The sequence below is a fragment of the Pantherophis guttatus genome, chromosome 5, assembly GCF_059756535.1.
Source record: "Pantherophis guttatus breed Tessera chromosome 5, ASM5975653v1, whole genome shotgun sequence".
Taxonomy (NCBI): Eukaryota; Metazoa; Chordata; class Lepidosauria; order Squamata; family Colubridae; genus Pantherophis; species Pantherophis guttatus.
The window spans coordinates 83,615,008-83,687,096 of NC_142067.1; the positions used below are offsets into that span (position 1 = coordinate 83,615,008).

Here is a 72,089-nt window from a genome sequence, read left to right on the forward strand (position 1 = left end):
TGGCGTTTGGTTTCAGCCTACCTTAGGTGCCCCTTCCGGCAGGAACAGTGGTTGGCCTTGCCAAGAGTCACATGGTGGGTGGTCAATTTGAGCGTGGGAGGTCTCACCCTTCCTCACACGTTTAACCATAGAGGAAAGCTACTATGGCTTCCATTACTTTACTCCGATGCCATGCTATTTGGCCTCTTGTCAGCACCCACACTGCCCAAATGGTTGATGGTCACCTTCCCTACTTACCTAAGTAAGCGGTTCTCTAAGCCACCAGTAGTATTTGGATGTTAGTAGCTTCCAGTCATCCTCTGGCCTTTGGCAGGGCACAGATCACAACACCGGGAATGGTGTTCCATGAACTGGTCCCTTCTCCACGCCTTGCAGGTAGCCAAATTGTTCTACGGGCTTACTCCCGTGGGGTGAGTAGGGACCCTCAGCTTGCGGGACATCTCTTCCTCAGCTATAATACCGGACTCAGGCTTTGGGCCAATCTAGGGCGTGTCTGCAGTCCAGCCACTCAATGGGTGCTCCTGGGTTGCCATAGTCAGGCAGGGGAGCCGTCCCTACCATGGTTGGGGATTTCTCAACCGGTACAGCTGGGGAGGGGTCATCACCGCTTATCCTACACATCCAAGGGATGTTCCATTTCTCCGTCTGACGTGCCATTAAAGATCAGCCATTGGCGGAGAAGGCAGACTTTTCCAATCATGCTGACTGTTTGGTTGCTTTTGCTTCCCCTCTGTTAAAGCCCATACATCGGGCAAGAGAAGAGCGGAAAGTCTCATGCCCTGCAGGTGCCGCGAGGGGAATGGCAAGCTCGTGGGGGAGGGAGGAAGAAGAAGAGAGCAAGACTGCAACAAGAGTGGGGAGAAGAGGAAGGGGCAGTTGTGATGTTGGAGCTCAAAGCCACAGTGCGATCTCAAAACCCTTCCTGTGCCAGGGAAGTGATGGCTCTGTCCCTTATCAGGCTTGTGCGCACACGCACACACACACACAAGAGAGGGGGGGGGCAGAAAGAGAGAGGTGAGAAACAGAGAAAGAGATGGAGAAAGAGAGAATAAGAGAGAGAAAGAGAGGGAGAAAGATGAGAGAGAGAAAGAGGGGGGAAAAAGAGAGATGAGAGAGAGGAAGAGAGGAAGAGAGAGATGGTAAACAGAGAGAGGGAGAAAGAGAGATGAGAGATGAGAGAGAGAGAGAGAGAGAGAGAGAGAGAGAGAGAGAGAGAGAGAGAGAGAGAGAGAGAGAGAGAGACCTGTTTAAGTGAACCTTGTGGTCATTAAGCAAACACTGTGGTTGTTAAACAAGTGCATTTTACCCAATGGGCATTTTTAACCAGAAACCAGAAGGAATTGTTGAAACTGGCAAAAAACATAGAAAACCTCAGTCACATGACTGTGTGGGATGTTGTAACTGATCATAAATATGTGTATGTGTGTGTGCATGGCTGTCAAAACTCCAAAAACAGGTTAAGTAGCTCTGGGGAGGTCAGTCGTAAATTTGAACACTTGCTAAGCAACCAGCCATTAAGCGAGGACCACTTGTATTTGGTTTGCCTTAAGGGTTAAGAGTTGTATGGAATCTGGTTTCCTTTGACCCTTTGGGGGATTGCAAAAAGTCCAGATGGGGGAATCCTCGTAGGGGGAACTAGGATCATGACCACCTAGCCATGACCACCTAGTCACATGACCACCTAGCCACACCCACCCAGTCACATGACAAGCCATCACCACCCAGTCACATGATCACCAAGCCATGCCCACCAAACAAGCCACGTCCACAGGACTGGTAGTAAAATTTTTGAATACCACCACTGGTCAAAAGTTTAGTTTTTTTCCATCAATTGCACAAGATGAGTATTTAAATAGATTTCTAAGCAATAAAACAATTTATTTTTACATATGTTGTTTATATTTAACAGCTTCAAAATTGCTTTAACAGCTTCCCAAAATTGTTGCATTTCACATACTATATTTCAACATAACTCCCAGAATTCGCAGCCACTAACTTTTGTTATTCTGATGTCAGATAACTTCATAGTCAATATCAATGAGCCAAAGCCTAACATGTCTCAATATCATCAGAGTCAGAATTATGCTTTCCTGGAATTCTGGGAATTGTAGTCCAACTTCAAGGCTACCAAGCTGGGGGAAGCTGCCTCTGGTACCAACACCATTTTAAATTATTATTTCATTTTTCTTCTTTAAATTTGCAATGTTCTAATTTTATTTTTTATTTTATTTACTTATTTTGCTATATTACCACTGGGCAAATCAACTGGACATAATTGTAAATGGTACAGTTGTGCCAAAATTTGTCCTCTAGCTTCCTAATATTTTTATTCCCCAATGAAAGAGACTTCTGTTTTTCTTTACATTACAAATTATTCCACTACTAAGAAGGCAGAGCCTTTTGTTTTCTAATTTACATTCTAATCTGAAAAAGGGCAGTTTAGAAGTTACTTATGACTGGGCATTAACGGAAACTGGAATTACTGCAGTCCAATGGAGAAATTACATACAATGAAGACTGTTGTCTGTTCTGATCAAAAGTCGTTTCATTTAAAACAGCATCCCTTCTTTTCTGATACAAAATAGACATTTATCCTGTAAGCATGGATAGTAAAAACAAATCACATTTAGAAAGGCAACAATGCATAGATGAAATGCCTTCCAGTAAAGGAAGATTATTATCAGCTTGCATAAGGCCATTAAAGATGAGGGGAAGGGTGAGTTGGGTTCAGCCAGCAACTTTTTCTGGGCAAAAACAACAATTATATATCTAAACTATAAGGTACTAAGACAAGGGTTTTTTGCAATCATAGTAATGATGCACAGACAGTGATTAGCTACACCACTTACAGGTAGATTAGCTCAGTTTATTTTCCTCATAAAGGAAAGCAGAAAAGTGACCTCATAAAGGAAGAGGAGGTATGGGTCTGAGGAGTCCAAGGGACCATGTCCAGAAGTGGAACTATTAAAGAAAAAGACAGAAGAAGCTGAGGAAAAAAATAGTTCGAGGGAAGTCACATGGCTGACTCTTCTAAGGTGAGGAATGCTAAAGTTCACATATTCATTTGATGCAGCTAACCGGAACTTTGGCATTAGGCCTTCTAGTCGTATCATATTGTCTAAGTCTGTTTTTAAAACCTCCAAGTTCTCATCTCAGAAAATATCGCAGGACAAATGATAACTAGCTCTATCATTGACAGGATGCTAGGGAAATATTAACTCTATGTAAAAGCCTTTCAAAAGAAAACCATAAAATGCTTACAGGTAATTATCTTTCTCCAGAAGTTAATTATTCACTTTTGCTTACTTGGCTTTAACATCCCTCCCCCCCTTTCTAGATTTTGTCCCTTTGCTGGATTAAAACTATAAAATGCCCTGTGAATAGGTTTCTTCCTCTTTTTCTATAGCCAAACACTGGATAAATACTAATGAAACAAGTACTGATCAGGAAGCCTTCTTCAAGGAGTTTTACCCATCCAGCATTTTTTGACCTAAAAGGAAATATGTTATCCTGGCTCTGCTTTACTTGGAGCCTTGTTGTTCTGGCTGTGGCCCAGGACGTAACCCAGCAGGCTGCAGAATTTTTAAAGCAATTTGATGTCCGTGCAATTGATCTGTATTATAATGCATCCATCGCTTCATGGAATTATAATACCAACCTGACAGAAGAAAATGCCAAAGTAATGGTGCGTACTGATGACGACTATTTGCTGTTTATTTAAGAAATAAATGGGAATGTAAAAGAGGATATTAAAAATTATATGGAATGGTGAATTAAATAAAAAGCTAAGTATCAGTAGAATAGATTAAAATGGCATATGCTGAATTTAACAGCATCATAAAACCTACCTGAGATTTACCTGAATTACAATTTAAGGCTAATTCCAGTCTGACAATAAATGTGGAAAAAAGTGTGTTTCCTGAAAATGAACAACTAAGGCATTAATTACTTCAGATAGAACTGCATGATTTTCTAGACCAGATTTTGTAAAACAGATGGAAGGATTTCAATTATAAAATGTTGTTATGCCTTTGTCTGACCCCTCATGGCTGAAATCAGAGACAATCTAGAAATGTTAATTTTGACATTTCCCCTAAAATATTTAAGAATCATACTGTACTAATTTTGTTTTATTCTACTGTTTTCAGTAAAATTTACACAGCAATACAATGTGACCCTCTTTCTACCTGGTATAATTAATTCATGTGAATATTCAAATATCTTAACTTGTCTTAACATATTTTAGCAAAAGCAAAACCAGTGACCCAACTGAAGAAAAACAAATGCTTCTCCCACTCTGACTGCTGTATATCCCAACAGTTGGTCACCACACTATAAAAAAGATGTTGAGACTCTAGAAAAAGTGCAGAGAAGAGCAACCAGGATGATTAGGGGACTGGACTGGAGACTAACGTATAAAGAATGATTATAGGAACTGGGCATGGCTTGTCTAGTGAAGAGAAGAACCAGGGGAGACATGATAGCAGTGTTCCAATATTTGAGGGGCTGCCATAGAGAGGAAGGGGTCAAGCTATTTTCCAGGGCACCTGAAGGCCAAACAAGGAATAATTTTTCAAACAAATAGGCTGAGACTGATTCCGGGTTTTATTATTTACTATTAATTAATTATTTGGATTAATTTATGATTTTATTGTACTTGTTTCTTAACTTGTGTTCATCGCCCTGAGTCCTTTGGGAGAATGGCAGCATATTAATACATGTAATAAATAAATAAATAAATAAATAAATAAATAAATAAATAAATAAATAAATAAATAAATAAATAATGGATGGATGGATGGAAATTGATCAAGGAGAGATTCAACCTAGAAATAAGGAGAAATTTTCTGATAGTGAAAACAATCAACCAATGGAACAGCTTGCCTTCAGACGTTGTGGGAGCTTCATCACTGGAGGCTTTCAAGAAGAGATTGGACTGCCATTTGTCAGAAATGGTGTAGGGCAGGAGTGTCAAACTTGCGTCGTCACGGAGTCGTCACGTGATGTATCAGGACTTTCCCCCTTTCGCTAAACCAGGGGGGCGGGGCCAGCATGTGACACATCTGTCCTGCGGGCCGCAAGTTTAACACCCCTGGTGTAGGGTCTCCTGCTTGGGCAGCGGGTTAAACTAGATGACCTACAAGGTACCTTCCAACTCTGTTAATTTAATCTAAAAATCTAATGTGTGATGGGAGGGAGATTTTCCTTTGTGCTGTTGGGATATACAGCAGTCAGAATGGAAGAAGCATTTGTTTTTCTTCAGTTGGATCACTGGTTTTGCTTTTGCTAAAATATGTTAAGACAAGCTGAGATATCTGAATATTCACATGAATTAATTATGCCAGGTAGAAAGAGGGTCACATCATGGAAGAAGGAAGGAATCCACTGGAACTACAGCTATTCTATCTAAACCCATAATTTATTCTATTTATTTATAAATTCATATTCTGATTTTTATTTTTATTGATATTAGCAATCCCATTAGCTTTCTATAGGTGTAATGAGCTTCAAGACATTCCACTTTGCCCTATTCTGATTCCGTCCTACTGGTAGCATATAATCTTACTGCTGTGCTCTGCCAGTACTTTTTGAGGACAGCATACAGATTGAGTGGGAGAGGGAAGTGGAAACACTTCTCAGGGTTACAGTCCAGTTAAGGCTTATCAAATGGAGGAACAAAGGTGGGCAATGATTCTTAATGTTACAAAAAAATTTCTAATGACTAGCTGGAAGAAAAACAGGATGTTCATACCTCAGAAATAGTCATCCAATGAGGAAAGATGAGTTTTGCTAACTTGTGCCTTAAATTTTGTACCTTGAGAATTTTATAATATCCATCATAAAATGTAAATTTGAGTAAGCAGATTTCCAGTCTATTTAAGCTATTTTGTTTTATTTTTATTGGAATTATGAGCCTTAACTAGGTGTTACCTAGTTACATGTACATGTGTTACCTCTCATATGTTGCCCCATATGTTGTTTTGATTATTCCAATAAAACAGCGGATGGTAGCCCAGATACAGATTGGAATGAATGTATATATGTGGGGATACTTAATTTTGAGCCTAGCTCCTTGCTTAAAATCAATCCTTTCTTTCTTTCTTTCCAGGGATTAAAAATCCCATCTCCATTGAGTCTAATCAAAGTGATACACCAAGTAGGTGACCGAAGTCAGCAAATATACAGGGGATTCAGAAAGTATTCACTTTTGTCAATTTTGTTATGCTGCAGCCTGAGTCTACAGTTGTTGAAATGCATTTTTCCTCATTAATCTACACTCAGTACCCCATAATGACAAAGTGAAAACAGAATTTTAGAAATGTCTGTAAATTTATTAAAAAGAAAGAAACTGAAATATCACATTGACATAAATATCTTTGCAACAACACATGAAATTTAGCTCCAGTGCCTTCCATTTCTCTTGATTGTTGCTGACATGTTTCTGCACCTTGAATGGAGTCGACCTGTGGTAAATTGAATTGATTGACATGATTTGGAAAGGCACACACCTCTCTATAGAAGGCCTCAGAGCTGACAATGCATACTGTAGCAGAGTAAAAGGCATTAGGTCAAAGAAACTGCCTGCAGAGCTCATAGACAGGATTATTGCAAGGCACAGATCTGGGGAAGGCTGCAATAAAATTTCTGCTGCACTGAAGGTTCCTAAGAGCACAGTGGCTCCATAATTCTCAAATGGAAGAAGTTTGACACAGGATTCTTCCAAGAACTGGTCACCTGGTCAAACTGAGCAATTAGAGGAGAAGGGCCTTTGTAGGAGAGGTGACCAAGAGATCCTGTAAGGAGATGGAACAGTTCCAGAAGGACAACCACCACTGCAGCTCTCCACCAATCTGGGCTTTATGGCTAGATGGAAGCCTCTCAGTGCAAAACACATGAAAGTACTGAAGGACTATCAGACTATAAGGAACAAGATTTTCTGGTATGATGAAACCAAGATTGAACTGTTTAGCCACAATTCTAAATGTTATGTCTGGAGGAAACCAGGCACCACTCATCACCTGCCCAATATCATCTCAACAATGAAACATGGTGGTGGCAGCATCATGCTGTGGGGGTGTTTTTCAGCAGCAGGGACTGGGAGACTAGACTGGTCAGTGTTGAGGGAAAGCTGAATGGAGGAAAATACAGGGATATCCTCAATGAAAACCTGTTCCACAATGTTCAGGACCTCAGACTGGGCCAAGGTTCACTTTCCAACATGATAATGATCCTAAGCACACTGATAAGACAACACAGGAGTGGCTAAGGGACATCTCTGAATGTCCTAGAGTGGTCCAGCCAGAGCCCTGACTTGAACCCTATTGAACATCTCTGGAGGAATCTGAAAATGGCTGTCTAACATTCAACCTGACTGAGCTTGAGAGGATTTGCAAGGAAGAATGGCTGAAAATTTCCCAGTTCAGGTGTGCAAAGCTTGTTGCATCATATCCAAAAAGACTTGATGCTGTAATTGCAGCCAAAAGTGCTTCAACAAAGTACTGAGTGAAGGGTCTGAATACTTATTCTAATGGTATATTTCAGTTTTTTCTATTTAATAAATTTACAGTCATTTCTAAAATTCTGTTTTCACTTTGTCATTATGGATACTAAGTATAGATTAATGAGAAAAAAATGCATTTCAACAACTCTAGACCAGTGGTAGGATTCAGCTGGTTCTGTCCAGATCGTGCGAACTGGTAGCGGTGACTAAGGGAGGTTCCTTCCACCCGGCTGGATGTAATGTGTGACTACTGCGCATGTACAGAAGGCCGTGCGCATTTGCAGAGGTGGTGTGTGCAATCGTAGCGAGAGAGTGTGCGCGCACGCTCACATTTGTGAACCGGTAGGGAAGGTAAGTGAATCCCACCTCTGCTGTAGACTCAGGCTGCAGCATAACAAAATTGACAAAACTGAAGAGGGTTTGAATACTTTCTGAATGCCCTGTATATTTGCTGACTTCAGTCACCTACCTAATGTATCACTTTGATTCCATTGTTATAGAAATTCTCTATTTATGGAAATAGACATCAAATGACATGTGTATATGAAAAGTTTCAAATTATGTAAATGATCATGATGTAAATTTTACATTTATCAATTTCAGCAGTTAAGCCAACACATTTTTTCCTGCTTGATCTTAAGGTAACTAATTATCATAATTAATAATTATCAATTATTACCTTCTCCAATCCATTACCTTCCAGATGTGCTGGGTGGCAGTTTTCATTATCTTTAACCAGCATGGTCATTGGCCAGAATAATGGACATGAAATCTAGACCAATTGTATGGTCTCAAATTACAAATTAAAATACATACAGACAAGCTAAGACAGCAGCATCATGAGTTACTAAAAAATAGCTAAAATAATTTTCTTTATCTCAAAGGTTTTTTCCCAAAAGGTAACTAGACTTTTTTGGTTTTTTCACTGAAAACATTTTGCTTCTCATCCAAGTAGCTTTTTCAGTTCAATGAAATCAGGAAAGTCCAGTTGCTTTTTGTACACAATTTTCTTTAAATTGGGGGTTTCTACTGTCTAAATACCTTTTTAAATTTTGGGATTTATTTTCATTAAATTTTTAATTAACATTTAATCTAATTAATTTTTTAAATTAATAACATTTAGTGTGTTGTTAGTTGTGACCTACCGATGGAGGTAGTATCTAGCTGACTTTGGTTGGATCTGATTAATACTTGGTAGGATATCCCCAAGAAATAATAATATTTTATGCAGGACCAAAAAATTGAAAGAATATTCATCTTATATTTTATACTATAATCTATGTTAGAGTACATTAATATTATCTAGTGCTCTGTGTATGTTTTATTCCCAGACTTCTTATCACTATCAATTAAAATACTTTACATATCTATACAAACTCCTTAATCGCTGTTAACAGTCTTTTTGGTTCCTCATTACCAGTAGTATGCATCACAATACTTCATGAGTCTCTGGACTAGTGGGATGCAGGGAGCACTATATTGGCTTATAAAGAAGCCCTAAATAGTAAACCTAATTATTGTAGAAAAAACATGAACATTCTTGGGGTAAAAACCAGTTATGGTTGTGTTCCAAGCTTCCTCGCCAATATATGCCAAGATCCTTACCACTCTGATCAGCCTATACTATCATCAAGGGTTGCTGCATATGGCATGATTCAAACTAAGGCTGGTAATTAGTCTGTATCTTCTCTCTCTCTTTCTCTCTCTCCCTCTCCCTCTCCCTCTCTCTTTCTCTCTTTTTTTTACTGAAAAGCATGATGTGAATTATAAATGTGCATCTGATTTATACATGTAGATGATGTCATGTTGTTGATTGAAAATATTATTATTATTATTATTATTATTATTATTATTATTATTATTATTATTATTATTATATAATAATACAGAACAACAGAGTTGAAAAGGACCTTGAGGGTCTTCTAATCCAACCACCTGCACAAGCAGGAGACCCCATACCCGTGATGGCGAACCTATAGCACGCATGCCACAGGTGGCACGTGGAGCCATATCTGTGGACCGTGAGCGTTGCCCTAGCTCAGCTCCAGTATGCATGTGCGCACCAGCCAGCTGATTTTGGGGCCTTCTGGGCCCACTGTAAGTCAAGAAACGGGCCGTTTCCAGCCTCCGGATAATCTCCGGGGAGTGGGGAAGGCCATTTTCGCCCTCCTCAGGCTCCAAGAAAGACTCTGGAGCCTGGGGAGAGCGAAAAATGGGCCTACCGGGCCCACTGTGCCATTATGTGCCAAAAGCGGGGGGAGCACAGGGGTCACGTGTGCATAGGTGGGAAGGCACACTGAATTATGGGTGTGGGCACTGTTCTGCCCCTGTACCACGCACACACCCAGCCAGCCAGCCGAGGGTTAAATAAACTCTTCAAACACTCAACGTCAGTGATAAGGAACTTGGCAGCAACTCCGTGGCTGCCTGCCAAGAACTTTTACTCCGATAACACAGACAAAAATACACACAGTTTGAATAGTCCAGTTTGTAATTAAATCCACAGCAAATAGGTGTTGTGTCCGAAGGTGCAAAGTGCCTCGCCAGAGATTAGCTTTGTCTGTCACAGAGTCCAAATGGCCACCACACTCCCTTTTATAGCCTGTGGGGTGTGGTCCAGTGACTCAGCTTAATCTCTGGCACGCCTCCTTTTCTGCTGCGCCCACTTGTCTCACCGACGCTGGCGTGGGTGCAACCACAATGTTTCTTCGTCACTATCCGACGGCTCGGAAACACCTGGCTCCTGGCCAATCTCTTCTCCTTCGGGAGACACCTGAGGCATTGCCAGAGAGGAGGGTCCTGGAGAGGGAGGCCTGGCTGTCTCCTCTCCTTCATGTTCGGAGCCTTCTTCCTCCGATAAGATAGGCTCGGAGGACGGAGCCACAAAAGGCACGCATGTGCATGACCCCCCTGATGACCCCTGCTTTTGGCACGCAATGGCAAAAAGGTTAATCATCACTGCCCTATACCATTCCAGACAAGTGGCTGTCGAATCTCTTCTTAAAAGCTTCCAGTGATGGAGCGTCCACAACTTCTGAAGGCAAGCCATTCCACTGGTTAATTGTTCTCACTGCTAGGAAATTTCTCCTTAGTTCTATGTTGCTTCTCTCCTTGATTATTTTCCATCCATTGTTCCTTGTTTTGCCTTCTGGTGCTTTGGGAAATAGGTTGGCACCCTCTTCTTTATGGCAGCCCCTCAAATATTGGACCACTATTATCATGTCACCCTTAATTCTTCTTTTCACTAGACTAGACAAGTCCAATTCCTTCAACTATTCTTTATATGTTTTAGCCTCCAACCCCCAATCACCTTTGTAGCTCTTTTCTGCAGTCTTTCCAAAATCTGCATTTTAAAAATAATACGGTGACCAAAACTGGATGCAGTATTCTAAATGTGATCTTATTAAGGCTTTATAAAGGTACTAACACTTCACATGATCTTGATTCTATCCCTCTGTTAATACAACCTAGGATTGTTGGCTTTATTGGCTGATGCCCCACACTGCTGCCTCATTTTTAAATGATTGTCCACTAGGACTCCAAGATCCCTTTCAGAGTTACTACTATTAAGCCAGGTTTCCCCTAATATGTACATGTACATTTGATATTTCTTGCCTAGGTGTAAAACCTTATTTTTCTCTACATTGAATTTCATTTTGTTAGCTAGGGCCCAGTGTTTGTCTGTCGAGATCCATCTGGATCTTGAGCCTATAGTTGAATGATATGCATGAATATTATACAAAATGCATATGCAGTTTAAAGATTAAAGTATCAAACTCCAAAGTAATTGTGTTTGACAGGAAAAATGGAGTGAACAATTATAATTAGAGTAAGTAGATAAATTTGTGTGGCTTGGTAGAATGATTATGATGATTTAAAAAATCTGGATAAATTTTAAAATGTAAATGCAGGTGGAAAGCTGCTGTGGCCTATTTTGAAGAATGAGTGTTTGTCAAAAGAATTAAACATGCCTGGGTATAGTAGAATGTATCTGCCCACATTATTATATGGAAATTAAAGTTGTATTTGTCAAGAGAAGTATAAAAGGGAGTTTTATATGGTCAGAGTGGGATAATTAAATGTGTGTTCTAAAACAAAAAGAGATAGGGTTAAAAAATGAATGGGTGATGAATGATAGTAGTGAGTGGCTGGTATGAAAGAAGTCAAATTGAATGAAAATTAAACTGTAAAAATGGGTCTATAAAAGAAAAGTGAATGGGGTCATGATGAAAAGGAAGACCAAGATGGCCTTGGTTGGAAGGAGGTGATAGGTTCATCAAAAGAAGAGAAACAATATATAAAGTGACATATGGACATAATGAAAGCAAGAATGCTTTGCAAGGACAGAAATGCAAAGTATAGTGCAGTATAGTAAATTGCAGTATAGTAATGAAGAAGAAATGCAGTATAGTAAATTGTGTGACTATGCACCATTGTACAGCTATATTTCATTTTCTTATAGCAATAGCACTTAGACTTATATTCTGCTTAATAGTGCTTTACAGCCCTCTCTAAACAGTTTATAATATCAGCATATTGCCCCAACAATCTGGGACCTCATTTTACCGACCTCAGAAGGATGGAAGGCTGAGTCAACCTTGAGCCCCATCAGGATTGAACTGCTGGCAGTCAGCAGAATTAGCCTGCAATACTGCATTCTAACCACTATGCCATCATGGCTCTTATACTTTTGAACTCTTTAATTATTATTTCATACTCCGTTAACATTGCTTAACCTGAAAGGGAATAACTTGCTTGTTTGTTTATTTATTCATATACTTTTTTTATCTGCCCATCATAACAAGTGACTATGGGCAGGATATATAAAACATAAAAACAAATTAAAAGCAATTAAAATAATATTTAAAAATATATGGGATTGCTGAGTAGAACTATTGTCATAGATGGTAATACAGCCAAGAAATAGGGCCTTTGATGCATTTAGGGCCCTAGTCCCAGGAACACAACCAAATCTTCCTGGCCTTACAAAAGGCCAGCAGAATCAAGGTCATCTTGATCTCTGGAGGGAGGGCCAGGGCTACAGCAGATAAGGCACATCCCCTGATCCCTGCCAGCTGACATTCCTTAACTGACAGGTCTAGAGCATGCCCAGCCTGCCTACTGAATTGGATGGGTAGTAGAATATGTATACATTTATGTACTTCAAACATACCTACCATCAGGTAGTGGCCGGGGGGGGGGGGGAGAACTTTCATTAATCTTAGTGTTTTCCTTTAAAAAGAAATCAGTTTTGAAAATTGATTGGAAATCTTACAATTTCTTTTCCATTTCTATAGTGTTTTCCTAGATGCTCTCTAGTATTTAGTTAGTTGTATAGGAAGTACTACAGAAGAAGCATAGACTGAATATGATTTTTATTGGAAAAATGAAAAAAAAAATGAAGAATGCCATATACCATGTACATTTTCAAAAAACAAGCAAGTTCTTTCCCTTAGTACCAGCAGATTTATGGAAATGTTTTTAAATTGCAAATCTACACTTACAACTGGCAGGGCAGAAATCTATTCTGCAAACCTGGCCATGAAACAGATTTGCATCAACTTTCAAATCCTTAATGTATTGCATGTAATTAAAAAGAGACAGGAAAAGTGGGGAAAAAATTCTGAATCCTCAGTTCAGTTCTGAATGAGCCTGATAGAAAAACTCAAAATTCTAATATATTTTTTTCAGCATGAAAAAGACAACATATTCTCCAAATTTTATGAAGAAGCCTCCAGGAATGCTAGCATGTTCAATGTGAATCAGATTACTAATGAAACCATCAAGCTCCAGATTCGTTTGCTCCAGAATGGATCAACAGATTCATCTACAAAAGACCAAGTATGTTGCCAAGTATCATAGATGACTTCTATGCTAAATTCAACCTAGGTATTATGTACCAAATGATTTCTGTTCTTCCTTCATTCCGGTAAGGCATACATAGTGGTAGTAATAATATCAGCTGCAGCATCACCCCAAATTAATCCATGCAGGATGAAGGCCTCTTCTTGAATGTTATGGACTATAATCTACCACACTGTTGAATGAGGGTTGGTAGATAGATGTTCGCCCTTATCTGTATCTGTCTTCGCTGTCCCTGCTGTTTTTGAATAAAAGAAATACTGTTTTATGCTTCTTTCAAACAAAGCTTCTTCTCATTTAAATTACAGCTGGATACTGTTTTACGTAAAATGAGTACCTTGTACAGCACTGGGACAGTGTGCAAGCAAGATGATCATTTTAATTGTTTGCCCTTAGAACCAGGTAAGATCTATAAATAAGTACCAGTATCTTTTGTCAGGTTATCTGAGGGACCATCTCTCTCTGATTACATCAGCCTACCTCATCAGGTCTGGCAAACTAGGGGATTATATCTGGTGGGTCCCAGAAGATAAGCCTACTCTGCCATGGTGTCTGCCATGTGGAATCTTCTCCTGGAAGTGAAATTAACTACATCCCTTTTAACATTCCACAAATACTTCAAGGCACTGTTGTTAGGTCCAGGGATCTCTGGGACTAGGGAGATTTTGCAATCTCCCTAGTCCCAGAGATCCCTGGATCTGATTTTGCAATGGCTCCCTTACTGTAGTTAATATTATTAACTGTTTCTTGTGTCTTTTTTATAGTTAAATTTTAATTGTGACTTTTTATGTATTTATTTTAATTTATTGATAAATGCTGCCCAAATTAACTTTCATATCAGATGAGAAGCTACACATATATGGTAAATAAATAAATCTTACACAATCTTCAGCTTGTACATTCATTGTTAAGTGTCAAAACAGAAAAAAATGGGTTTGTTTGGATATTTTTGTTTATTATAGCCCCTGTTTCTTAATGGCACTATTAGCATTATGTTTCATGCTAAACTAAAACAATCCGTGGCGTGTGTGTGTGTGTGTGTGTGTGTGTGTGTGTACACTTATACACCCATTATATTAATCTCGTTTAGATAAGCAGCATTTTTCAAAGTGTGCAGATAGAATAAGTAGCAGCAAGAAAAACAAAGTAAATGTAGAAATTTTAAGAGAAAATAGAAAAATAAAGAAAATCTAAGAGGCCTTTCCCTCAATTTATTTATTTGATCAGAACTCATGCCTACAGGAAGAGATTATAAACTGTATCTTATATATTCAGTTTTGGGTCAAATGGAGGGAAAGGAACTGGGCATTTCATCAATGATCTATCTGAACACAGCATTGTACATGTTACAAGCATGTAAACATCATTTAAGGCTCTTTTTTCTGAAGTATTTGAACAATTGGGATTCCACCACTAATACTATATGCCAATCCACATTTTAAGTCATGCTCTGGATGATTGTTGGGAAGGCTGAAAAATGCTCATACTAGAATTAGAAAAAGAGGATGGTGTATGATTATAGGACAAAGAGGAACTAGTGCAGAGCCCTACTTCTAAATCAGTGGCTCCAACCGGATGACAAGTGACCAAATTGCCAGAGATCCTTGCTTTTCAGTTGCTACTAGTAAATGTCAGATTTGTATGAAATAAGACAGCATCCATTTATAATATGCTGGTGAACAAATATGCAGACCTAGCAAGTGTCAGTGGGACCTGGTTAGACTAATTACAGGTCTGTCCTCTCAGATTTCAGGGCCCGGATCAGGTGTTAACATTAAAGTTTAGAAAGTGGGTAATTGGTAATTTTTGAGATTCTAACAATTGTGACAAGCACTGCTCCAAGAGTTTTTTTGGGGTTGGAGGAGGGAACTGGACTGTATAGATAAATTCAGATTGTTCCTTTTGTACACTCTTCTTAGCTGTCCAGTAGTGGCTTATCATGAGATCTTGGCTGGGATAGGAGTTCCCAAAATCTTAAGTGATTTCAACATCCATGTCCCAGGGGAGAGTTTAGTGCGGCTTGTAAAATCATGACCATGAAGTGATTACAGCCCAAAGATACATGGATGAGCATGCACTGTATCTCGTCTTGACTTCAGAGCAAATGAGATACGATATGGAAGTGATTAGTAGCTCTGTTTAGGGTTATCTGGACACTAATGGAGAAAAATGGGCAAAATACAGCATCTGGAGATATGTTGGGTAAGAGTGTATGTGTGTTTGTACAATTGCCTGTATTAATGATGAGTAGATGTCAATTGATGAGTAGGTGTCAATTGAATAGAATCCACAGAATGTACAAGGTAAGATGATCTATAAAATGATCTAATATTCTTTTGTGCTTGCATGGACTAAAGAAGTTGGCCAAACCCTGCCCATTTGATTCCGACCTCTTAGGCAGGCCTGATAAGAATCTCTTCTCCATCCAAACTTCATAAGAGTCAGATAGTTTTATGAAATATGTTACCCTATTAGGTCAAATGGCACCTTCCCTTCTTGTATTCAGAAAAATTGTGAAAACCTTCCCTTTTTAATGAGCTTTCAGCTACAAATGATTGACACACAGATGTGCCTCTATTTGTGTATATCTACTTTGTATTACTAATTTATTTTTTTGTATTGTTTCTGGTTTGTTTCATTTTGCTGTATGTCACCCCAAAGCGGGGGTGTCAAACTGGCGGCCTGCGGGCTGGATGCATCACACACAGGCCACGCCCACCCCAGCTCCTCAAAGGGGGAAAAAATCTTGAAACATGGCAACATGATGCGGCGAGTGATACCCATGTCCCAAGCATAAGACTGGTGCTGTTAATGAGGAAACGAACAAACAAATAAATAAATAATAGGATCTAACCTGATTTTATGGTGACAGGTTTGGATCACATAATGGAAAACAACTGGAATTACTCAGAGAGATTGTGGGCCTGGGAAGGCTGGAGAGCTGATGTTGGCAAGAAGATGAGGCCTTTATATGAAAGTTATGTTGAACTGAAAAATAAATATGCAAGACTGAGGGGTAAGTTACAATATCAAAGTTTATCAGCATGAATATATTTTTCTCCTCTTGAAGATGATATTTTTGAGTCTTTTGTATTTTATAAAGCTATTTTTTCATGAGAATTACTTCTTTAATATACATGGCTGATGTATATGCTGCTACATACATGGCAAAATGCTGCTAAAGTGGAATATTATGAATTTTCTTAAAACCAGCACCCTCAATTTATTTTGTACCTTAACCTTCATCGTCCACAGTCAGTGTTATGGTGGAGAAGTATTCAGGAATATTAATTCATTGAAGTAGTATAATTTCTGCATTAATAATCAACATAAGTGTACCCAGCTTGGGGAAAATTGGTCAATGAATATCTAACAATCCACCTTGTGATGTTAATAGAGAAAGGGGAAAAAAGGAAATATTGTTTGCACTAATAATTCATAGCTGATTTTTATATCAAACTTATAATTTGATAATGGGGCTCCCCTTGAGGAGCACCCAGAGGCTCCAGCTGGTCCAGAATGCGGCCACGTGGGTGATTGTGGGGGCAACATGGCGCTCCCATTTAACACCTCTCCTGCATGAGCTGCACTGTCTTCCGGTGGTCTTCCGGGTGCGCTTCAAGGTATTGGTTCTCACCTTTAAAGCGCTCCATGGCTTAGGGCCTGGGTATCTATGAGACCACCTTCTGCCACAGATAACCTCTCACAGAGAGTGTCTCCTCAGGGTGCCGTCAGTCAAGCAATGTCGACCGGCGGCCCCCAGGGGGAGAGCCTTTTCAGTGGGAGCACCCGCCCTCTGGAACGAGCTACCCCCAGGGATACGACTGATCCCGGACCTTCGTACTTTCCGCCGAGCCTTGAAGACTTTTCTATTTCAGCAAGCCGGGCTGGCTTAAAAAATTTTAACTGGTTAATTTTATGGGTAAGGGGTTTTAAATTGGGGAAGCCAAATTAATTTAATCATGTTTTAAATTATTTTAATTTTCATATTGTATGTATTTTAATCTTGGCTGTTCACCGCCCTGAGTCCTTCGGGAGAAGGGCGGTATAAAAATTTAAATAATAATAATAATAATAATAATAATAATAATAATAATAATAATAATAATAATAATAATAATAATAATAATAATAATAATAATAATAATAATATTTAATAAAAATCTTTAAAAAATTTAAAAGTGACGTTAGCACTATAACTAATGTGGAGTGCCCTAGAAGCAGGGAAACTCAACTTCTAGCCTATAGAGCTATAGAAGTTCACTGGTTGACTTTATCCCAATCACACTCAGTGTGAGCCACTTCATAGGGTTATTTTTGAGGAAGAAAATAAAACAATGCACTTTCTACACCACTTGGACTCCTGTAGAAAAGGGAGTATAAACATAAATTAATAAAATGCTAAAGCATTGGGTGTCAATTAAACATAATAGAAAAAAGAAAAAAAAACAGTAAAAAAAGGAAGAAATATATATACAAGAATTTCAGTAAATGAATATCATATTCCAACAGAATAGCTCATACATAATCTACATCTCTGAAAAACCTGTTCATAAATTACAAGTAATATTAGATAGCTAATACACTGAGTTTAAAAAATAGGGTAAAAACACATCTTCCTAATATTGAAAAACAATTGTTCTCTTTCTTTTAAACAAGGTCAGGGAGAAATTATTTCTTTTGTTCACTCATCAGTTCTATGTAATACCATTGAAAAATAATATGGAAATCCACAAATATTAAATCTCAAAGTCAAATTAATATGTATAAATATTATTTTTGTATTTGCACAGTGAAGTTACATGCAAGTACATAAAGAATAGAGTTTTACACATTTCATTATTCTGACAAATTCATAGTTTGCCATTCAGTTTACTGAAACTGTCTCTAGAAGTGCAGTCTATTCAATATCCCAAGGATTCAGAATATTCCCTTTCTGAGGTTGATAGAGAAGATGGAAATCTTTCTTCTTTTTGTAGCTTGTTCCATTTATACATGATGAAATGCTTCTAATCTAATCTAATTATTAACCAAAGTATTAACCATCCACCATTACTCTTTAATTCATCAATCTGATGTATAACATTAACTATGAATTATTAGTTGTAATAAGGCTTCATTCTCTATATTTGTTCCTCCCTGTCCATAATAGTACATAATGAAATGGTAAAATGATCACTATTCAATCTGCCCAACCTAGATGCATTCCAGTTGTGTGGATTTAAACTCCTAGAATTGTCAGCATTGGCCATAATGGCTGGAGAATTTTAGGAGCTGATGTCTAAACAGCATCCAGGTTAAAGTAGGTTATTTGTTATGACATTAGCCTTTCCCTTCCTGATGTTGGGCTACAGTTTCTATAAAAGCCAGTTACCATTATTCACCAGAGGATTTTACCATGGCTAATATTAACTTTAAAATGCATTGTTCTAGAAATTAATGTCATGATGAGCGACAGACATTTGTTTTTCAGGCTATGCTGACTATGGAGATTATTGGAGAGCAAATTATGAAGTAGATCTTCCACAGGAGTTTCAATACCAACGTGCACAGCTGATTACTGATGTGGAAAATACATTTAAGCAAGTAAGATTTAGCTTCAAATATTTTGCTTTACTGCACCAAGGCAAAACTATTTTTATGGCAATAAACAAAATTGCTCATATGGGTGTTGCAGTTGATGAATAAATAAATAATTGATAAATAAATTAACCAGTCCTTGAGTTAAGAAAACAGCATACCAGCAGGCTGTGATTGTCACAATGGTAACAATTGGCTATTGGTGCAGTCCTTATTTACAATGTCCATAATACATTAGATTGTAGATTTCATCGACTTTGATTGAATCATCCTGCATAACATCTTACCAGTCAGTAACAGAACATCTAGATATCACATGCGCTGGCATAAGAAAATGAGGCAACTTGACAGATGCAGACTACCATGAAATGACATTTTAATATTGATGTCACCGTTGGAGAAAAAAATCTATTGTCACCATCTTTGTAGATTGTAGATATACCACAGGGGTTTTTTACAGTATACATTTCACATGGTTTTATGAACAGTATAATAGAGTTTGTAACTGGTGATACCAATAGGAGCAATGGTACTAGCAGAATTTAGTTCCAAGAGGGTTAAGTTCATGTACTGAAAGATTGTGAGCCAGTCACCATATTTCCTAATAAGAAACCTCTTTATTTATTTAGGAGCAAAATATTTTTTTTCAAGATTACCAGAATGGAAGAATTAGAGTAGAGCAGGGCAGGGCAGAGCAGAGCAGAGCAGAGCAGAGCAGAGCAGAGCAGAGCAGAGCAGAACAGAACAGAACAGAACAGACTAGAATAACAGAGTTGAAAGGGACCTTGTAAGTCATCTAGTCCAACCCCCTGCTCAAGCAGGAGACCCTCTACCATTTCTGACAGATGACTGTCCAGACTGTCTTTGAAAGTTTCCAGTGATGAAGCATCCACAACTTCTGAAGACAAGCTGTTAATAAAACAATCATGATTTTCCCTTAATTAATTGCCTTTCTCTCTGTTGTTCTTTTTCAGATAATGCCTTTGTATAAGCATCTACATGCTTATGTACGGCGCCATCTGTACAAACGCTATGGGCCAGAACTCATTAATCCTAAAGGAGCTATTCCTGCTCATTTACTTGGTATGAAAATGCTACTTTAATAGCTACATTTATTGAATGGACCAAGATACTTATATACAAGTAGTCCTCAACTTATGATAATAATTGAGCCCAAAATTTCAGTTGCTAAATTGTTACGTCAGCTTTGCCCCACTTTATTACTTGAATCTTTGCAGATGTTAAGTTAGTAACATGATTGTTAATTGAATCTGGCTTCCTCATTGACTTCATTCGTGCGAAGGTTGCAAAAGATGATCATGTGATCCCAGGATACTGCAACTGTCATAAATATGAGTCACTTGCCAAGTGTCTGAATTTTGTTCATATAACTAAGGGGATGCTGCAATGGTCATAAGTATGAAAAATGGTCATAAGTCACTTTTTTCACTGCTGTTGCAATGGTCAATAAGCAAACTGTTGTAAGTCGAGGACCTCCTATACTTTTCTGTTTTGAGAAGTCAATATAACCATGTGTTGGCATATTCCTAGCCAGAAGTTTCCTGATGATTTGTTTAATTTAAAATGTTTTATTTTGTTTAGCTTAGCTCCTTAACTAGTGTGCATCTTCAGCTTTTGGTCAACTTGTTTGATGTTCCTGATCATCAAATCAAATGTTAATAAATACTATGTAGAGTTCTTCTCTTAAATGAGGATCTGATCCAGATTAATATTTTAGTATTAGAAATAGAAAGATTTTAGTTCTTTAGGCCTGATCTGTATTGTCTACAATTTGTTTCAGTGTGAAAATACAGTAAAGTGAATGAAGCTGTACTTGGGTCATTAAGATAACAAAATCAAGCCATATTTTGCTTTCAGAAACTACTGCATTTTAATTTTATATGTAATTCCATTTTTTTTCTGTTAAAGGTGACATGTGGGGTAGATTTTGGACAAATTTATATCCTTTAATGGTGCCCTATCCAAATAAAACAAGCATTGACGTGACTTCTGCTATGGAGGAGAAGGTAAAACACACAAATATAGGCAGTTGACTAAATGAGCAATAACCCTTTTGCTATAATTTGTACACATTATTTTATATCAAGTTTTTTAATCCTGTCCTCCCCAAACTGTTTAATTATAAAACCAAAGTCAAGAATGAATAAATCTAACACATCTCTTAATGCTATACTATTACATATACCACCAAAACAGCACCACTTAAGATAGAAGTATCAGCAGGCTTGGAGGACCTCAAGATTTGTAGAAGAGTAGTAACATGGTAAGAACTGATTGAATAAGATATTTTCGAGGGCCTCGGAATCTTCATTTCTTTATATTTTTGGTTTCTTTATGCTCTGCAAACGTGGGCTTATCACTCTGACTGATTTCTAGAAAAATCATGGATTTTCCAAATAAGTTTCAGTATTTCCAGGTTATTATTTTATCAGATGAGCCCAATCTGGATACTGTTCCAGGTATTATTTTTCAGAGTAAAATTTTAAAAAATAATCACAAAAGATGCAGGGCAAAAAGCTAGGTATGCGTTATTTCAGCAGCAAGAGAAAATAGACATGACAATTTGCTTAACTGGATGGAAAGCATTGGCCACAACTTCATTTGAAGCAGCATGAAGTCAGGACCTGTTACTGTGCATGCTAATTGAATAACTCTTCATTTTCTGGGAAGGAAAAAAGGAAATTGTTGGGTTTTGTTCTATTTTAATGTGTGAACTAAGAATTCTAAATGAAAGATAAAGAAGAGATGGATAGAGAATTGTTGTTGGGCTTTGTTCTATTTTAATGTGTGAACTAAGAATTCTAAATGAAAGATAAAGAAGAGATGGATAGAGAAGCACACTATTGAATAAACAATAGGGAGACCATTTTATATATTTTTTAAGAATAGACTACAGCAGAGGCTGCTGAGTTGAGGCTTGCCTATGTCTAATCCAATTTTCTTTGGAAGTTGATTGACCTCCTGGATCACCCAACAATGGCAGAAGACGTCTCAGTGTCTTCCTTCCTTCATGGCTACCTCTATAGCTAAACATAAAGGATCCTCAGTAACTTGGGTATTGGGTTCATTGGGCTTACAAACTGTTAAAAAGGTAAAGGTAAAGATTCCCCTCGCACATATGTGCTAGTCATTCCCGAATCTAGGGGGCAGTGCGCGTCTCCATTTCAAAGCCGAAGAGCCAGCGCTGTCTGAAGACGTCTCCGTGGTCATGTGGCCAGCATGATTAAATGCCAAAGGCGCACGGAACTGCTGTTACCTTCCCACCAAAGGTGGTCCTTATTTTTCTACTTGCATTTTTTACGTGCTTTCGAACTGCTAGGTTGGCAGAAACTGGGACAAATAACGAGAGCTCACCCCGTTACACCGCACTAGGGATTCGAACTGCTGAACTGCCGATCTTTCGAGCGACAAGCTCAGCATCTTAGCCACTGAGCCACCGCGTCCCTATTACAAACTGTTAGGTGATGTAAAAATCAATCTTTTCCAGAAATGGACCGTAAACTCAATATTTAAAGCTGCTGAACATTTTTTCATCTCAATCGGACTTTTCAATATGACTAAGGATTTCTGGGAAAATTCTATGCTCGAGGAACCTAAAGATGGAAGGAAAGTTGTTTGCCATCCTACTGCTTGGGATCTGGGGAAAAATGACTACAGGTACCAAAAGCTTATTTCTACTCAGTCACAGAGTTTACATCCATTTTCTGTAAGTAAAAGAACAAAGTGGTAATTCCAGATATAACAGCAAGCAGCAAAGTTAAGATATTCAATTTCATAATCTGGATATATTTAGCAATAAAACCGATTGCATGATAAAATCAACATATCAGTGCCGTATATATCAGGATACTACTGGGAGTATAGATGAGATAAATATTTTACAATCTACAATTTGTTCATTAAATGTTAAACTATCTGATATGTAAACTGTTATTCTGCTCCAGTTTGTAAATTTATATATCTAATTATATCTGAATGATGAACTGAACTCAACACTGTTGCAAATAAGAGGGTGAATCCCTATAAATTGATGATTGGCTCTCTATTCCGTTATCTTGTCTGGGTTACCATTATAATAAGATTGAAGGAATGATGTTTCACCTTTATCTCCGGAATTACCATGGTAGGATAACACCTCAATTTTTTTTTTTAATTTGATTTATATGCTGCCCTTCTCCGGAGACTCAGGGCGACTTACAATGCGTTAAGCAATAGCTTTCATACTTTTATATATTTATACAAAGTCAGCTTATTGCCCCCACAAACTAGGTCCTCATTTCACCTACCTTAGAAAGTATGGAAGGCTGAGTCAACCTTGAGCCTTGGAGAGATTCGAACCAGCAGTAATTGCAGGCAGCTGTGTTAATAACAGGGTGCTTAGACCACTGTACCATCAATTAAACCAGAAATCCACATTCCTCAGAAATTGGGTATAGGGTTAATTTAGAAAAGTAAGCTAAGTGCATTAAAGACCACACCATTTTTAGCAACTACGTCAAAGTGCCATTCAAACTGTCATGTTATAATCTCTGCCTGAATTGTATTCATTGGCAGGATTAAGATGTGCACAAAAATAAATATGGAAGACTTCCTGACAGCACACCATGAGATGGGCCATATTGAATATGACATGGCCTATTCTGATCAACCTTTCCTGCTAAGAAATGGGGCCAATGAAGGATTCCATGAAGCTGTTGGGGAGATCATGTCACTTTCTGCAGCCACTCCAAAGTATCTGAAATCCCTTGGCTTACTAGAACCTACTTTTGAAGAAGATACAGGTGAGATGGCAGAGCATGCTGCCAGGTATTACCAGTTTAAGAACTATCATTGTAAAAATGTTATTATTGTACAGAGTGCTAATAGAAATCAGTGAAGATGAAAGAGCAGGTAGAGAAATTATGTAATTAGCCTTGTTTCTTTGGGGAGTTATTTGGAAAAAAACCTAGCTTTATTCTACCAATAAAACTCCTACTTTCAGTTATAAGGAACAGTAGGAACTTTGTGAACAATTACTTTGTATGATACTAATTTTTATTTTTATTTTTGCAATTTCAACAACATAAAATTTCTGCTTAATCCTTTCAATCAATTTTGTTCTTTTCCAGAAACGGATATCAATTTTCTGCTCAAACAGGCCCTCACTATTGTTGGAACAATGCCTTTCACTTACATGCTAGAGAAATGGCGATGGATGGTATTTGCTGAGCAAATCCCCAAAGATCAATGGATGAAGAAATGGTGGGAAATGAAGTAAGTAAAAGACACAACTAGAGAAAAATATGAAAAATCTCTGGAATGCTGATATGTTTTAGCTCACTAAATATTTATTATTAGTAAAGAGTGATGGAAAGAGAACTTATTGAAAATTCATTTATTCTCTATTTCATTATCAGGTTTATGGTACATTTGCCAAAACATGCTCTCCTGACAGAATGCTGTTATTATAGGGAACAATAAAAAAAGGGATAGAAAACCAATAAGATTTGAAGTCTCAAATATCTTATGATGATAGCTCTGAAATTTAACACTGTTTTAAGGGTAAAATAGATATATTGAGTTTTTGTTTGACTCTGTTAATTCATCCTTGAGATTTGGGGTTGTTCTGGCACTCCTTGTTATGGTCCACCAGCAGCCTGTGGAGCTGGCAGCGGAGTCGGACAGTGAGGAGGCTGGGAAGGAACATGGGCCAGTCCTGGAGGCTGGGGAAGGCCCGTATGAGGGCTCTGCGTCGGGGGCAGAGATGGGGCCAGGGCCATCTGGGAGTGAGGTGCGGACTCCGGAGCCTCCAGGGTCGGACAGCAGAGAGGCAGAGGAACAGGAGGAGCCTGTTCCTAATGCACGCATGCGCAGAGCTGCCAGAAGGCATGAACAGTTAAAACAAAAGGGACAACTCAGAAGTAATGCCTGGAGATGATTGGCCCCTCCCATAAGGCTTAAAAGAGAAGCAAAGGCACATGGGCACTTTGCAGGAAAGCAACATTGTTAATTCTGTTCCCAGTTGGCATCTCTGTTTGATTCTGGAATCCGTGTGGTTTTGCCAAGTAGATCTTTGGCAGAGTGTCAAGGGAGATAAAGGTTGGTGATTATCCCAAAGGACTTCTCCCAAAGGACTTTTTGCAACTAATTGGGACTTAGCTGTGAATGAACGTAATTCACAGCTGTTGCAATAAAAGAGATTTTTGGGACTACTAGTGTGTTTTAATGACTCAGGAAGCCTAGGTCACAACACTCCTTGAGGCTTTGGTCTGCCTCCCCCTCAAGAAGCTATTGCTGATCCCACCACAATTTTCATCCAGTATTTAACTTCCCTTTCTGAGGGAAGGTTGTGGAGAAGGTAGTTGCACAGCAGCTTCAGCAGACCCTGAATGAAGTGGATTATTTGAACCCATTTCAATCAGGATTCAGGCCTAGTAATGGAGTGAAAACAGCATTGGTCATGCTTTTGGATGATTTTCTGGCAGGAGTGGGACTTGGATAATTCATCTGTCCTTTACTTCTTGGCTGCCTTTGATACCATAGAACGTGTGGTTCTTTTCCTTCCTATGAAAATGGTGCCAGTCAATGTTAATTAGAAGTCAGAAATCCTACCTGCAGCCCCTAATATATGGGATGTCACAAGGCTTGGTACTCTCTCACTCTCGTTTAATATTAGTTGTCACCATGAGTGGGGGTGTCATTCAGGGGTGGGACTGAAAATTTTTAGCAACTGGTTCTCTGCCTGGTTGCTAGGTGGCATGGCCATGGGGGCATGGCCTAGTCGGCTTCCTGCACCATGGCAGGAGAGCATTTTCACCCTCTCTAGGCTCCAGAGGCTTTCTTCAAGCCTCTGGGAGGGCAAAAACAGACTCCCCCGGACTCCAGAGGCCCTCCAGAGGCCAGAAACAGGCCCATTTCCAGACTTGCAGTACTTGTGGTAGGCCCATTTTTTGCCCTCCCAGAGCCTCGCGCAGGCCCTGCACTTACCTGGCATCCAAAATAGGCCATGTGGAGACTCCTGGGAGGAGCAGGGCGGGGTGGGTGGGGTCAGTCAGTCCTTGCAACTACCAGTTCAGCGAACCAGATTAAAATTAACATCTGGTTTGCCCAAACCGGTCCAAACCAGCTGAATCCCACCCCTGGTATCATCAGTATGTTGATAATATTAAAATATACATCTCTGCCCCTGGAGAATTAAATAATGCCATTGATTTTTTTGTTTTGATTTTTTTTTGTTTGAGTTTGGAAACTGTAGGGGTCTGAATGCAGAACAGCAGACTTCAGCTGAACCCTGGCAAGACTGACAAGTAGCTTGGGTTTTCGGGCTTTCTGGTACTGGGATTTTACCATCTTTGGCTCTGATATAGTGGCCCTACTTCAGATGGGGACATCAGACATGCCTTCTAGGCTCATGATTCCTGATCAGCTTTCCAGGGAGGTCTTTGTACAACCATGTTATGAATCAGTTGTGCCCTTTTCTGGACAATACACTCTACTCAAAGTCATTCATGCCCTGATCACTCCAGAATGAATTATTGCAATGTAGTCTACATGGAGCTGCCCTTGAGGATTATGTGAAAGCTTCAACCAATGCAGAATGTGACTGCATGGACAGTTATGTGTATCTCTTGGTTGACACATTTTATACCTCTGTTTCATAAATTGTACTAGGTGCCACCCTGTATGCTAGTTTTGATGGACTGCCATTTCCTGATCATATCTACCCATCTCATCACACCCCTCTCCCCATGTGATGTTAGCTCCATCTCTATTAGTATTTTGGAAGGCCTGAAAATCTGGTTCTTCTAGCATATTGGAGATCCCACAGGAAGCCTGTGCAATGATTGTGTTATGTTTAGATGGGTGTTCTCCCATTATCTTTTTATTTACCATACTGATCTCATCTTTATTTATTTTTAAAAAAGATTTTTAATTGTTGTGATATTGTTTTAACTGTTGGTGGTACACCATCCAGAGTCATGTTTAGTGAAATGTGCTGTCACAGAAATGCATTTATTAAATAAATAAGGAAGTAAAGTATTATTAAAAAAGGGCCAATCTGTGGTTTCTGGTGATGTCACATTGACATACAGTATCTCCTCCTGTGCTTGGAGAGTTAAAAAGAAGGTGTCAGACAGGCCCCAGCTATTTCCTAGGAAAGTTTTACTCCATAAGTTTTGACTCCATAAGTTTTAGAGAAAAGGTACTTTTACTAAAGATGTTGAGTGCAGCATTGCTCAGGCAAGCTCTGAGGAAAAACCACATGAAAATCATATATTGAAAGCAATCCCCAGTGCTCAAAGCCCTCCCTGCTGGGAGAGCAGTCAAATCAGATCTTGTTCCAATGTTATGGGAACTTGGTGCCTCAGGCACTGTAAATTCCTTTCCCAGGACTGGTGTCCTTGAAGCTGAGCAGATGGCTCGGTTTGGCACCTCTGGTTCCTGTTAATGTCCATACTCCCCAATTTCCCATAGCATTCTTTCACACCCCAGTATGCTTCCCCTTTCAGATGCTCCCTCCCCCCTGGTTATAGCAGTTGCTAGCAAGCTTCAAAGAAAGTGAAGATGAGCAGCTGACAGAAGAGTCATCCAGCAACAAATAGGTGGCTGAGCTGATCCTAAAGGATGAGTTGCTGCATCCTTTTTGAAAGAAGGATTACTGCAATAGTTTGAAAACTCAAGAATATGCCAGCCTCAGTTATTTTCCCATCACAGGTAGCCATCACTTTATCTACTCCACTCCATTTCCAAGACATAATAACTTTTAACTTATAGAAAGGTGAAAGTAAAAAATGACAGAAGGAAAGCAGAGTTACGAACACTGAAAGAACCTTTTATTCTAAGTCCAACATTTAAGCTTAATTCAGGTTCTGTTGCACTTGTCCCTTATGTGAGTTATACAAAACAAGGCTCTGATTCAGGCTATTATTATATTTTCAGAAAGGTAAATATACTTGAGATGCTTGTCTTGAGGACAATGCTCTTTCTTTTATGTGAGGGATTTAGTCAATGTATGTGTAAAACTGGGACAAATGCTTTTATAATACATTGAGATTTTTTTAAGCAGTTGAATTCTTAATATAACATAGTGTCTGACTTTAAATCTTGCTTCCTTCTCAAATTCTAATGGAATCATTTCTCTTTTCTGCAGGCGAGAGATAGTCGGGGTTGTGGAGCCATTGCCTCACAACGAGGAATATTGTGACCCTGCTGTTCTATTTCATGTTGCCAATGACTACTCTTTCATAAGGTTTAACTTGTAACTCTTATTTGCTTTTTTTATTTTTTATTAGTTTTGTTAAAAAGAACTTCGATTTCTTTTTGAATTCCTCAAATTGAAGCACCACTTTAAACTTTGCACAGCTCTAATCTCTTTTGACAAAACAGTGGTAAAAATAATGGTAATGTGGTAAGCAGATAGGCTGAATGAAATAACTTAATGTGATCAGCATTTTAATATAATAAAATTACTTCTATAAAACTAACTTTATAAAATGTTTTATTTATATAATTTCTATAGCTGCCCAATTTCAGACAAATGTTGATATTCTTACTGTAATCAGTAAATTGGTTTTATCTTCTCCCCTTCCCTTTTCTAGATATTATACAAGGACCATTTACCAGTTCCAATTTCAAGAGGCACTTTGCAAAGCTGCTGGTCACACGGGGGAACTTTATAAATGTGACATTTCTAATTCTACAAATGCTGGACGCATTTTGAGGTAAGTGAGAACTTGCTTCACAGTGTATCATTTGAATAGCTGTAGTGAAATAAATTTTTACTGTAGGCTCCAGAAACCATTGCAAGTATTGTTAGTTTACATTTGCTTTAAAAGAAGAAAGATGATAAGATGAAAATTAAGCCTCTCTTTTCACTGTCAACCCTGAAAGTTTTCAAGTTCCAAACATGCTATTATAGGTTTAGATTCTGGATGGAGAAAAAGCAAATGCTAACATCCACATGAACCCAAAATCTAAAAGAATCTCTCAATAATCCAAGTGACTTTATGCAGTTTTTATGGATTTTAGAGATATGTCATATTACCTGGAAACTGATGTTATAACAGCAATTGCACAGAGGAAGTTTTGTTCCATATTTTGTTGTATGTTTTAAGAGTTTTCTGGGATTCAAGGAGATTGCTCTTCACTCTATCATCAAGCATGCACAACTGAAAATCTGTTTAACTGTAACAGCTGAATTCTATTATCCTATTCATTGAAGATGTTTGCCACAGTCTTTGCTGGTGTGATTACAACTCACACAGAATACTCTTCCTTGAATTTAGTATGCCTTGTCTTCCCTTAACACAATGAGTCTAACAAGTGATCAAAATTTCCTATGTCTTTTTAAATACAGGGATATGCTTGCTTTGGGTAGTTCTCAGCCTTGGACAAAAGCTTTAGAAGGTATTACGGGAAGCCAAAAGATGGATGCAACACCGTTTCTTCACTACTTTGATCCCTTACTCAAGTGGCTGGAAAAAAACAACAGCAATGAAAATATTGGTTGGAATATAAATTGGACTCCATGTAGGTTTTGTTGTATGACGTAATATATGTCCCTCTTTTTGGGGGGGAGGGCATCCTTGTCTATTGATGCTGCTCTTTGACCATTCCAGAGAAAGAACTGAAAAAAAACAAAAAAATCAGTAGCAATTTGAATTGTAAATAAGAATATTTTGAAGTATACATTACTATTTTAAGTTACTTATTTTTCTCTCTTTTTAAATCTAGATTCTAAGGATGCCATCAAAGTGAGGATCAGCTTGAAAACAGCACTGGGTGACGATGCAGTGAGTAGATGATGTCAGCTTGATTTCATTATTTGGGATTTATTTTAAGTAAAATGAAAATAGATCACAATGCAATCCTATGAAGATAGAAGATAATTTTTACCTTTAGGCAAGCGATAAAGGTATGATGGGAAAAATGGAGGAATCATGGAAAATAGAAAAAGTGTGGAGAAGCTTGAATTTTGGTGAACATTGTGTAAAAAATCAATGCATTTGGAAATCCCTTTGTCAAATTTTGAGCTTGCATACAACACACTATTTTTACTGATGCTTGAGACATTTTTTCCTTTTCTGGCCAACATCGCCAAGACATCTAAATTGATGCTCTGGACAGCATCACTTTTTAAAAAATATTGTTTTTAATTTAAATTCCAGTCAGCCCTGACTCCAAGAGGCAGGCTGTTTCAATGTTTAATAGTTCTTACAGTCAGGAAATTCCTCCTTAATTCAACAGGTTCCCATCTTAAAAATAACCATCCATTTATTTATTTAGGTTTTGGTTCTACCCTCAGAAACAATAAAGAATAACTGAATAATTCTGTGCTTTCAGTTATTCAAGACAGCTATTTTATCTTCCTCCTATTAATTTTTGACAAAGAAAAGTTTTTCTCATTTAATGGTGAAAACTCCATTCACTTGCATGGGTGGGGGGTAGGGGGGGAGAGAAAGGGGGAATCTCTGTAACCAGAGAATAGTTTGGAGGCTGACTCTATATTTGCAGAGATCCTAACATTGCATCTGAATTCAACTGTGTGTTTAGTTACATAGATGAAATCATGTATATAGAGATGATTCCAGTAAGGTGAAAGTAATTTGAAATGTATTGTCAAGGGGTTGTATGTAAACATGCAACTGTCAATGTAATTGTCACCTTGAATTTACAGTACAATTGGGATGAGAGTGAAATGTATTTATTTAAATCAACCATCGCCTATGCCATGCAGAAGTACTTTTTAGAAGTCAAGAATAAAACAATGCTGTTTCAGTAAGTATATTGCCTTTTATCTTCAAAGGGGATTACCTTTATACTAGTTCATGACAGTGGTGTCTGCAAGTGGAGATCAAACAAGGCAAAATAACACTCCATTTATGGTGAAGTGTCCTTCGGTTGCACTGCCATGACCTTCATTTTGCCTTTCTTCCCTGAAGAGACCATTGATCTCTGATTACATCTAGATTTTATATGAGTATATATGTATATACCCTCATACATTCTAGACTACATTAATCCAGGGTAGAAACAGAATAGTTTATGGTAACAGTCAATAATTAAAACTTTCATAATATATTTAATAATAAACTATCCATGGCAAAAATTAACAGATATTTGTTGTTGTTGTTAGTTAGTTATGAAGTCGTGTCCGACCCATTGCGATCCCATGGACAATGTTCCTCCAGGCCTTCCTGTCCTCTGCCATCCTCTGGAGTCCATTTAAGCTCACGCCTACTGCTTCAGTGACTCCATCCAATCACCTCGTTCTTTGTTGTCCCCTTTTACCCTCAATCTTTCCCAGCATTAGGTTCTTCTCCAGTGAGTCCTCATTAGGTGGCCAAAGTATTTGAGTTTCATCTTCAGGATCTGGCCTTCTAAAGAGCAGTCAGGGTTGATCTCCTCTAGGACTGACCGGTTTGATCACCTTGCAGTCCAAGGGACTTGCAGGAGTCTTCTCCAGCACCATAGTTCAAAGGCCTCAATTCTTTGGCTCTCAGCCTTTCTTATGGTCCAACTTTCACAGCCATACATTGCAACTGGGAAAACCATAGCCTTGGCTACATGCACTTTTGTTGGCAGAGTGATGTCTCTGCTTTTTAGAATGCTGTCTAGATTTGCCATAGCTTTCCTCCCCAGGAGCAAGCGTCTTTTAATTTCCATAAATGGTTTCCATAATTTCCATTTATGGTTTTAATAACCATAAATGGCTGCAGTCCCCATCTGCAGTGATCTTGGTGCCCCGGAAAATAAAATCTGTCACTACCTCCATTTCTTTCCCACTTATTTGCCAGGAATTGAGAGGGCTGGATGCCATGATCTTAGTTTTCTTAATATTGAGTTTCAAGCCAACTTTTGCACTCTCCTTCTTCACCAGCATCAAGAGGCTCTTTAGTTCCTCTTCACTTTCTGCCATTAGAGTGGTATCATCTGCATATCTGAGGTTGTTGATATTTCTCCCGGCAATCTTAATTCCAACTTTTGTTTCATCTAGCCCACCTTTCTCATAATGCGCTCTGCATATAAGTTAAATAGGCAGGGCGACAGTATACAGCCTTGCCGGACTCCTTTCCCAATTTTGAACCAATCAGTGGTTCCATGTCCAGTTCTCACTGTTGCTTCTTGACCTGCATATAGGTTTCTCAAGAGACAAATGAGGTGGTCTGGTACTCCCATCTCTTTAAGAACTTGCCACAATTTGTTGTGATCCATACAATCAATGGCTTTAGCATAGTCAATGAAGCAGAAGTAGATGTTTTTCTATAACTCTCTAGCTTTCTCCATGATCCAGCATATGTTGGCAATTTGATCTCTAGTTCCTCTTCCTCTTCGAAATCCTGCCTGTACTTCTGGTAGTTTTGATCCACATACTGCTGGAGCCTAACTTATAGGATTTTAGCATGTGAAATGAGTGCAATGGTGTGATAGTTTGAACATTCCTTGGCATTGCCTTTCTTTAGAATTGGAATGTAAACTGACCTTTTCCAATCCTGTGGCCACTGTTAAGTTTTCCAAATTTGCTGGCAAATTGAGTGTAGCAAAACTAATAATAACGACTAGTAATAATAAAGATGATGAAGACATATTAACCATAGGAAGAGCCCTCTCTCTCCAGAAGAGTCCTATCTTAAGTAATTTCTGGAATAGTGTAATAGTGTAATAGATGGGATTAGCTTTAATTTTAAAGGCTTAATTAATTAAATATATTAATTAATAATTAAATACATGATTAGTGGGAATTATTAATAGAAATGGAAATTCTATTTCCATTTGAAAACAGGAGAAAAAAAAGTAAATTCTCTTTGCTCACAATATCAGTTGAGCTCTATTTTCCATACTCTTTTTTTGAAAAAAGTTTTTTATTTTATTTCTCATAAACATATTGTAAATGTACAGTCTCTTATCCACTGTTAATCATACATATACTCTTTACACTTTCATATTAATTCATTCCCCATCCTAAGAAAAAGTTTAAACATATTCAAATATATTCGGGGTTGCTTGTCTACTCTTTCTTCTCCCTTGTTTTACAACAATCCTTCTTCTCCTTCTCTCTTTCCATTCCCTCCCTTCTTCTATCCTTTCCTACTTTCTTCTTTCCTCCTCTCCTTCCTCTTCTCTCCTTCCCCTTCCTTTCCCCCACTCCTCCCTTCTTCCCCCCTTTCTAACCTTCTCTTCTACTCTTTTTTCCCTCCCTTTCTTCTTTTCCTTTTCCCTTTCTTCTGTTCCTCTGTCTCCTTCTCCCCTCCTATTTTACCCTCTACTCCTCTCTCCATTGTTATATTTATTTTCAATTCGATATTTTCCCTATTGGTATCTGTGCAGCCCCAATTTTTTATTAATATATACTTTCTTTTCAATTTCTTTACTATTTTACCAATTTCACATATATCATCGTAGTTGTACATTTATGTAATAACATTTTTTCCTTCCCCACCCCCTTCCCCCTTTTTCATTTACATCCAGATGTCATCTGGGTTTCTATTCCCTTTTTGTCTTCTCTCTCATTTACTTTTACACTGTCTAATTTATTAATATGTCATCTTTTATTCATATTTCTTTTCTAACCATGCATAAAATTTCCATGTCTTGAAATACACCAATTTTTCTTTATCTTTTATTCTTAATGTTAGTCTATTCATTTTTGCACATTCTAAAATCTTGTTTAATACTTCACTTTCTGACGGGATTTTTTCTGCCTTCCAATTTTGTGCAAATACAATTCTTGCAGCTGTTATTATGTGTATATTTAAATATGTATCTTCTTTACTATATCTCTCCAGTAAAGTACCCAATAAAAAAGTCTCTGGTTTTAATTCTATACGCTGGTGTACCATTTCCTCTAACTATGCCTGTATAGGCATAACCTTCCCCCAGAGTTACGTACAATAACAGATCTCCGGATTTTTCGTCGGGCCCTGAAAACCTATTTATTTCAACTAGCTGGGCTGGCTTGAGTTTAATTTTAAATTGATTTTAAATTGGGTTGTTTTAATTTACGGCCAGAATATTTAATTATTTTAATATTGTTTTTAAATTTTGTATGCTCTGTTTTTACTTTGGCTGTGCACCGCCCTGAGTCCTTTTTGGAGAAGGGCGGTATAGAAATTTAATAAATAAATAAATAAATAAATAAATAAATAAATAAATAAATAAATAAATAAATAAATAAATAAATAAATAAATAAATATTCTAACCCAATATTTTTTTGCTTCTGTACATGACCACCACATATGATCCCGGCAATTGCAAAGATTTCCAACATTTAGCTTATTTATCCTTAAACATTTTTGCTAACCTTTCTGGTGACATATGCCATCCATAAAACATTTTATATAGGTTTTCTTTATATGCAGTTGCCATTGTTAATTTATAATTCCTTTCCCATAGTTGTTGCCATTTCTCTAATTCTATTGTATAACCAAGGTTTTTTGCCCATGTTATCATTGTCTCTTTTACTTCTTCATCTTCTAATCTAATTTGCAATAAGTAATTATACAATTTCTTAATCATTTTTTCATCTGTCCCAGTCATTAACTCGTCCAGTTCTGATTTTCCCAAATTGAAGCCATACTGCCTCAAGTCTTTATCATATCTTGATTGTATTTGCAGTCGTGTATACCAATCTGTCTCAATCCCTTGTTTTTCTAGTTCTTGTTTCTGTTTTAGTTCTCCCTTCTCTATTGAGATGTCCTTATATCTCACGATATTTTCCATGTTAATCATATTTGGGTGTGTCAATGCTTCTATTGTTGAAAGCCACATTGGTATTTTCATATAATGTTTTTCTTTCACTCTCTCCCATACTGTTAACAAACCATTCCTTACACAATGTTTCTGGAAGTATCCATGTATCCTATTTTTCCCATACCATAGAAAAGCGTGCCAGCCTAGTTGCAAATCATGTCCTTCCAAGTCAATAGTCTTGTATTTCTCAATAAGATCCATTCTTTAATTAAAGTTAACATCACCGCTTGGTGATACAATTCCCAATTTGGTAGACCAAATCCTCCTCTAATTCTGGAATCTTGAAGCAATTTAAGGTTAATTCTTGCTTTTTTTCCTTGCCATAGATACAGTATTTCCACATCATTTTGTTCAAATTTTCAAAATATTTTTTCTCCAACTTTTTTTTTTATTTGATTTTTATATCGCCCTTCTCCAGCAGGACTCAGGGCAGTGAACAGCCGAGATAAAATAGAGCATACAAAATTTAAAAAACAGTTTAAAAGGTAATTAAATAATTTCAGCCCACAATTTAAAACAACCCAATTAAAACCAATTTCAAATTAAAACTGAATGGATGGGATCAAGCCAGCCCGGCTAGATGAAATAAATGAGTTTTCCGGGCCCGATGAAAAGTCTGGAGGTCTGGTATCGTGTGTATCTCTGGGGATAGGTCGTTCCAGAGGGCGGGTGCCGCCACAGAGAAGGGTCTTCCCCTGGGGGTCGCCAGCCGACATTGTCTGGTGGACAGCACCCTGAGGAGGCCCTCTCTGTGCGAGCGTACTGGCTGGTGGGAGGCTATTGGCAGCAGAAGGCAGTCTCGTAGATAACCCGGCCCTAAGCCATGGAGTGCTTTAAAGGTGGTCACCAACACCTTGAAGCGCACCCGGAAGGCCACCCGGAGCCAGTGCAGCTCGCACAGGAGAGATGTCACATGGGAGCGCCCCATCGCTCCCATAATCCCCTGCGCAGCCACATTCTGGACCAGCTGGAGCCTCCGGGTGCACCCCAAGGGGAGCCGGGACTTTATTGGAATCATTTGAAAGAGAAACAAAATTCTTGGTAATATATTCATTTTAATTAATGCTATTCATCCCATTAGTGATAATTGCAAGTTTTTCCATTTCTCCAAGTCTATTTCAATTTGATTTCTCAATTTATAATAATTATCTTCCTTCACAGTTATACACTTTGAAGTTAATTGGATGTCCAAATATTTCACTTTCTTCACTACTTAAATATCTAACTTCTCCATTAATTGATTCTTTTGTTTTTCTCTCATGTTCTTAACTATAATTTTTGTCTTATTTTTATTAATTTTCAGTCCCGCTACTTCACCATATTCCTCTATTTGCTCAATTAACTTTGGACCTGTTTCTGTTGGTTCTTCCATAATAAATCATCTGCAAATGCTTGTAGTTTATATTCTTCTTTTTTGGTTCTCATTCCTTTTATTTCTTTATCTTGTCTTATTTTTCTGTTTAAAATTTCTAATGTCAAAATAAATAATAATGGAGATAGCGGACATCCTTGTCTGGTTCCTTTTCTAATATCCACTTTTTCTGTCATTTCACTGTTTACAATTACCTGGTTGTACCATGGTGCCAAGGTTATAGTTTTAACCATGTTTATAAACCTATCCCCAAAATCCATCATTTGTAATTGTGTAGTCACATAACATTTCTGTGCATCTAAAAATAACAATGCCATTTGTTTCTCTGAGTGTGCTTCATAGTATTCCAGTGTATCCAATATAATTTGTATATTATCTCTAATCTATCTTTTAGGTAAAAAGCCATTCGGATCTGGATGTATAAACTAATTTAACAGCCTCTTCAATCTTTCTGCCATAATTGATGCAAAAATTTTGTAATCCGCATTTAATAATGAAATTGGTCTATAATTCTTTATTTGTTGTAAGTCTGATTCTTCTTTTGGTATAAGAGTTATATATGCCTCCATCCATGAGTTCGGGACCTTGGCTTCTAATAATAAGTCATTAAATACTTGGAACATTATGTTGCTTAATACATCTTGTAGTCTTTTATATAATTCTGCTGGTAATCCATCTGGTCCTGGTGTTTTGCCATTCTTCTGTTTTTTAATTCCCTCCATCAATTCCATCATCGATATTCTTTCTTCTAATGATTTTTAAATTTTTTCTGGAATTTTAGAGATTATCACTTTTTCTAAGTATTGTTCTATCTTCCCTTCTGGCACTCTCTCTTGCTGATATAGACTCTTATAGTATTTCTCAATTATCTTTTCCGCATTTTGACAACATATCTTTCCATCTTGATTTAATAGTTCATTTATCAATTTCTTTTCTTTTTTCCTTTTTCATCTTGTATGCCAGCCATCCTCCTGGCTTATTCGCATTTTCAAAGAAATTTTGCTTTGTTGGTTTTATTTTATTTGCCAGATCTTCATTTTCTACTAAGTTCAATTTGTGTTTTTGCAAGTCCTTCAAGTTTTTAATTTTTTTGTCCTGTGGATTTTTCTGTAAATCTTTCTCTAATTTCTTATACTCCTCCTCCAACTTCCTTTGAGTTTGTCTGTTCTGTTTGTTCTGTTTTCCTAAATTTGTCATTGCCAATCCTCTAATATATGCCTTCCTAGTATCCCATACATTTTGCAGTGATGTATCTTCTTTTCTGTTTTCTTTGACGAAAAATGTCAGTTCTTTTTCATTTAGTAAATTTTGACTTAATGTCCATCTCATTTTTTTCTCTGCCCCTTCCATGACATTGTTATTGGGTTGTGATCTGCCCATGTACTTGTTTCTATATCAATCCTGTATATCTTAGATATTAATTCTGTTGACATCCACATCATATCTATTCTTGACCATGACATGTGCCTATTTGAATAGAATGTAGATTGCTCCTCCTTTACATTTCTTTTTCTCCATGCATCTTGTAAGCTTAGTTCCTCTATCATTGTATAAAATGCTTTAGGGAGTGTCTTTCTTAATTTTTTATTCACTTTTGTAGATTTATAGTCTAACTCATTATTGAAAATCACATTAAAGTCTCCTGTTATACAAATATCTTCATATTCCAATATTTTCCTGTGTAAAATTCCTCTTGATTTTCATTTGGAGCATATATCCCCACTAATAATATTTTTTTATGGTTCATTACTATTTCTACCATTAGTATTCTTCCTTCCTCATCCTTAAATATTTGTTTAGATTGAATTGTCTTTTAAATATAAAAGGCCATTCCTCTTTTGCTTTGGGAAGCCAGTATTGTGTATAATGTCCCCAATTTTATTTGCTCCAAATTTTTTTATGTTGCTTTCTAATGTGAACTTCTTGTAAACATATGATTTCTAATTTTAACTTCTCTAATTTATTAAATGTTCTTTTTATTTTTATTGCCGAATTTAATCAATTTATATTCATTGATATTATTTTGATTTCTTCTTCCATTTCTTATTTGTTTACTTGTTTTGTAGATCTAGTCATTCTTATCTTCCTTTGCTCTTTAACTTCTTTTGCTCTTGCTCTTTCTCATATCACTCTTTCTTCGTGTTCTTTAGCTGTCTCTTTTAGTAGTTCTGTTTTTTTCCTCCTGGAATCCATCCCCTTTTTCTTCACTCAGTTTCTCTTCCTCTTGAAATCCTATGTACTGTCCATAAAATACTTCTGCTTTCTCTATTGTATCTAGTCTGTGTCTTTGTTCCTGCCAATTCACCAATATTCCTTCTGGTACCAACCATCTGAAATTCACTCCTCTTTTAATCAAACATTTTGTAAGAAATTGATATTCTTTTCTCAGATTTCTGACTCTTCTTGGAATTTGTTTCAGTGCCACTATCTCTCTACCTTTGTACTTTATTGTCACATTTCTCATCAACTGCAGTATCTCTGCTCTCAATGTTTTCTTGGTAAATCTGACATGAATTTCTCTAGGTAGATTGTTTCTCATTGCATACCTTGTATGCACTGTATATATCTTGTCAATTCTGCTTAATATCTTTTCTTTACTTTCTTCCATTGCTTCCGCTAATATCTCAATTTTCTCTGCTAGATTCTCTCCTTTTTCTTCTTCAATATTTTGAAATCTTAAATAATAATCAGCTTTATCCATTTCCAATGATATAATTGTCCTTTCCTGATTCTTATCAGTGGTTGTAAATCTATAATTCATCTCGTCCACTTTTTTCTCCAATGCTTCTTTTTCTTCCACTTGCATCAGTTGTCATTCATTTTTCCCTTTCATCTCTTTAACTTCCTTTAATTCTCCATCCATTTTTTTCTATTTTCTCATCTATTTTATTTATTCTTTCCTTAAGATCTTCATATATAGTCTGTAGCATATTTTTTAATTCCACATTGGTTTTTCTCTTGCTGTGTTGTAGTTTCTGCTGTCTTTTGCCCCGTAGAGCCAGATGCTGTTGATATTGATGGTGATGATAGATGTTGTGTTATTTTCTTCATCTTGTTTCTTTGATTCACATCACCCAATTTGTAACCCAAATAATCCAAGCTCTCCTCCTTGTTTAAATTCAAAATTCAAAATCTACTCCAAAATCAAACTTTTCAGGTACTTGTTACCCTAATCCACATGTGTTTAAACAATATAAAGAAATAAAAAATGCAGAATCTCCATAAAAAAGGAAAACAAAGACAAAAATTCAATAATGAAAATTTAAAAACCAAAACGTGCCAAGAACAGGGTCATTCCACTCTTGTCTTCTCCTTTGTTCAATTTATTTGTTTAATTTTCTCTAACACCACTAGATGGCACTGTAGTTTACTACCAATAGTCTTAAAGTTATAGTCAATCCAATTTTCATCTTCCAAATACAAATACAAATCTCAAAATTTCAAAAATCATTCACTGCAAAAAAGCCACTTTGCCCAATCTGCTTTCTGATTTTTAAATCAAATTTTCAGCTTTGTCAATTTTGTCTTCATTAATGGCATCCGCTTTTTCGCTACTATTACCAGAAGTGGGGAGATAGCCTTGTATCCACTCCCTCCTCTCTTCCCTCTCCTCTTTTGCCGTTCTCTTTCAAATAAAGTTTTTTAAAGTCAGGGAGTAAATTAAAAAAAAAAAAGGAATCTTGTTTCCAAGACCACAGTTCAATCTCACCCAGATTATTCACCTTGCTTTCTTCTTCTTTCTGTTTGTGTGGCCGCCCCGGCTTGTGACAGCTCCCGGAGAAGAGGCGTGGCCAGCATCACGGCGATACGGCATGTAACTTCAGGGCTCTGAAGAAGCGCTGATATCTCAGCCATTTTTGGGGGTCCCAAGAGATCATAGCCGTCTTGTAGGGGCAGCGAGAAATGGAGGCACGGGCTGGCACGAACAGGGAAATCGCAAATTCCCTGAAGTGCTGGCAAATAGCCTCCGACTCAGTGGTATTTTCCGTACACCTAGAACACAGGTGTCAAACTCACGGCATCACATTCATAGAACTGGGGTGGGCGTGGCTGGTGTATGGCCACCAGTTTGACACCCCTGTCCTAGAATGTTTCATATGGCTCAGTTGAACAGTGGAAAAAGAGGAAGGGAGAAAGGAGAAAAGGAAAAGGAGATTGTAAAGAAAATAGAACAGAATAGAACAGAACAGAACAGAAGAATATAGAGGGAAATATCTGATATGAAAATATGTGTGACTGGAACAAGATGTTGCTTTACTCTTTCTAATCATTTGTGTAAGGCTGCCAGAAGTATAGATTCAAATAATTTGATCCTGGAGGAAAAATTCTTATTTTCTATGTGAAGAATATTAAGTTAATTTTAGTTATTGGTATCAATTTATTTTGATTCAAACTAGATATTTCATAAGAAGATTAAATATGTACTTTTTGGATTATTTGAGCTCATTTTCCACCTTTTTGCATATATAAATATCTATTATGTGGTCAATGTTTGCAATCCACATATTCCAATAGGAATAGGACAATAGGAAGGATACCTTTGTTGGCATATAATTTGGATCAAATATTAACACAGATAGTTCTAAGCCTGAATATTTCTAATCAATACAAATTTCTTTCCCACCAGAACAAATAATGTCCGTGTGAGTTATGTGACACTGAGGATCTCCTTTTATTTTACAGTCAGCATGCCAAACAATACTTCAGAATTGGTTCCTAAATCTGAAGTGGAAGAAGCAATCAGGTGAAACTTTGGACTGTAAACAAATAAATAGGGTCAGGGTGATTTGTACTTGGATGGGAATATCAGGACTATAAATTTAAGATTGTTAAGTCAAAAAAATATCCCAGAAGAACCATGGTAGTAAACCACTTCTGTGTTGTTTTCAAGGAAATTCATGGATGTATTTCTGATGTCATCAGTCAAAACACAGCAACATTTTTAATGCAGGAAAATAGAGTAAATATTGTATGAATAATTGGAAAAATTGGCATACAGGCAACATTAAATTATCTTGTTTTATATTGTTGGAAGAAATGTCCATCTGGGTTCAGTTCCAAGTGGGAAGAAAGTCACTGGAAACATGGAGACTGCTTGGAAAGATGGTTTAATGGTGGACAGGACCACATATTTTGAGGTCCTGGGCAAAAAAGAGCACATAGGATATATTTTATTTATTTATTTATTTATTTATTGAATTTCTATACCGCCCTACTCCCGAAGGACTCAGGGCGGTGCACAGCCATGAAATAAAACACATAGATATACAAAATTTAAAATCGAATAAAATGAATTAAATAAATTTGGCTGAATTAATACCCAATTTAAAATACCCATATTTTAAAATCCATTAAAAAATTTAGAATTTACACTTAAAAGGGAGAAGATTTAGGCGAGGCCAGCTTGATGAAATAAAAGCGTCTTCAACTCGCGGCGGAAGGTGCGCAGATCCGGAATCCTCCGTATCTCTGGGGGGAGCTCATTCCAGATCGTCGGTGCCCCCACAGAGAAGGCTCTCCCCCTAGGGGCCGACAGCCGACATTGTTTGGCCGACGGCACCTGGAGGAGCCCCTCTCTGTGGGAGCGTACTGGTCGGTGGGAGGCTGTTGATGGTAGTAGGCGGTCCCGTAAGTAACCAGGTCCCAAGCCATGGAGCGCTTTAAAGGTGGTAACCAGAACCTTGAAGCGCACCCGGAAGACCACCGGGAGCCAGTGCAGCTCGTGCAGGAGAGATGTTACATGGGAGCTCCATGTTGCTCCCATAACCACCTGCGCGGCCGCACTCTGCGCCAGTTGGAGCCTCCGGGTGCACCTCAAGGGGAGCCCCATGTAGAGAGCATTACAATAGTCCAGACGAGAGGTGACGAGGGCATGAGTGACTGTGCGTAATGAGTCCCGATCTAGAAAGGGACGCAACTGGCGAATCAGGCGAACCTGATGAAAAATCCTCCCGGTCACGGCCGTCAAGTGCTCTTCTAAAGACAGCCGTGAGTCCAGGAGGATGCCCAAGTTACGAGCCCTTTCCGTGGGGGCCAATGATTCGCCCCCAATAGCCAGCGATGGCGCCAGCTGACTATATCAGGACGTCGGAAACCACAGCCACTCGGTCTTGGATGGGTTGAGCCTGAGCCCGTTTCTCCCCATCCAGATCCGCACGGCCTCCAGGCACTGGGACATCACTTCAAGGGCATCGTTGGGGTGGTCCGGGGTGGAGATGTACAGCTGGGTGTCATCAGCGTACAGATGGTACTTCACCCCGAAACCACGGATGATCTCGCCCAGCGGCTTTACATAAATGTTGAACAGAAGGGGCGAGAGAACCGATCCCTGCGGCACCCCACATATAAGGGGCCTCGGGGTCGATCTCTGCCCCCCTGTCAACACAGACTGCGACCGGTCAGAGAGAAAGGAGGAGAACCACCGTAAAACGGTGCCTCCCACCCCCAACCCTTCCAGCCGGTGCAGCATGATACCATGGTCGATGGTATCAAAAGCCGCTGAGAGGTCTAACAGGACCAGGACAGAGGAACAACCCCTGTCCCAAGCCCTCCAGAGATCATCAACCAACGCGACCAATGCCGTTTCCGTGCTGTACCCAGGCCTGAAGCCCGACTGGAACGGATCTAGATACGACGCTTCATCCAGGTACTGGGGTAGCTGTCGCGCAACCACACTCTCAACAACCTTCGCAACGAAGCAAAGGTTGGAGACTGGACGATAATTAGCCAATACTGCCGGGTCCAGGGAAGGCTTCTTGAGGAGAGGCCTCACCACCGCCTCTTTCAAGGCGGCGGGAAAGACACCCTCACCCAACGAAGCATTTATAATCCCCTGGAGCCAGCCTCGCGTCACCTCCCGGGAAGCCAGCACTAACCAGGAGGGACACGGGTCCAACAAACATGTGGTCGCGTTCAATCTACCCAGAATCCTGTCCACGTCATCTGGGGTCACAGGATCAAACTCATCCCAGATAACAGTCTCAAGACCTGTCTCCGTCACCCTCGCTGGATCTATCCCGTCAGAGTCCAGACCTGCCCGAATCTGAGTGATTTTGTCATACAGATACTGAACAAAATCCTCGGCTCTTCCCTCCAAGGGGTCCTCCCGCGCTTCCTGGTGGAGCAAGGAGCGGGTCACCCTAAACAGGGTGGCCGGGCGATTATCTGATGACGCAATAAGAGCAGTAAAATGAGTACATTTTGCTGCTTTTATCGCCACTAGGTAACTCCTAATATGAGATCTTACCAGTGTTCGGTCAGATTCAGAAAGACTAGCCCTCCAACAGCTCTCTAGGCGTCTTTTCCGGCGCTTCATCTCCCTCAGCTCCTCGGTGAACCAAGGAGCCAGGCAAGATCGGCGCCGGGTCAGAGGCCGCAAAGGCACGACTCGATCCAGGGCTCCAGCAGCTGCCCTATCCCAGGCGGCCACTAGGTCCCCAGATGAGGCGTGAGCCAGAACCTCCGGGATTGGCCCAAGCTCCATCTGGAACCTATCAGGTTCCATCAGGCGCCTGGGGCGGTACCATCTTACCGGTTCCGCCTCCCTGCGGTGGGGTGCTGCGGTTCAAAGGTCAAGGCGAAGGAGCGAGTGATCTGACCATGACAAGGGCTCGATGACTATATCCCCTATCTCGAGATCACTCAACCACTGTCCAGAGACAAAAACCAAGTCCAGTGTGTTTCCCCCAGTGTGCGTAGGGCCATGAATTAGTTGGGTCAGGTCCATGGCTGTCATGGAAGCCATGAACTCCCGAGCCACCTCAGACGCCTCACCCACGGATGGCAGGTTGAAATCCCCCATGACCATAAGTCTGGGGGTATCAACCGCCACCGCGGCAATAACGTTGAGTAGCTCGGGCAGGGCTGCCGCCACGTGGCAGGGAGCCAGGTACGTGATCAGCAAACCCATCTGAACCCCGTGGCCCCACTTCACAAGGAGGGACTCACAACCAGCTGTCTGAGGTACAGTGGTCTCCCTCGGCCTAAGGCCTTCTCTAATAATAACTGCTACTCCCCCGCCCCTCCCCTGTGACCTTGGCTGATGGAATGCGTGGAAACCTGGTGGGCACATTTCTACCAGAGGGACCCCTCCCTCTGGGCCCAACCAGGTCTCCGTAATACCCGCCAGGTCCGCTCCCCCCTCGTAAACAAGATCACAGATGAGGGGGGCTTTATTTACTACAGACCTGGCGTTGCACAACATCAGACGAAGGCCCGGGCCCTGAAGGTCTGTACTACCTGGAGAACGGGTGGAGCCTTGGGGGCTGGAGCACTCTACCGCTTGAAGACAGCGGGTGCGTGCTCCCTTAACATGATATGGCCCCCTGCTCCCGCCATAATCTACCCCTCCCACACACAGTACCAATGGTGAAAGCATAGTCTGGACCAGCTCGACCCTCCTCCGGATCCCCCACCACTCCCGCCGAACGTCCTGGCCAAGCCCGACTCTCCCCCTAGTGGGTTATCCCCCAAACCCACAATCCTAATTCCAATCCCACCCCCCTCCCCCCTCCCAGAACCCCTTAAAAGTTTAAACAAGGACAATTTTAAAAAACCCCGCAGCCCCCTCTTTGCGGCATGCCACCTCTCGGGACTCCAGAGCCCGTCATCGAGGTAGGCCCTCGATAGAATGGAGGGCCAAGCCTGCGAGAGGGGGGAGTCTCGCAGACCAAGAAGCTCCGCTGCTGAGTACATTAATCATAATGGGTAACACGACCATATCCTGAGGGTGTATATAAAGGACCGAGGAGAAGATAAAGGAATGAGGGATCTCAGAGACATATTTGCAGGACCAAGTCCCCTGTCCCCTCACAACAGAGGACATAGTCCAAAGCCAGGACGACCACAGTTCCAAGGGGGAAATAGATCTAACCACCCTCTCACGGTGGTTAGGTCAGCTGGACAACCCCCTCTTGTGGTGGGGTGGCAGCAATGAACCGATGGATATAGACAACGTCCGGGGGTCAGGTCCAAAAATCGCCCTCTCACAGCGTCCAGGGGTCAGGTCCAAAAATCGCCCTCTCACGGTGTTTTGTCCGGTGGTAAAGACCGATGGTAAAGTCCCCTCGCTGGTAAAGTCCCCTCGCTGGTAAAGTGCATATGTGTAGAAAGCTGGTAAAGTGCATATATGTAGAAAGCGTCCCGGTTCAGCCCCCAGGGGCTCTGACACCTGGCCACCCTCTCACGGTGGTCAGGCAAATGTCTAGCCCCCTCAGCCGACGGGATGCAGCCATGTACCGGTCTCCCGTTCAGATGGAAATAGCCCTCTCCAGAGTCAGGGGGATTCAGAATAGTAATAATAATAGGGCATAGCGCCAATGAGTCCCACAGGCTGACAGTTGGTCCAGGTGGGCCCAGTTCTAAAAGGGAACGCTGGAGGAGAAAGAAATGGGGCAGAAATGGGGCGGCTTTCTCAAGCCCCCCGCCCCCCGCACAACCACAAATTGAGGCCTCCCGAGGCCCAGAAAATCGCTCCGGGTCTTTTCCGCCCAACCGTGGTTGCAGGTCTCCCAGACCTGTTGGTTTGTTGCCCCCCCAGCTCCTACTCCAAAAAAGGGGGGGTCCCCAGCGCCGTCTGACCACCAGCTAGCCTCCACAGCAACCGCCATCACCGCCACCACCGCGCCATCGTTGCCAGCCCCCAAAGAGCCTGGCGACGTCCCAGAGGTCTTCAGGGGGTGCCTGACACATCATGTAGCACTTCGGGCCCCCCGGCACAGCGCCGCTCCCACTAATTGATGGCTCCGGCTGTGAAAGAAACGCTGCCGACGCTGCCGATGCCCAGCTGATCAGCCTGGCGCTCCACGCATCGCCCCTTCCCCTCGGCTCAGTCACGGAGGGAAAGAAAACCCTCTCCGTGCTGGCCGGGAGCTCCCCTGACAGGTCCTGGGGTCGAGGATCTTCAAAACGACCCCCAAAGGACCCAAAGGGTAGGTCGGCGCCCCATCCTCAGATCGCCATCCCAGCGGGCGCCGCCATCTTGGACATGCGCAAAAAATTACTTTGTATATAATGCATGCATATATATACATGCTCAAAAAAATAAAGGGAACACAAGCAGAAGACATCCGAGATCTGAATGAATGAAATAGCCTTATTAAATGTTCGTTACATACAGTAATTTTGTGTTCCCTTTAGTTGTTTGAGCAGTGTATAAACTACTGTATGTAAAGAACAAAGTATTTAATAAGGCTATTTCATTCATTCAGATCTCGGATGTCTTCTGCTTGTGTTCCCTTTATTTTTTTGAGCAGTATATCTATCTATCTATCTATCTATCTCAGTGGTGGGTTGCTCCTGGTTCGCACTGGTTTGCAAGAACTGGTAGTAAAAATTTCTAGTAATTCAGAGAACCGGTAATAACATTGGCTGGCCACGCCCCCGAACTGGTTCCCGGCCCGGTCGCCACTTGCTTACCCCAACCCACCTCATTAGAGGCTTTTTTTTTTTACTTTTAAAAGCATTTTTTCTACAACCTCTTCGGCCAAAAAAAAATGCTTTTAAAAGTAAAAAAAAAAGCCTCTGATGATCACGCGGCTCAGCTGGGATCGTCAGAGGCTTTTAAAAGCATTTTTTCTACAACCTCTTCAGCCGCATAGGCTGTAGGAAAAAAAATGCCTTTAAAAGCCTCTGGCAATCCCAGCTGAGTTGCCTGATCGTCAGAGGCTTCTAAAAGCATTTTTTTCTACAACCTCTTTGGCCGAAGAGGCTGTAGGAAAAAAAATGCCTTTAAAAGCCTCTGGTGAGCCCAGCTGAGTTGCCTGATAGATCCATACTGAAATATACATATTTCAGTATGCTCCCTCCCACATGGTGGGGTAGATCAGGTGCCTTGATAGAAAAACACTTAATCTCTCTCCTGGCTCAAGCTGATGAAGGGAGGAGAACTTGTGGCTCAGAGGTTAATGCAACTATCTATCTATCTATCTATCTATCTATCTATCTATCTATCTATCTATCTATCTATCTATCTATCTATCTATCTATCTATCTATCTATCTATCTATCCTCTCTTGGGCGACACCTTGGAACTTCCTGTTCCTGTGAAAGAAAGTCTGATTGGTTGTCAGACTCCCATGGGGCCATGCAAGGGTAACTTTGTAGTGTCTTGAGTCCCAAGCTTGGTTGAATCTTGCTGGGTGATGTAATCTCCCCAGGTGCCATGTGGTGAGTTCTGTTGCTAGATGGGTCCAGGGCTAATCCTATCATGTCCTGAGGACCATGTCTTAATCCCATCACCCTGGAGCTGAAGGTGGGGGCAGGGAGCTGCAAGGAGCTGCTTTGTCTTTAAAACATGTTTCTCCCTTTCTCATCCAAGGAAAAAGGCCAAACTAAACAGCAGAAACTGTGTGTGTAAGAGAGAGAGAGAAGGGAGGGAGGGAGGAAGGAAAGACAGACGGAAGGAAGGAAGGACAAGCATCTAATATTTGTTATGCATATCACTGCAGGGTCACTTTACAATTGCAATAAACACTTTAGTAGAATGCCTGGAAATGTTTTAAAGAAAATTTCCGACTTCATTTACAGTCTGTCTCGGGAACGTATCAACGAAGCTTTCAAACTGACTGATCAAACTTTGGAATTTGTTGGCCTCTTACCAACATTGGCACCACCTTATGAATCACCTATAACGGTGTGGCTTGTAGCATTTGGAGTTGTGATTGGTCTCGTAGTGATTGGAATCATCACCTTGATCATTATTGGACAGAAAGATCGAAAAAAGTAAGTGCTATTTATGGATGTTTAGTCTTAAATCAAGGTTCATTTTGTATGATATACAACAGTGTTTCTCAACCTTGTGAATTTTAAGATAGGTGGACTTCAATTGCCAGAATTCAGCCTTTCTCAGTTCATCTAGTACCAGTTCACTGGTACTTTTAACCAATATCTATCATGTCACAAATGCTTGTCAAGACTGATAAAAGCAGAATTTTACTAGAAAAACACTGTTTTCTGTACACATGCTGATAGTTTTTAAATAGTTAAATACTAATCAATGTATTATTTTTATGTGCAGGAAAAAGAAGGCAGCAAAAACTGATGCTATTGAAACTGCTGACATTCATGAAGATTGTGGACAAAGCAATTCAACATTTCAACTTGATGAAGCTGCCACAACAACTTTCTAAAAGCAACCAAATAAATGGACTTGCCCTACATATTTTTGCATGTTTGTGGCCAACACACTAACATACAAAAGGACACATTAATATAGATAATGCTAAAAATAAAGGCTCTGTAAACCAGAAATGGATTTGTGGAGCATGGATGAATTTGTGTAACTCAGTTAATATTCTCTCCCGCCACTTTTTTTTTATTATTATTAACTAAGCAGTTGTGGGTTGCCACTTCTGACTAAAAACATTTGATAAGTTTTTTTTTTCAAAAAAACTTTCATATTTCCTATGAAAATATGAAAAATAAAAAATCATGGAAAAAGAGACAGACACTTATTTTATTTTATTCTATTTATTTTATTAAATTTCTATACTGCTCTACTCCTGAAGGACTCAGGGCGGTGAACAGCCACAGGATAAAACACACAAATACAAAAATTTAAAATAGAATAAAAACGAATTAAATAATTTGGCTGAACAAATTTAAAATACCCCATAATTTAAAAACAAATTAAAATTTACATTTAAAATGCAGAGATGGCGAAGATTTCAGCATATTTAAAAGACTGTCCACAAGAGACTTATGAATGGGAATGGAAAAGGTGGATAGAATATGTTCAGAACAAATACCAAACTAGAAAGTATCAAATAGCTTTTATTTGAAAATAATGTATTAGAAATATTTTAATGTAAAGAGACAAAGAGGAAAAATTACACAGGGGGAGGGATGGGTTCAAGCTTATACATCAGTGTTATTAGTTATGAGTACATAATAGGGAAGTCTGGGGGGGGAGGGTTAGGGAGGGTTAGGGAGGATGGGAAGTTTGGGGAGGGAGGTGGGGGGGTGAAAAAAGGGGTGAAAATGTAATTGTAAAACTTTTGCAATAAAAAAAATAAATTAAAAAAAATAAAATAAAAACAAATTAAAATTTACATTTAAAAAGGGGAGAAGATTTAGGCCAGGCCAGCTTGATGAAATAAAAAAGTCTTAAACACGCGACGGAAGGTGCGCAGATCCGGGATCCTCCGTATCTCCGGGAGGAGCTCGTTCCAGATTGTAGGTGCCCTCACAGAGAAGGCTCTCCCCCTAGGGGCCACCAGTCAACATTGTTTGGCCAATGGCAGCCGGAGGAGCCCCTCTCTATGGGAGCGTACTGGCTGGTGGGAGGCTATTGGTGATAGCAGGCGGTCCCGTAGATAACCAGGTCCTAAGCCATGGAGCGCTTTAAAGGTGATAACCAAAACTTAAAACAGAGACGATAGTGATGGATTTTTTTAACAGTCAAGAACTTTTGTAAACTATTGTAAACTGACACTTTGGAAAGGAAAAATAATTTTTTAGAAATTGATAATAAAAATAGTAAAGATAATATAGATATTAAATATTGGATATTAAGTACAATAAATACAATATATAGAATAAATACAGTAAATACTCGTTAATCTAACTGAGAAAATCAAGTTATTAACAAATCTAGTTGATAAAGTTAATAAATATAATAAATACAATAAATACAATTGGTATTGGGTACAAGAAATGTGATTATATTTTTATATAACTATCACCAGAACTCTATATTGTCTATTTACTAAGTTTCTTTAATAGATATATTTTTGTCAGAATGGTTAAATATATATATATTTCTAAAAACTAAATCTATAATCTATAGCCAGCTCTAAAAATACTAAATAATAATAAAAACGTGGGGGAATGTTAAGCTATAAAAATTGAAAAGAGAGCAAAGAAAAAGAAAGGAAAGGGGTATTTGAATGTTTGAATATTATTAATCCTATTATTTTCACTGTTGCATCAGCTTCCGTCTTACAATGTCAGTCTCTGTCTGCACAGTCACTCTCTCGCAATCTTTCCTTCTCGAATGTAAGCCTTTCGTTTCTCCATTGGAGTGCAAGTTTCTGAAGTTCAAAATACAAAATATAGTTCCTTATTTGCAGTTTATTTATCTCACGGAGTGAAGCTCTGCTCTTTTCACCTTTTAACTGTTTACTGTTCTCTTCTGCTCACTATACTGCTCCTGATGCTAGAATACCGCCAATTGTTCAAAATAGTCATTCTCTATTGGAGACTCACTCTGTATCTTTAATCGCTCCTCCGGCTGCTTCTTCACCGGTCTTCCAAACTCGGCTAAATCCACTGCTTGCGTTATGCCTGCGGTACTGTCTTCTCTCCTTGCTTCCCTTTTTTTTTGGCCGGTGTGTCATGCCTCCAGGTCTGCCATTAAGACAAGCTTCTTCCAGGTTGTGTTGGAGGTTCTCTTCCTAGCGCCGCGGGAAACTGGACCTTTCCTTGCTGCCTCTGAGACTTCCTCCTTCTATTGTTTGTCCCTCCAGGACAAAACTTCGCACTCCCACAGCCCCCGATCGCTAGAAATTCAGCACAGGGAACAGAGTTCTGTTCCTTTGAACCACCACAGCATGACGTCACCACCGGAAGTGGTCGCTAGTTTAAAGAAGAAGCAATATACATTCTATTCAAATAGGCACATGTTGTGGTCAAGAATAGATATGATGTGGATGTCAACAGAATTAATATCTTAGATATACAGGATTGATATAGAAACAAGTACATGGGCAGATCACAACCCAATAACAATGACATGGAAGGGGCAGAGAAAAAAATAAGATGGACATTAAATCAAAATTTACTAAATGAAAAGGATTTTTTACAATATATGGAAAAAGAACTGACATTTTTCATCAAAGAAAGCAGAAAAGATACATCACTGCAAAATGTATGGGATACTAGTAAGGCATATATTAGAGGATTGGCAATGACATATTTAGGAAAATGGAACAGACAGAACAGACAAACCCAAAGGAAGTTGGAGGAGGAGTATAAGAAATTAGAGAAAGATTTACAGAAAAATCTTGCTAGCATGGAGTAAAATAAGTGTGGGATTGTTACTTAAGGCCTGCCACCAGATGATTTTGCTCCAGTCCAGATGAAAATCAGAATAAACACACAGAGAAGCCTTCACTAGAAAGGGCTTTCTTTTGCTCCAGGAGGAAATCAGAATAAAGAACTGGAAAAGCCTTCACAGGAAGAAGCTTTTTTGTTCTACTGTGGAAGAAAAATAGAAGACACAGAGAAATCTTCCCTGGAAGAGGCTCTCTGCTTTTGCTTCAGAGGAAGTAAAAGGCAGTTTCTTTTGAGGCAGTTTCTCAATTCAGGCAAGGTGGTTTGCAGCTTTGCAACATTTTAAGGTGATAATTGCTCTTGGCTGAACACCCAGACATCTCATTAAAGCTAGTATTCCTTTCCCTGCTTGGGGGGGGGGGAGGGAGGAAAAAAGCAGCGGAAAGTGTCCATTTATTATTCTATCTGAGAGCAAATAAGACTAAGACTTATTTGCTGTTTCTTAGCTCAGCTAAGGCGGCAATCCACTCTGCCGCACGAATCCGCTGAGCTAATAAACAACAGAATATAGGAGACGTGAGAGGAGGGGAAGGGCAGGTGGGCGTGGCCAAGCAAAATTTTCCTTACTGGTTCTCCAAACCAGTCAAAATTTTCCCTACACAGACACCAGAACCGGTCCGAACCGGTAGCATGTCATCCCTGCCCTTTAGGTCTTCCCTATGTACACACATAGCAATCAGATTGACCTAGACTTTTAACAGTATATTTGACCTATTCCATCCATGTATTCATATACCTTCTACCAAAACATGGTGGTGGAATTGGTTTTACCCAGGTGCTAATGGCAATCATATTGTTGGTCTTGGTTTTGGCTTTGGCTTTGGAGGTGGAGGTGCTGCTTTTCAATTTTCTTGATTAAGTCAAGTGTTTTCAGGCTACTTTGGTCTAGTAAGATTTGTATACAAAGCTTTTCTCCCTTCTTTCTCTTCCTATAGTCCAGTGGTTCTCAACCTTCCTAATGCTGCGACCCTTTAATACAGTTCCTCATGTTGTGGTGACCCCCAACCAGGGGTGGGTTCTAAATTTTTTTACTACCGGTTCTGTGGGCGTGGCTTATTTTATGGGCATGGCTTGGAGGTCATGTGACTGGGTGGCCATGGCTATGTGTATAGGGACTACTCAGAGGGCTGAAAAAAGTCATTTCTGACAGGTCTTCACACTTTTGACTGGTCCTCACACTTATGACCATCCTCACATTTATGCCCGTGCAGCATTCTTAACAACCATGTCACTCATTTCACAACTGCTTCTTTTCACCATGGTGATAAGATAGGGCAAAAAACGTAAAATGTGAGGATAGTCGTAAATTCGAGATCTGGTCAAAAGTGCGAGGATCAGTCAAAAATAACTTTTTCAGCCCTCTGAGTAGTCCATGTGCACAAAAGGACTACCCAGAGGGCTGAAAAAAGTGATTTCTGACAGGTGCTCACACTTTTGACCGGTCTTTGCACTTATGACTGGTTATCATTTATGCCCATTGTAGCATTCTTAACAACCGTGTCACTCATTTCACAACTGCTTCTCTTCACCATGGTGACAAGATAGGGCAAAAACGTAAAATGTGAGGACAGTCATAAGTTCGAGGACTGGTCAAAAGTGCGAGGACCAGTCAAAAATAACTTTTTCAGCCCTCTGAGTAGTCCATATGCATAAAAGGATACAGCAATAGAGAGGGATGAAGGAAGGGAAGGGAAATTAGAGTAGGAGTGAGGGTAAGAGAGGGAGGAAGAGAGGAGGAGAAGGAGAAAGGAAGAGGAAGTAGGGAGAAGAGGGGGAAGAAGAGAAAGTAAGAAGGAAAGAAAAGAGAGAGGTGGTAGGTTTGAGGAGAAAGATTGCTGTACAATAAAAAAGATGAAAGGGAAGAAAGCCAACCCCAAACAAATATAAATATATTAAGATAAAGAATGAATTGTTAAACTTTAAAGAATAAAAGAGAACAAATATGAATAAATAACAATAATTAGAAACACACATACAAACATACAATGTATTTTCTTTGAACAGAATATTTGGCCGGTTCACAAATTTAAACAGAGTTTAGTCATTTCAATTAAATTTACAATTTCTATATTTCCTTTTTGCCATATTTATTCCTCATCTATTTTTGTAAAAAACCAATATTACCTTTCATCCTCATCTCTAATCTTAATCAAATTCAATTTTTCCCTTCTATTCTATATTATACCCCTTCCCATTGTCATCTATTTTTATATCCATCCTCACATTGGTTAATTATGTAATATTACAGTTGTTTAATACAAATTCAACATTTTAATATAAATCAATTAGTTATATAACTATCTTTTTTGTATATCAATCAATATGAACATGAATATTCCAATTATTTCCATGCAATCCAATTTCTTACAAATTAATTAATTATATTTACCAATAATAATAAACCAAATAATTTCCTTCATATATTCCTCCAAACCACAACTTAACCATTTCTGCTTTCAACACAATATACAATTAATAGTATCTCAATTATTACAATTCCCTAGTTAAATAGAGCTTTTTTTCTTTTGTGTTTTAAAATCTTGAACTCTCCTCTTTTTCCCTAAATTTCCCATTGTTTGCACCTACCTTTTTTGGTGAGGAAAAAGAAAAAGAAATCTGCCTGCCTAATTTTCCAACGTTGCAGCAACAGCAAAGCCAACAGCTTGCTTTACTTTCAGTTTCATTTTTCAGCATAGCTAGGGGAAAAAAAATCTGCTCCAGCAAGCAGCAGAGCCCTGAGCAAAACAGCTGAGAGCAAATCAGCTGAGAGTCAGGAGCCGATCTAATCAAGGGCTAATTAGCCTATGCTGAAGCTCTGCGGGCCAATAAAATTACAAAAACAGAACCGTTTGTTAAATTGTTGGCTCGCCTGCCCCTTGCCCACCACTATTTATTGGCAATAAATAGTGGTGCGGAGGGGCAGGGCAAGGGGTGGGCAGAGCCGGTAGAATCCCACCACTGGCTATAGGGCAGCCCTTTGAAGCCCCGCGGCAAGAATTTAAACAGTTTTTTTTCCTCTAGCCATCAGCTGGGACTCAGGAGGCAGCAATAGATTGGGCGGGGTAAGCGAACGGCCGGCGATCCAACAGAGCAGAGAGTGAGGGTGAGTGAAGGCATGTGGGGGGTGAGAGAGGGCTTTGGCGACCCCTGTGAAATGGCCGTTCGACCCCCAAAGGGGTCGCAACCCCCAGGTTGAGAACCGCTGCTATACTTCTTACTCAAGGTGATCTGACATACTCATTTACTGGAAGTCTGGTACATTCACAGGTCCTTTGACTCTGGTATAATGCGTCCAACCCTTTTCAACTGTTCATACAGCAGTTTCAGTTGTCAGCAACACCTGGAACTGTCCTTCCCAATTCGGCTGGAGCTTTTCGTTCCTCGAAGTCTTTATCAGGACCCAGTCTCCAATTTTATATTTGTGAACTACAAACTCCAAAGGTGGCATTTGTGCTAACAATCCTTCCTTCCTGAGGGTAGAAAGAACAGAAGACAACCCCAGAATATAGTTCTTTAGAAATTTATCCTTAATCTCAAAATGTGGAACCCCTTTCTGATTTTCCAATGGTGATAATCCAAATAGCATTTCATAAGGGGAAACACCCAAGTTCTTTCTTGGTTGTGTTCTTATCCCCAGAAGGGTCAATGGCAGGCACTTGATCCATGGCAATTGTGTCTCCAACACTAATTTAGTTAGGGTTCTTTTTAGGATGTGAGTTTTAACCTCAGTTTTTCCACAACTCCAGGGATTCCCATTTTATTCCCACCCCTTCCATTACTCCCTTAAGGACCTTGGAAGTAAAGTGAGTGCCCTGATCACTGTCTATTACACTAACCATCCCATATCTAGGAATAATTTGCTCTAATATTATTTTAGACACCATTGATGCAGTGGCTCTGGAAGTACGGAATGCTTCTACCCATCCAGTTAAATGATCCACTAAAAGTAAAATATATTTTAAATGGCCAATAGGTGGCACTTCAGTATAATCTACTTGAATGTTTTGAAATGGTCTGAGAGAAGGGGGTCTTCCTCCCTTTTCTTTTTGCCTAAGATGTTGTTTGTTAGGTTTTTTTTTTTTTTACAAATTAAACATCTTTCACAAATCTGCTGTGCTACTGTATATATCCCAATACATCTTTATTTTTGCAAAAAGGTATCACATAGTGCTTGTGTTCCCCAATGTTTTCCTTGGTGTAGGGTTGCCAGTAATTCTTGAGTGATTTGTTTGTTTGACATCTGTCTGCCATCAGGCAACATCCATTCACCTTTTTCAGTTTGCTTAGCTCCTATTTGTTCCAATTGTCCCTGGTCCTTGGTGGTAAACACTGGAACTTGTTTTGGCTCTTCCAACTGAGGTATCAGAGGAAGCATTTTAATAACTTCCTCAGTTAATGCTGTTGCCTTAGCTTCAGCATCAGCTAAAGAATTACCTCTTCCTTCATAAGAAGTCAATTTTTGGTGTCCTTCTACATGAACTACTCCTATTGCTTTAGGCAATAACAAATTCTCAAGGGTTTCTACAATGAGTTCACTATGCACTAAATCTTTTCCTTTTGCATTGATGAGAGCCCTTTCAGCCCAAATCTTTCCAAAGATTTGCACTACTCCGAATACATATTTTGAATCTGTGTAAATAGTGCCTTTGTCATCTTTTAAAAGATTTAAAGCTTGATTTAAGGCATGAAGTTCACAAGTCTGAGCTGACCAAGCTATTGGTAGCTGCCCAGCTTCCACTAGAGAATTGTTATCTCCATCCACAATAGCATATCCATTATGTCTTTTTCCGTGGATCACCCTGGATGACCCATCAATGAATAAATTGTACCCCTGATAAAGAGGAGTTTCTTTAAAGTTCTCTCTTGCACCTTAGTTTGCAAGTCAATGATTTCAGCACATTGATGTTCAGGTTCCACATTAGAGTCAATATCTCCACTCAAAAACAGGGCTGGATTTACTGAGTTGTCTACTACTAGAATTAAATCATCCCTTTCCATCAGTATTGCTTCATAGTGCAGGATCCTTGCATCTGTTAACCATCTCCCTGCTTCAATACTGACCGAACTTGGTGTGGGGTGCCCACTATAAGGGTCCTCCAAAAGTCAATTTTCTGCTTTCTTCTACCAATATTGCAGTGATGGCTATTGACTGAATATAGTTTGACCAGCCATGACACACTGGATCTAATAGTTTAGATAAATAACCCACATGTTGTCTTTTTCCTCCCCACTTCTGAGTCAACACCCCTAATGCTGTTCCTTTATCGACATTTACAAATAAGTGAAAAGGCTTCTTTAGTGAGGGTAAGGCTAATACTAATACTGGGGCAATAATTAATTTTTGCTTAATGGACTGTACTAGAACATTCTCATATTCTGTCCATTGCAATTCTTCTGGCTCTTTATCAAGTAATTTAGCATATAGGTCTTTAGTAAGAGTCACATAGGAATTGATCCATAGACGGTAATATCCTACTAGATCCAAAAATTTTCTCAATTCCTTTTTGGTTTTTGGCAAGGATTGTGAAGTTATTTCTTGAATTCTTTCTGGATCTATTCTTCTTTTCCTTTCACTTATTAAATGACCTGGATACTTTACTTCCCTTTCTACATATTGCAATTTAGTTCTTGACACTAAGTTTATCAGTGGCTTTCTTAACCTTAGGTGTCTTTTTACCCGAGATTAATAAATCATCCACATATTGTATCAATTTAGTTCCCACCTCAGGCTGGAATTGTTCAAGCACTTGTTCCAAACCTTGTAAAAATAAATTTGGTGATTCTATAAAACCTTGAGGAAGAACAGTCCATCTATATTGTTCTTTCCTATGTGTTTCTGGATGCTCCCATTCAAATGCAAACATATGTTTAGATTCCTCATCTAAGGGACAGCTCTAGAAAGCATCTTTAAGGTCAGTAACATTAAACCAAGCATGGACATGTGGTATGGTACTCAAAAGAGTATAGGGATTTGGAACCACAGGGTGTCTGATTTGCACTATTTTGTTCAGATTCCTAAAATCCAGAACTAATCTATAAGAATCATCAGGTTTAGGACTGGCAATACAGGAGTATTAAATGGAGACATACAGGTTCCAAAAGCCCATCTCTCAGTAGTCCATCTATTCCTGGTTGTAATCCTCTTCTTCCCTCAAGTGAGATATTATACTGTCTTTGTCTAACAGTTTCTCCTTCCTTTTTCTTTGAATATATGTTTTATTGGTGCATTTTTTCATTAAAAACATAAAAAATTCCATGTCTATCTGAACAGCGTGTTGTCTAGGCATAATTAATTTTAAGTAAAGGTACAACAATAACCATAATCATACTAGTAATCTTAATAAACATATCAATATTAATCATAAAATAATAAAACAATTAGTTTATCCATCTTGCAATATTTTCAATATAGATTTTTATGATCTCTTTGAATTCTTTTTAAATTCTAACTTTTTTTTGTTAGTTAACCATTGGTAAAATATATCCCATATTAAAAAGTATTCTGTTTCATCCTTTTCTTTTATTTTAAGTGTCAATCTATCCATCTTAGCACATTCTAATATTTTTTATTACACTTTCATCTGTCGGCATCTCATCATTTTTCCATTGCTGTGCAAATACTATTCTTCCTGCCATTACTACATGCTAAATTAAATACGTATTCCCTTTATTATACTGTTCTGGTAGTATCCCCAGCAGAAATATTTCTGGTTTCAATGTGTTGTTTTATCATTTTTTCTAGCCAAGTATGTATTTTGGTCCAGTATTTTTTTGCCTTTGGGCATGTACACCACATATGATAATATAAACCTGGTGTCTGATTACACTTCCAACATTTAGCTGATATGTATTCAAACATCTTAGCTGATCTCACTGGTGATAAATGCCATCTATAAAACATTTTGTATAGATTTTCCTTATAGGGCATTGACATTGTTCATTTACAGTTTCTATCCCACAATTTCTGCCATTTGTCTAACTCTATTGAGTGACCAAAGTTTTTAGCCCATCTTATCATTGTTTCTTTCACTTGCTCTTCTTCCATTTTAATACTCAATAAGTAGCTATAAATTTTTAAATTAATTTTTCATCTATCCCTAGTAATATCTGGTCTAGTTTTGTTGGTTCTTTATAGAAACCATGCATTCTTGCATCTTTCTCATATCTTGATTGTATTTGCACATATGGCCACCATGCTAAATCGATCCCTTGATTAATCAATTCATGTTTAGATTTGAGTTCCCCTTTATCATTCAAAATGTCCTTATACCTTACCATTTTTTCATATTAATCACATTTGGATGAATTAGTGCCTCCATTGTGGAGAGCCAGTATTTTTATATACTGTCTTTCTTTAATTTTCCCCCATATTAACAGTAGTGCATTTCTAACAAGGTGCCTTTGAAAATATCCATGTACAGTATTTTATTTTTCCCATACCATAAAAAGACATGCCACCCCAGTTGGAGATCATGTCCCTCCAAAGTTAATAGTCTTTTATGTCTCAAGTTTACCTATTCTTTCACCCAGACAAGTGGAGAAGCCTGGTAACATAGCTCCCAGTCTGGCAACCCAAGACCCCCTTTCAGTTTAGTATCTTGTAGCAGTTTCAGTCTTATTCTTGCTTTTTTCCCTTGCCAAATATAGTTTAGTATCATTTTGTTTAGTTCTTTTAAAAAAAATTCTCATTTTATAGGAATTGTTTGAAATAAGCATAACAGTCCCGGCAGAATGTTCATTTTTATTGTAGCTATTTTTCTTATCAATGATAGCTGCAGGTTTTTCCATTTCTCCAAATCTAATTTAATTTGTTATAACAGTTTCATATAGTTATCTTCTTTTATAGTTGTGCCTCTTGCTGTTAACTGAACTCTTAAGTATTTGACTATCTGAATATCTATCTTTTCCACCAACTCTTTTTTTTTTTGTTTCTCTGTGACATTTTTAACTAGTATTTTAGTTTTCTCTTTATTCATTTTCAGTCCTGCAACTTCATCATACTCTGCTATTATTTTCATTAACTTGGGTCCAGATTCTTGTGGTTCTTGTAAAATAAATACCAGGTCATCTGCAAATGCCTGTAGCTTATATTTTTCTGTTTTTATTTCCATTCCTTTTATTTCTGAGCCTTGTCTAATATTTCTATTTAGTACTTCCAATGTTAATATAAATAGTTAGGGGGACAGCAGACATCCTTGTCTCATGCCTTTCCTTATGTTAAAGTTCTTGGTCTTATCCCCATTCATCATCACTTATGCAGTTTGCTTGAAATATATTGCCTCAATCATGTTAACAAATTTCTCCCCAAAGTCCATATATTTTAATTGAAATAACATATATTGCCAATTTATGTTATCAAATGCTTTCTGTGCATCTGAGAATATCAATGCCATTTGTTTTTCAGGATGTATTTCATAATATTCCAAGGTGTTCAAAATAATTCTCATATTATGCTTAATTTGCCTTTTAGATAAAAATCTATTCTGGTCTGAGTGTATAAATTTATTCAAGAATCTTTTTAATCTTTCTGCAATTATTGAGGCATATATTTTGTAGTCTGCATTTAATAGTAATATTGACCTATATTTTTTTTATCTGCATTAAATCTAATTCTTCTTTTGGTATTAGAGTTATATTTGCTTCCATCCAGGTGTTTGGAATTTTGGCCTCTAAGAGTACTTCATTATAAACTTCCAACATTGGCAGACCCAAAGTGTCTTGTAAACATTTATAAAGTTCTGCCAGTAGTTCATCTGGTCCTGGTATTTTATTATTTTTTTGTCTCTTGATCGCCTCTTTTAGTTCCATTATTGTTATCTTTTCATTTAGCATAACCTTCACTTTTTCAGGTAATTTGGGTAATTCAGCTTTCTCCAAATATTGTCTTATTTTTTCTTCTGACAACTTCTCTTGATTATATATTTTTTCATAGTAATTCTGGATTATTTTGTTTTTAGTTTCATTTTGATGGTGAAGGATTCCCTTTTCATCTAACAAGCTGTGTATCAATTTCTTCTCTTTCTCCTTTTTCAATTTATATGCTAGCAATCTTCCTGGTTTGTTGGCATTTTCAAAATAGTTTTGTTTTGCTCTTTTAATCTTTTGTGCTAGTTTAATGTTTCCATTAAATTGAGTTTATGTTTTATCAGTTCCATCTGTTTTTTTAGATTTTTTGGTGATTCTTTCTGTAAATCTGTTTCCAGTCTTTTGTGTTCTTCTGCTAATCTCTTTTGTGTTTGCCTCTTTTCCTTGTTCTTTTTTGCTGTATAGGTGATCACTAATCCCCAGATATATGATTTTGCTGTGTCCCATACATTTTGTAATGAGCTCTCTTTTTTATTCTCCTTGAAAAAGAAGTCCATTTCTTTCTCCATTATTTGTATAAACTCTTTATCATTTAATATTGCTTGATTCAACGTCCATCTCACTTTTTTCTTTTGACCTTTCCATTTTATTTTCATTGGGTTGTGATCTGCCCATACATTTGTTTCAATTTTTATCTCTTGTACATTTGTTCTTAATTCTAGTGTCATCCATATCTATTCTCGACCATGATTGATGGTTATTTGAGTAAAATGTGTATTGGTTTTTCTCTAAGTTCATTTCTCTCCATGTATCTTGAAGTGATAGTTCTTCTATCATTTTATAGAAGGTCCTAGGCCAAGGAGTGTTTTCTATGCCTTTTTACCTATTTTCCTGCTTCTATAGTCCAATTTTGCATCCACAATTGCATTAAAGTCCCCCAACACACAAATATTTTCATAATCCATTTCAGTTATTTTCATGTCGAGGTTTTAATAGAATTCCTTTTGTTTATTATTTGGTGCATATATATTCCTTTTGTTTATTATTTGGTGCATATATATCCTCGGAGAGTGGGTGGCATAGAAATATGAATAATAAAAATAAAATAATAAATAATAAATATTGCTATCAAAAGTACTTGTTTTTGGTTTATTATTACCTCTACCATCAAAATTCTCCCTTCTTCATCTGTGTATATTTGCTTGGTGTTTATTGTTTCCTTTATATATATATATAACCACCCCCTTTTCTTTTGTTGTGCTAATGAAAAATATAGTTTCCCCATTTTGGGGTATTCTAAAAACTTACTATGTTGTTTTTGAATGTGGAGTTCTTTGGAGACAAATTAAGTCAATTTTTATAGTTTTGTGAAAGTTTTTTTCCTTTTCTTTGGTGAATTCAATCCATTTATGTTAATTGATAGCATCTGTATTTCTTCTTCCATCTTCTCACTTGTATATAGGTCATAATGTCCTATATACCCTAACTCTTATTTCTCTCTGTTCCTTTACTTTTGCTCCCTCTCGTTCTGCTCGTTCTGTTTTCTTGGACTCATTTTCTTCTTGTCATGTAGTCTTTTCCACAATTACTGCTTCTTTTTGTCCTTTACATTCTACTTCCTCTCCCCTTCCCTGTTCTTCAGTAGCTACAAATTGATATTCACAAAATTAATGTGCTTTATCTAATGACTCCAATCTATATCTTTTTTCATTCCAAGTTACCAAAATTCCCTCTGGTATCAGCCACCAGAAATTTATATTGTATTTAATCAGCTGACCTGTCAAAAATTGATATTGTCTTCTTAGATTTCTTACTCTTCTTGGCACCTGTTTCAACACCACAATTTCTTTGCCTTTATATTGCAGAGATTCATCTCTTGCTTTTTTAAGTATTTCAACTCTTATCATCTTCTTGACAAATCTGACATGAACTTCTCTTGGGAGATTATGTCTTCTCGCATAGGTTGTTTGTATTCGAAATATTTCATCAATCTCTGCTTGCATTTCCTGTTTTGTAATTTGTAAAGCATTTGCCAGCATTTCTGTCATTTTATCAGGTAGGTCTTCTCCTTTTTCCTCTTCTATGTTTTGGAATCTCAGAAAGTAAGTAGCCTTTTCCATTTGTAACAAAATCACGTTTTCCTCCAACTCTTTATTTTCCTGTGTAAGCCTTTAGTTCATATCTTCCATTTTTTTCTCGGCTTGTTCTGATTTTTCTTCTATTACCTGAATCCTTTGTTCATTTTTTCTATCATCTGTTAGAAATTCCCTATTTTTTTCATTCATATCATGTATTGTTTCTTTTACCTCTCCCAACTCACTCTTCACCTCGTTATGATTCTTTGTTATCATCTCCTGTAAAGATTGGAACATCGTCACCACAACTTTTTGAAATGAATTTGATTTCTCTGCTTGTAACATGCTCTCTATCAATCTTTGACTTGATGGACTTGCTGCTGCTGCTGCAGATGATGGTGCAGATGTTGTTTTCTTTCCTAATTTTCTTATATTTTTATACCAACTTTTAACATCCCTATTTTAAACCAAGAAAAGAACACCTTTTTCTCTTCCAATTTCACACCAATATCACAATCTTATAATTTTTATAATCCACCAGATCAGTCTGGAAATTAATCTGTGTAGCATAGAATACTTTTTTGCAGACTCCAGGACTGGCCCATTGTCCTCCCCAGCCTCCTCACTGTCCGACTCCGCTGCCAGCTCCACAGGCTGCTGGTGGACCACAACACTAGGGGGCCTCCTGACAGGTAGAATTCGGCTGTCTTGGTGGAGCCCCGCTAAGTCATTACCATATTGCCACGACATCAGCCCTGCTCCTCAGTTTCTCCTTTCTTTTTCAATTTGATTTTTAAGGGGAGATTTTTAATCCACCTCTGTTTCCTTCACAAATCCACAATTGTAGATCAATATCTTTTTCATCTTCTGTTAATTTAGCTATTTTAGCATTTCAATTTTAAAAGGTGGTATGTTCTCTACGTTTATCTCCAATCCAAATAATATTATTGCATCAATGGGCAGGTGTGAGCTTCAGGTACATACAGAGGCTTTACTTCTATGTCTTTCCCTGGTATCTTCATCTTAACTGGTTCAAATTCTCTTACTTAGAAACTTTTTCCTTTAACACCTGTTACAATCATAGTTTGGTCAGAAAATGTAAGTCCTTGGGGTATATAACTTAGAGATGTTCAGGCTGCTCCTGTGTCCACCAAGAATATACAGCTTCTTGATGAGATCCCACTTGTACATTTATCAAGGGCTTTTTGTGGGATCTTAAGGTCAACGGCCCCTGACCTCTCTAATCTTCTAATTGTATGAGGGAGTAGACTTCCTCCTCTTTCTTCAGGGTGGGACAATCTCTCTTAAAGTGTCCCTCCAGATGACAGGCATAGCATTTGGGTCTGGGTCTTGAGAGTTCTCCATCATGACCCAATCCCCAATTGGATGGAATTCCTCTGCCTCTTGCTACATTTCCTCTTATGCCTCATGGAAGAGTAAATCTTCCTTGTCTCACACTTTGGGATGGTCCTCTTTCTTCCTTTGGACTACTTGTTCCATTGTAGTAATCATGATTTTTGCTTTCTGCTTCTGCTTCTCATCTTCCCTTCTCACATACACTTTTTGAGCTTCCTTTAAGAGGTCACGTATGGACTTATCAGCCCATCCTTCTGTTTTCTGTATCTTTCTCTGTATATCAGGCCATGACTTAGACACAAAATTTAGCTTCAGGAACCCTTCTCCTGTTCGATCATCTGGGTCTACGCCTGAGTACTTTCTCATTTGATCTTTCAGTCTTTGGAGGAATGCACTGGGTATCTCTTCCTTCCCTTGGCTTATATCAAAGCCTTTACTCAAATTCTGGTTCTTAGGTACAGCCTCCTTTATTCCCTCAATTACAATCTCTCTCAAGTCTTCCATGTGTCTCCTATGTTGTTCATTGGTATTTTGCCAATTAGGTTTTTGGAGAGGAAATTTCTGTTCTCCTGTGGGATTGTTGTCCCCACCAGTAGGATGTTTCCTATCCCAATAACTCATGGTATCTCTCCTAATTAATCATCTTTCTCCTCCAGTGAACAAAACATTCAAGATAGCTGTTAATTCACTCCAATTATATATATTGGGTCCCAAGAAATTGTCTAATTGTTCTGAAACTGCTATTGGTCCTCCACCAAGGATTTTAATTCTCTCTTAAAGAACCTCACATCCTGACTAGTAAGTGGGATGTTTACATAAGTTAACTAGGGTAGTCCCTGTCCATCTGTTCCATTAGACACTTCCCTTAAAGGGAGCATTGGTTCCTCTATAATCACTTTCCTTTGTCCTACATCTTTATCTTCCCTTCCAGGAAGAATAGGGAACTGTATAAGGTCTCTTTCACATTGTTCAATCTCTCTCTGCAATTTTGGATATAATCTCTCCTGAGTATCCCTCACAGGTTTTTTCACACTTGGGATATCTTTTTTTTTTTTAAGTTTTACAGCATATTTTATTTCCCTTCTCCAATCTGGGTCTGGGTCTGAGGGAGACCACTGTGCCACAGATTGCCGGATGTGAGTCCCTCTTTGTGAGATGGGGTCATGGGGTTCAGATGGGCTTGCTGCTTATGTACCTGGCTCCCTGCCACGTGGCAACGGCCCTGCCCAAGCTACTCGACGTGATAGCCATGGTGGCAGTTGATACACCCAGGCTTATGGTCATGGGTGATTTCAATCTGCCGTCCGTTGGTGAAACGTCGGAGATGGCTCGGGAGTTAATGGCTTCCATGATGGCCATGGACCTGACCCAGTTAGTTCATGGCCCCACTCACAGGGGGGGACACACGCTGGACCTGATTTTTGTCTCTGGCCAGTGGTTGAGTGGTCTTATTATAGGGGATATAGACATGAAACTCTTGTCATGGTCAGATCACTCACTCCTTCGTCTGGACCTTCGAACCTCTACACCCTGCCGCAGGGAGGCGGACCCAATTAGATGGATCCGCCCCAGGCGCCTGATGGATCCTGATAGGTTCCAGACGGAGCTTGGGCCAATTCCTGAAGATCTGGCACACGACTCGGCCGAGGACCTGGTAGCTGCCTGGGATCGGGCAGCTGGTGGAGCCTTGGATCGAGTCGTGCCTTTGCGGCCTCTGACCCGGTGTCGATCCCTCGTGGCTCCTTGGTTCACCAAGGAGCTGAGGGAGATGAAACGCCGGAAAAGATGCCTAGAGAGCGGTTGGAGGGCCAGTCTCACTGAATCTGACAGAACACTGGTAAGGTCGCATATTAAGACCTACCTAGTGGCGATAAAGACGGCAAAGTTTAACTACTTTTCCGCCTCTATTGCGTCATCAGGGAATCGTCCGGCCGCCCTGCTCAGGGTAATCCGCTCCCTGCTCCATCCGGGAGCATGGGAGGATCCCTTGGAAGGCAGGGCGGAGGATTTCGGACAATACCTGTATGACAAAATCGCTCAGATCCGGGGGGATCTGGACTCTGACTGGGTAGATCAGGGCAGGGTGACGAGGAATAGTCTTGAGAATGTTACCTGGGAGGAGTTTGATGCTGTGACTCCCGATGATGTGGACAGGATTTTGGGGAGACTTAGTGCGGCCACATGTTTACTGGACCCGTGTCCCTCCTGGTTGGTACTGGCCTCCCGGGAGGTTACACGAGGCTGGCTCCAGGGTGTTATCAACGCTTCGTTGAGTGAGGGTCACTTCCCCACTGCCTTGAAAGAAGCAGTGGTGAGGCCTCTCCTCAAGAAGCTGTCCCTGGATCTGGCAATATTGGCCAACTATCGTCCTGTCTCCAACCTTTGCTTCCTGGCGAAGGTTGTTGAGAGTGTGGTCGCACGACAGTTTCCACAATTCTTGGAGGAAACATCCTATCTAGATCCGTTCCAGTCGGGTTTCAGGCCTGGACACGGAAACGGCATTGGTCGCGTTGGTTGATGATCTCTGGAGGGCTCGGGACAGGGGTTGTTCCTCTGTTCTGGTCCTGTTAGACCTCTCAGCGGCTTTTGATACCATCGACCATGGTATCATGCTGCACCGGTTGGAAGAGTTGGGGATGGGGGGCACCGTATTACGGTGGTTCTCCTCCTTTCTCTCCGACCGGTCGCAGTTCGTGTTGGCAGGGGGGCAGAGGTCGACTTCAAGGCCTCTTATATGTGGAGTGCCTCAGGGGTCGGTCCTCTCGCCCCTCCTGTTCAACATTTATGTGAAGCCGCTGGGCGAGATCATCCGTGGCTTTGGGGTGAGATACCACCAGTACGCTGATGACACCCAGCTGTACATCTCCACCCCAGGCCACCCAACGATGCCCTTGAAGTGATGTCCCAGTGCCTGGAGGCTGTGCGGATCTGGATGGAGAGGAACAGGCTCAGGCTCAACCCTTCTAAGACTGAGTGGCTGTGGCTCCCGGCATCCCGATATAGTCAGTTGACTCCATCACTGACTATTGGGGGCGAGTCGTTGGCCCCCACAGAGAGGGCTCGCAATCTGGGAGTCCTCCTGGATAGGCAGCTGTCCTTGGAGGAACATCTGACGGCTGTAACCAGGGGGACTTTTTGTCAGGTTCGCCTGATCCGACAGTTGCGGCCCTTTCTTGATCGGGATTCCCTGTGCACAGTCACTCATGCCCTCGTCACCTCTCGCCTTGACTACTGCAACGCTCTCTACATGGGGCTCCCCTTGAGGAGCACCCGGAGGCTCCAACTGGTCCAGAACGCAGCAGCGCAGGTAGTGACGGGAGCAGCATGGCGCTCCCATGTAACACCGCTCCTGCGCGAGCTGCACTGGCTCCCAGTGGTCTTCCGGGTGCGCTTCAAGGTGTTGGTTATCACCTTTAAAGCGCTCCATGGCATAGGGCCTAGCTATCTTCGAGACCGCCTGCTGCCACCGACGACCTCCCATCGACCCGTGCGCTCCCACAGAGAGGGCCTCCTCGGGGTGCCATCAGCCAAACAGTGCAGGCTGGTGACCCCCAGGGGGAGGGCCTTCTCTGTGGGGGCACCTACCCTCTGGAATCAATTGCCTCCAGAGATAAGGAGAATCCAAGACCTCAGTGCCTTCCGCCGTGCCCTTAAAACCTTCCTTTTCCAGCAAGCCGGGCTGGCCTAATTTTTTAAGTGTTTTTAAGTGTTTTGTTTATTGTTTTTAATTAATGGGGCCAAATTTATATATATATATTTTAACTGTATTTTAATATTTGTACTTGATGTTTTTACTTGGCTGTTCACCGCCCTGAGTCCTCAGGGAGAAGGGCGGTATACAAATTCAAAATAAAATAAAATAAAATAAAAAAAATCTGAGACATAAATTTTGTAGTTTTTGCTTTGAAGATGGTTATATAAAAAGCACATGTTCTCTGAACAGAATATTGCAGCAGAAACCTCCATAAATCAAATGTAGATTAAATTAGCAAGCACAGTCTTCAACACTTGTTAAATGTCTAATGGCAAATCATCTTTGGATTGTTTTTCTCGGCTCTCCACCCATGCTTTGTTAATTGTTCTCTTCATCTCATCATCTCCTTCTGCATATATCTTTTTCAGTAGATTCATCAGTCCTTCACTGGATTCAGATGTATCATAGGAAGCTTTCTCTTTTTCCTTAGTCTCTTTTTCAACCTGTGTTAGGCACTCCCGTTTTTCTTCTTGCTGCTTCTTACATAATATTAAGATCATATCTGTTTTGATCTTCCATGAGCTGCTTTTAGCTAAGATTGGTTTCAGAAGGTTGTTGAACATCATTGCATAGTTTTTGTTATTTAAATTTTTCACCAGCAGATGAAATGAACTTTCTGTAAAGTGCACCTGAATATTCTCAGCTGGCAGATGTTGAACACCACTTAATGTGACATAGATTTTCACAAATTTATCAGACTGATCCCATGCATAATTGTTGATTTTCACTGTATATCCAGTGACTGTTGGTTTTTCTTCTTCAGATCCTTCAGCTTTTAGCTTGAGCGGCTGCCAGTTCTTGATTTCCCTCTCTATTTTGTTTTTTTCTACCAGCACATTTGGGATTTCTTTTTTTTTTTAAATTTTAAAAACAAACTTTATTCGTATTTAAAAAACATTTAAAACAAATATAAGAAAAACAAACAAGTTTCTCTTAATCAAAAACACAAATTACATATACATATACAGTACATATACAGTACTCAACTTCATCTATTGACTACTTTCTATTATTATATATACATATATATATATACATACGCACAGTGGCTTATTTCCTTTTCTATCTATCTGACAGTGTAGTTGTTAATTATATTGATTTCTTCTGAATTTCATCTTTAACCATTCCCCCTCCTCTGATTTATCCACTGGTACCATCTATTCCATATTATGAAGTATTTTGAGTCTTCCTTATCCTGTAACTCTAGAGTTAGTTTGTCCATCTCTGCGCATATATAAATTTTTTGTATTAGCTCCTGGTCAGTTGGCAAGCGATCTATTTTCCAGAGTTGTGCTAATGCTAGTCTAGCCGCCCTTATAATGTGGAGTATTAAATATTTTATATCATTTCTAATATTCTTATTAATCATGCCTAGTAAAAAGACTTTGGGTTTTAATTCAATTTCGTGGTTTGTTATTTCTAATATCCATGTTTTTATTTTGTTCCAAAATCTCTTAATTTCTGGGCAAAGCCACCAAGCATGGTAAAAAGTTCCCTGTGTTTTTTTACATTTCCACAGGCCGGATTTACATTCGGATACATTTTTGCTAACCTTGCGGGTGCCAGATACCACCGGTACCACATCTTGTAATGATTTTCTTTATAGGCTACCGATTTTGTCATGCTATAGTTGTTTTCCCATGCTCTTTCCCAATCTTCCAATTGTATGCTGTGCCCAATGTTCCTCGCCCACGCTATCATCTGCCCTTTGACCAATTCTTCTGCCAAATCGTATTCAAGTAAATATTTATAAATTTTCGAAATTAATTTCCCTTCTTTAGACTCTAGTAGTTTGTCCAATCGATTTTGTTTTAGGTCTATTCCTCCCTCCTCTTGGTCCTTTCTGTATCTTACCTTTATTTGTGAATAGGGCCACCAGTCTATTACTATTCCTTGTTCTTTGAGCTCTTCCCTAGTTTTCAATTTCCCCTGAACATCTACTATTTCTCTATATCTTAAGATCTTTTGTTTTGTTAATATATTGGGGTGAGTCATTGCTTCTATGGTTGATAGCCAGCTGGGAATTTTCATATAGTGTTTGTGTTTGATTTGTTGCCATGTGTTAATTAAAGACTTCCTAATATTATCCTGTCCTGTTGGTGACCCATTGTCTGTTCTTGGATCATGTTAGGTCCCTGGACAATTGCCACCAGGTTTAGGGGTATCTGTGGATTATATGGTAGTGGCAGATTTTCCAGGGGGTCCCACTTCTTTAATGTAACATAGTCTTCATCTGTGTCACTGTCTCTATTTTCTCTCACTACAAATATGCTACCTGGAATACAGCAAGCAACATAATCTGACTGTTCCTCAGAATGTGGTCTGCCATTGACATATACATTTAAGGCTTGGCATAAGCAGTCTTCATAGCTCCCATATTTTGGCTAGAAGACGCCACATCCTTTAATGGGATATACTGGCCATTCAAAGTAACAATACTGAATCATTCTTTTCTTGTCCTTACTTCTAGTCTTTCTGTTGTATTTCCAGTTTTTCAACATTGCCCTTAAAGGACTGTCTGGGGGAATGTTTGGATTGTCTGGGAACCCAGTTTCCTTTTTATTCTTGTCTTGTTTGCTCCCTCTGATTCCCATGTTAGAGGTCACAATCTCTCCAAGTTTAATCTAGACACTTGCTTCATCCTTCTCTGACTGTTTCCCTCTTAGGACAACAGAACTGCAGATCGGGACTGCAGACAAAAAGGATTTTCCAACCACCAGGATAATACTTTTAACAGTCCTCTGTTTCTTACCCTAGTCTGTGCACAGAGTTGCCCAATTGAATTTCAGAATGGTCTAGGTGTCCACCTTCTAGAGAGTCTACTGTCTTTGCTGATTGCAAGTTCAATCTCTTTTTCACTGGATAATGCAGGCAAAGGAAACAGAGACCTCAGTGTTCCATGAGGACCATTGAACTCAACAGGACATATCTTCCTCTCTTATCCTGATGCCTCCTGGATCCTGGTGCTGCTATATCTTGGATGAGTCCCCAAGAAGTTATAAACAGTACATGGAACTACCCGAGACAACAACTTGAAAGCAGCAAAGTACCATATTTTTCGGTCTATAAAAACACACTTCCCCCTCCAAAAAGTGGGTGGAAATGTCTGTGCATTTTATAGAGTGAGTATTGCATCAGCTAGGGGTTTGCCATACCTGGGAAGAGGGAGTTGGTGTGGCAGCAGCAGGCGGCAGTGATCCTCACTGCCTGGAACAGCTGATTGGTAGTATTCCAGGAGGCTGATCCAACTGCTAATCAGCTGCTCAGCTGTGAAGGCTCCAGTGTTCCCCGGCTTAGGCAGCAATGCAGAGGTGGTATTCAGCCAGTTTGGCTGAATGGCTTGTTAACTTTGTATGCAGTTCAGAGAACTAGCTGATCCAACCACTGGCTGGCCTGGGCATGCTCTACATCTGCCTATCCTGCATGAGCTCATTGAGAAGTTTGCTGAGGACGCCCTGCCGCCACCCACTGCCCTGCCGCAAGTGAGCCCTTCCCAGCCTGCATGGTGGACTGTGGCATCAGGTGAGCCCAGAGACACACAGAGAGAGAGGTGTGCATGGATGACACTTGACTTCCAGTGCTAGAGAGGGCGGGCAAGTGAAGCAGCTGAGTTGCTGCCACTTTTCATTGGGGTGCATGTAGAGAGACAGGGCTCCTCTTGCCTTCCCTTTCCCCCTATCACTGGGCATGACAAGGCTTCCTACTCCTCACTTAGCCATCAATACAACTTGGGTGTGGCAGGTGGGGAGGGGTGGGGTGGTGCGGGGAGGAAGGGTACCCAACTCCTGGGCCAATTGGCTTCTTTCTGGCAGGCCTTTCTCTGCCTTTCAGCATCGTCCATCAAAGACAAGGCTTTTGTGGGCAGAAGAGCTGCACTGCAATGGAGAAATGAGCAATGGAGCAGCCAGCTTGAGGGAAGGAGGCTGCTTTCTCCTCTTTCCCTGCTCCTCGTCTTTCCCTCATACCGGCCTCTCCATTGCAGTGCAGAGCCCAGGATCCGTTAGCCAAGGGCAAGCAGTTGAAGCAGGGTGCAATGGGGAGGCCTTGTAGAAAAACACATGGGCCAGGGAGGCAGCGATCCCAGCTGCCTGGCTCATGGGAGGCTTGCAGGAGCCTTGCTGGATACTTTCATGGTAGCAGCAATGCTAGGTTTCCAACAGCAATGGAAGGCAGAGACACTGGGGGGAGGGAGAGAGGCAATCCCAGTTGCCTGGATCATCAGAGCAAGGTCTCGTCTGCTCACTTGGCATGGTTGAAATCTGAAATCTAACTACTATTCCAATCAGCCATTCCTTTGTTTTTACTTTGCTTTACTACTTACACACACACACATACCGGTACATGGGGATGTAAGGGGGCACTGCAGAAACAAAATACTACTCTATGAATAGTGCCTAATAAAGTGCCCTCTAATAAAGTGTCCTCTTTATAAACTCTCCCCTATAAAAGTAAAACCTTGAACGTGTCCCCCATAACAGTATGTCTGCAGCAGATCCTCTATAATAGTGTGCCATTTCTTGATGTTCTCAGCTACAGTACTTTCATAACAATAAAGGCCACATTACTGACAGTTCTTTCTTGTAGAAAAATACTAGGGTACCTCATACTACATACAAGGATGTCAAAGCAGAAAAAACAAGCATATAAAATTTCTTTTAAACTGGAAGAAGTAAAATATGCTGAGGAACATGGAAACAGAGTAGCAGAGAAACATTTTGGGCCACCTCCAACTGAAAAAGTGATAAGAGAGTGGAGGAAACAGGTGAATCAGCTGCAAAAAGTAAAAGATAAAAGTAAGCACAACTTTTGTGGGCTTGCTGCAAAGTGGCCACAGTTAGAGGTGGACATGAAAGAATGGATCACACGTCAATGAAATAATGGCTTCTCAGTTTCTACAAAAATGATAATATATGAAGCCAAATGCATTGCTATAGAGAAAGGCTTTCAGGATTTTGCTGGATCACATGAGGTGATGTGGCCTT

The 72,089-nt window shown here is 39.5% G+C and overlaps 1 protein-coding gene and 1 pseudogene across 3 annotated transcripts; one reads left to right on the top strand and one right to left on the bottom strand.

The window, feature by feature from the left end:
- The first annotated feature begins 2,903 nt into the window (after positions 1-2,903).
- Positions 2,904-48,315, top strand: ACE2 (angiotensin converting enzyme 2). 3 transcript variants are annotated; one of them, XM_034434910.3, is made up of 18 exons: positions 2,904-3,035; positions 13,193-13,342; positions 13,672-13,765; positions 16,236-16,379; positions 18,837-18,949; positions 19,918-20,026; positions 20,873-20,970; positions 22,452-22,621; positions 23,519-23,745; positions 24,073-24,217; positions 28,095-28,193; positions 28,543-28,665; positions 29,301-29,473; positions 29,678-29,736; positions 30,621-30,721; positions 40,694-40,810; positions 47,593-47,787; positions 48,083-48,315. In XM_034434910.3, exons 1-18 carry the CDS (start codon positions 3,018-3,020, stop codon positions 48,192-48,194), a joined length of 2,247 nt encoding a protein of 748 aa, XP_034290801.1. In that variant the 5' UTR covers positions 2,904-3,017; the 3' UTR covers positions 48,195-48,315. The 3 variants fall into 3 exon arrangements, with proteins under 3 accessions (XP_034290801.1, XP_034290793.1, XP_060542678.1); XM_034434902.2 differs by lacking the exon at positions 2,904-3,035 and adding an exon at positions 3,375-3,685; XM_060686695.2 differs by lacking the exons at positions 2,904-3,035; positions 48,083-48,315 and adding an exon at positions 3,375-3,685 and having other exon boundaries at positions 40,750-40,810; positions 47,593-47,696.
- An 18,925-nt stretch (positions 48,316-67,240) lies between these two features.
- Positions 67,241-67,958, bottom strand: LOC117676436 (calcyclin-binding protein pseudogene; annotated as a pseudogene).
- Between the last annotated feature and the right edge of the window lie 4,131 nt (positions 67,959-72,089).

Excerpts from the sequence above, each read along its gene's own strand:
- ACE2 (XM_034434902.2), top strand. The coding sequence starts at position 3,428 with ATGAAACAAGTACTGATCAGGAAGCCTTCTTCAAGGAGTTTTACCCAT. Across the intron at positions 16,380-18,836 it reads TAAATATGCAAGACTGAGGG|GCTATGCTGACTATGGAGAT; the intron begins GTAAGTTACAAT and ends TTTGTTTTTCAG. Across the intron at positions 22,622-23,518 it reads CTGGGGAAAAATGACTACAG|GATTAAGATGTGCACAAAAA; the intron begins GTACCAAAAGCT and ends ATTCATTGGCAG.